Here is a 71613-nt window from a genome sequence, read left to right on the forward strand (position 1 = left end):
CAGCTGTGAAGGTATCGCTACACCAACAATTACAAAGTTCAGCAGTGAATCTCTGACAACTTTTATTTAGTTAGTTATTGATGTTGGATTACTAGGATCATTAAGGTTGATTAAGGACAGATTTTATTTAGGTTTTATCTGCTTAACCTGACGGTGTTAACTAGTCAGCTGCATACTGTGTGTCTAGAAATAAGGTTGCGTTTGTTTAATTATACCCTTGAAAGGGCTGTTAGATTACATGTACGAATACAAATTATTCCACACCAAAAATATCAGTAAGTGACAGATGACAGTAATAAGCTTAAATATGAAAAAGTATTAAGGCAAATTTCACAATTGTGGTTTTTTTTTTTTAGTGTTGATTTATTTAACGTTTTCCACTGTTTAACTTCAATAATTGCAACATCTTTCCAGAAGTCAACAAGTAATCGTGTTAAATTATCGTGATTTCAATATTGACCAAAATAATTATGATCATATTTCTTTCCATATTCGAGCAGCCCTAGCTGGTGCTGGCGACGGCTGCTGGTGGTGGCTGCTGGTGGTGGCTGCTGGTGGTGGCTGCTGGTGGTGGCTGCTGGCTGCTGAAATAAGAGGCGACTGGAGGCTGCGAACGGTGTGCCGTGGATGGAGAGGCCAAATACATCCATGGCAAACAGTAAGGTGTTTGGCAGTGGACTAGATGTTATGACCTTAGGTGAGGAAGTCTGCTGGGTTGAAATTGCCTTCTTAGTCTGACTCTTGCTGCAAAGGTACCCCTTATCACAGTTGTTTACCTTCCTCTCAGCCCTGATGCACTTTGATTGAATCCTTAACCTCAGCCTAATATATGTGGATGATCTTTTTTGTTAATTAATCACTTATACTATTCCCCCCTGTTCTTTCACTCTGTTTTTCTATATATTCTGATATAGGATTTTAAAATTAAAGGCTTAAATGTCCAATTAAAGCTGTATTTTTAACTATATTTGGGCTGCTAATTAAAACCACATTGTAACTCTTTTTTTTCAGGCTGCTCTAAAAACAAAACATCCTGTTTAGCTAGACTCATTTCACCTCAGGGTGATAGTATACACATACCAGACTGTCACTAGGGTAATATCAGACCATTCTGATATAGGATTTTGAAATTAAAGGCTTACATGTCCAATTAAAGCTGTATTTTAACTATTTTTTTTAGGCTGCTCTAAAAACAAAACATCCTGTTTAGCTAGACTCATTTCACCTCAGGGTGATAGTATACACATACCAGACTGTCATTAGGGTAATATCGGACAATTCTAATATAGGATTTTAAAATCAAAGGCTTAAATGTCCAAATAAAGCTATATTTTAACCATTTTTGGGCTGCTAATTAAAGCCATATTATAACTCTTTTTCAGGCTGCTCTAAAAACGAAACATCCTGTTTAGCCAGACTCATTTCACCTCAGGGTGATAGTATACACATCCCAGACTGTCACTGTAATATCGGACCATTCTGATATAGGATTTTGAAATCAAAGGCTTAAATGTCCAATTAAAGGTATATTTGAACTCTTTTTTTAGGCTGTTCTGAATACAAAACCTCCTGTTTAGCCAGATTCATTTCACCTCAGGGTGATAGTATACACATCGCAGACTGTCAAGTATGGTTTCCGTTGAATTTGAAACCTGATTTGCATACTTCAGCTTTTCACATTTGTTGTGGAATTATGGAGAAAAGCCAGCAAAAAAGCCAACTCAAACAAATCCAGATTTCGACAATTATGGTGCAAAACCTCCTGACTTTGCACTGACCCCAAATGGCCAAAAGTGGGTTCCCGTTGAATTTGAAACCTGATTTGCATAGTACAGCTCTTCCCGTTCGTAGCAATGCCCAACATGCCCATATCTACTGTGGAATTATGGAGAAAAGCCAGAAAAAAGCCAACTCAAACAAATCCAGATTTAGACAATTATGTTGCTAAACCTCCTGACTTTGCGTTGTCCCCAAACAGCCAAATATGGGTTCGCGTTGAATTTGAAACATGATTCACATACTACAGCTCTTCACCTTTCTAGGGATGCCCAACATGTCCATATCTACTGTGGAATTATGGAGAAAAGCCAGAAAAAAGCTAACTCAAACAAATCCAGATTTCGACAATTATGTTGCTAAACCTCCTGACTTTGCGCTGTCCCCAAACGGCCAAATATGGGTTCCCGTTGAATTTGAAACCTGATTTGCATAGCACAGCTCTTCCCGTTCGTAGCGATGTCCAACATGCCCATATCTACTGTGGAATTATGGAGAAAAGCCAGAAAAAAGCCAACTCAAACAAATATAGATTTCGACAATTCTGTTGCTAAACCTCCTGATTTTGCGCTGCCCCCAAACAGCCAAATATTGATTCCCATTAAATTTGAAACGTGCTTCGCATACTACAGCTCCTCACCTTTCTAGGGATGCCCAACATGTCCATATCTACTGTGGAATTATGGAGAAAAGCCATTTTACAGAAGCCAGCTTATCCAAATCCCGATTTTCTACAATTCTGTTGCTGAAATTCCTGACTTTGCACTGACCCCAAATGGCCAAATATGGATTCCCGTTGAATTTGAAACCTGATCCGCATACTACAGCTCCTCACCTTTCTAGGGATGCCCAACATGTCTATATCTACTGTGGAATTATGGAGAAAAGCCATTTTACAGAAGCCAGCTTATCCAAATCCCGATTTTTGACAATTCTGTTGCTGAATTGTCTGCTCTTGAAACAAAATCTCCTGATGATTCTGATATAGGATTTTGAAATTAAAGGCTTAAATGTCCAATTAAAGCTGTATTTTAACTATATTTGGGCTGCTAATTAAAACCATATTGTAACTCTTTTTTTCAGGCTGCTCTAAAAACAAAACCTCCTGTTTAGCCAGACTCTTTTCACCTCAGGGTGATAGTATACACATCCCAGACTGTCACTGGGTAATATCGGATCATATTGATATAAGATTTTAAAATTAAAGGCTTAAATGTCCAATTAAAGCTAGATTTTGGCTGCTAATTAAAGCCATATTGTAAATCTTTTTCAGGCTGCTCTTGAAACGAAATCTCCTGTTTAGCCAGACTAATAATACCTCAGGGTGATAGTATACACACCCCAGACTGTCAATGGGTAATATCAGACTATTGTTATGTAGGATTTTAAAATAAAAGGCTTAAATGTCCAATTAAAGCTATAGTTTAACTCTTTTTCAGGCTGCTAAGTAAAGCCATATTGTAATTCTTTGTCAGGCTGCTCTAAAAATGAAACCTGTTTAGCCAGATTAATATCACGTCAGTGTGATAGTATACACATTCCAGAATGTCACTGGGTAATATCGGACTATTCTGATATAGGATCTTAAAATTAAAGGCTTAAATGTCCAATTAAAACTATATTTTGGCTATATTTTGGCTGCTAATTAAAGCCATATTTTAACTCCTTTTCAGGCTGCTCTAAAAACGAAACCTCTTGTTTAGCCAGACTCATTTCACCTCAGGGTGATAGTATACATATCCCAGACCGTCACTCGCGTAATATCGGATCATTTTGATGTAGGATTTTAAAATGAATGTCTTAAATGTCCAATTAAGGCTATATTTTAACTCATTTTCAGGCTGCTAATTGAAGCCATATTTTAACTCTTTTTCAGGTTGCTCTAAAAATGAAATCTCCTGTTTAGCCAGACTAATATCACCTCAGGGTGATAGTATACACAACCCAGAATGTCACTGGGTAATATCGGACTATTCTGATATAGGATTTTAAAAGTAAAGGCTTAAATGTCCAATTAAAGTATTTAGTGCTGTAAGTTAAATGCGTTATTAACGGCGTTAACGCAAACCCATTTTAAAGACGTGAAATGTTTATCGCGAGATTAACGTTCTTTTTGGCCTAGCAAACTTTGTAGTTTTTTTCAAATGCTGTTGCAACAACTAGTAACGTTAGGAAAACTACACCACCACACCACATCTAGCTAGACCGGAAACAAAACAACAGCCACGCCGCACACACTTGTTCAGCTTGCGAGCCAGCCAAAGAGTAGTAGGCTAACGTTACATTTTGAGTGGATGGCGAGCGTGAGACACCAAAATGGATGCCAATAAGATTCTGAATGGAAAGTTTAATTTTAATTATTGATAAGACCAAGTCGATCTGTGTTTTGTCGTCATGAACTGAGCTATCATCGCAACACATCCAGTCTGAAATACCACATGATGGCCAAGCACACAGCTGACGTGAATGCTCCGCCCCCTCGTTTAAGCCAGGCCAATCCACTTTTCCATTAAAAGCGCATTAAAATAATTAATTAAAAAAATAATGGGACAAAAAGAAATCAAGGTACATTTAGAATAGATAAAAATGTGTGATTAATTGCGATTAAATATTTTAATCGTTTGACAGCACTAATATTTATTTATTTAAGTCCTTGTAAGTTAGCTTACGACAGAACTAAACATGTTTTACTCCACAGAAGTTAACATGGAGCTGGAGGAATAGTTTTTTTTCCAATAAACAAAATAAACTCACTAAGTATTTTGGAGCCATTTCCCTTATTCTTCACAACAATTTAACCATAGGCAAGGCAAGGCAGTTTTATTTGTATAGCACATTTCAGCAACAGGGCAATTCAAAGTGCCAAACATAAAAACAGATTAAAAAATTAAAAACAGATAAAATACAAGAATAAAAGTTACAGTGCAGTATAAGAAATTAAACATTAAAGAGCAGTTAAAACAGTTAAATATATAAAAGCAGATACAATAGGAATTTATCTTTATATGCTTATATAGATTGTCATACAGTGTCAACAATGCAACTTCAGTATAAGAAATGAGCAGTTATTTAAAGAAAGGCAACATCAAAAAGATAGGTCTTTAGCCTTGATTTAAAAGAACTGAGACTTGCGGCGGACCTGCAGTTTTCTGGGAGTTTGTTCCAGATATGTGGAGCATAAAAACTAAATGCTGCTTCCCACTGTTTAGTTCTGACTCTGGGGACAACAGCAGACCCGTCCCACACGACCTGAGAGGTCTGGGTGGGTCATAGTGTAGCAGCAGATCAGAAATGTATTTTGGCCCTAAACCGTTTAGTGATTTATAAATCAGCAAAAGTATTTTGAAATCAATTCTTTGAGGCACTTCAGTACTGGAGTGATGTGATCCACTTTCTTGGTCTTAGTAAGGACTCGAGCAGCAGTGTTCTGAATCAGCTGCAGCTGTCTGATTGATTTTTTAGGGAGACCTGTAAAGACACTGTTACAGTAGTCAAGTCTACTGAAGATAAAAGCATGGACAGGTTTTTCCAAATCCTCCAAATCCAAGTCCTTTAACCCTTGATATATTTTTTAAGGTGGTAATAGGATGACTTTGTAATTGTCTTAATGTGGCTATTAAAATTCAGGTCTGAGTCCATGACTACACCAAGATTCCTGGCTTTGTCTGTTGTTTTTAACATTGTCGTTTGAAGCTGAGTGCTGACTTTTAATCGTTCCTCTTTTGCTCCAAAAACAACCACCTCCGTTTTTTCTTCATTTAATTTAAGAAAGTTCTGGCACATCCATTCGTTAATTTGTTCAATGAACTTAGTCAGTTGTTGTATTGGACTATAGTCCCCTGGCGATAAGGTTAGGTAAATTTGTGTGTCATCCATATAACTATGGTAACTTATTTTGTTGTTTTCCATAATCTGAGCCAGTGGAAGCATGTAGATGTTAAACAGAAGAGGCCCCAGAACTGAGCCTTGGGGAACTCCGCACGTCATATTTGTATGCTCAGATGTATAATTACCTATAGACACAAAGTAGCCCCTATTCTTTAAATAAGATTCAAACCACTTTAGAACTGAGTCAGAAATGCCAACCCAGTTTTCCAATCAGTCTAGTAATATGTCAAGGTCGACCGTATCAAATGCAGCATTGAGCTCAAGTAATACTAAGACTGTAATTTTGCCACTATCTGTGTTTACAACCCAGTCTCACGGCAGTTCGTGTAAATGTCATGTTATTTTTAATCTATTGATACGTGTTCACGGGGACGTTTATCTCGTTTTTTATGTGTAAATGTTACGTTATTTTCTCGGGGAAAGGACGCCCGGGAGACAGCCAGGAGAGGGCCGCGAGGTGGCCCGCTGGGGACGCGCCACAATAACGGGATGGCGGAGGTTGGGTTTAGGAAAAACCCTACAGGGAAAGGGCGCCTTACACGCCGGAGACGGCCGCGGGGGACGGGGGACATGCCACAATAACGGGATGGCGGAGGTTGGGTTTAGGAAAAACCGTACGGGAAACAAAGCACGCGGGACGCAATCCCCGGGAAACAAAGTGCCACGATCCCCGGGAAACAAAGCGCCACACGCAGGACAAAACGCCTCACGCGGGATGCGATCCCCGAAACAAAGCGCCAAGATCCCCGGGAAACAAAGCGCCACACGCAGGACGCGATTCCTGCTCGCCCGGGTGAAAGTCCTGTGTTGTTTGACCCATCCACCACCCCGACCAACGTCCCTATGCGGACCTTTTTATACTACTCCCTACCATTTTCATGCTGTGGCCACGAAATATGCTTCCCATTGAAATACATTACTTCACATTTTTGTGCTGCCACCACGTAAAAAATGAGAAAAACGTCCCTGTGAACACGTATCAATAGATAAATAAAATAACGTGACATTTACACGAACTGCCGTGAGACCGGGCTGGTGTTTAAGTGGATGTCATTAAAGACTTTAACGAGAGCCGTCTCAGTGCTGTGGTGTGGTCGAAAACCTGACTGGAAGGCATCAAAACTGTTGTTTAGTGACAAGAAAAGGGTAAGTTGTAATTTTACTTAAAAATGGAAGGTTTGATATCGGCCTATAGTTGCTCATTAGTGACGTGTCTAGATTGTTCTTTTTTAAGATTGGCTTGATGACTGCGGTTTTCAGGGCAAGTGGGGAGATACCTGAGAGAACCATTCACTATTTTAACTCAAGATTCTCTTAACGAAACAACAAACTGCAGCAGACAGGTGAAGGACTGAACCACGATGAGCAGGTAACGCTGATTGATTAATGAGCTGATTGCTGATTGAACTCAAACTGTTGTTGAAACTGGACACAGTCAAACTCACCGGAACCGGTGAATGGCTCAGCGGCTCAGGATTTGGTCCCAATAATCCGGTAACTCAGGGAGGGAGAAGTGGAAATGTTTGTCTGTTTTACAGCTGCTGGCCTGGAGGCTGGGAGGGGGTGGGGCTACAGAGGCCTAGAGGGGCGGCACTACGGAGAAAGAGGGGTTACTGAGAGGGGGCGGGGGCAGGGCTACAGATAACGGGAGGGGGGGGTGGATCTCAAGTTTAAGTAAAAGGGATTGTCAAAACATCTCCTAACCTCGTTTAAAAGCTGTATGAAACTAACTTCATGTATTTAAAACATACTTTAAGTAATGCTTTAAATTGGTTTTATAAAACAAAAGAGTGACAAAAGTGCTTCACAGGGGCAGAAAACAGGAATCATAACATAGTCTATATCCACGACGTTCCACTTCCCGGATTGCTCCAGTGCCGCTGGATGTCCAGATTTGGGCCGGATATCCATCACCTTCCTCTTCCTTTGAGTTGGCGTTGTAAACTCCAGTGGATTTATGAAGACTGCTCCTCAGATCTTTGCAGGGTTAGGGTTCCAGCAGCTGGAAATCATTGTCTTAAACCACTGAGCTATCTGACCTGACAAATCAGTCTGTTTGTGACATGTTTGTCTTCTTCTCACTGCAACATTTAAGGTTCAAACACAAAACTTTCAGTCTCCCAATCACTCTCTAATCACCCTGAGCTATCTGATTTAGTACAGTATCTTTAAAAAGTCACAGTATAGTATGTTGAAAAAAGGGGATAAAAGACTATGGCAGCTATGCTGCTGCAGACCGCTGTTCACAGATACACACACACACACACACACACACACACACACACATTGGAGAGGATATATATATATATATATATATATATACATATATATATAAAACATGTTTATAATGACTCTAGCTTTTCTCTCAATGTCAACATATTTATGCACTATTCATCAAAATAAAATGTAATATCTAAATCATAATGTCAGCTCCAACATTAGGGGAGGACTCTGAAGAAGTTTTCAGACTTCCTTCCTTTCCTGCACTCAAGTAGTAGTAAAAGTAAGTTTTTATAAGTTATCATGTTAACTTATTGTGTGCAGGAACCATTGCACCAGGGGTTAAGGATATTCCACTTAATCTTCTCAATGAGCTGCAACTAAAACATTTATTTTCATGTATTAATGTGTGGATTATTGCCTGGTTTGGTCTCTAAAATGTGGATCAGTGTTTCTCAAAGCCCAAGATGACATCCTCAAATGTCTTTGTCTTTGTCCACTACTCAAATATATTCAGCTTGCTGTTACAGAGGAGAGAAGAAACTAGAAAATATTCACATTTAACAAGGTGACACTGTTTTTACGCCTCTTTTCTGGAAATCCTTGCGTGTCCGTGCAACCAACACAAGTCCACAGCGGTCCACTGCGTGTATGTATGAGGCCATCACCACCGTATCCATCTCTGAGGTTGTCAGCTTTGTGTCTGCCTGGCTCAGAGCGCCGTCCCGTCTAGCAAAAAGCCACAAAGCTTAAAACGCTCTCAAAAGTTAATGTTGGCTGCTTCTCGCTTGCCATGATTGCTCTGCTACCAGCCTCTGTCACGTCCCGTGTGGAGCTTGTGAGCGCGCAGCTGAGAATGTTGCGCCGAATTGAAAAAGGAACTACGTTTCGTTACGTACGTTACTTTTTTACTTTGTTACTTTGTAACGCGTTACACCCAACATTGGTTATTGCAGAGGGTTCTTAGCCTAATTTAATATATTTCTGTGTGATTTAGCATGCCTTTGGTTCGTTTGGTGGGCTGTGTCGACCTCCATCTCCACCTCTGTCCCTCTGTCTCAGTGATTACTAAATGTTAACTCCCTGGTTTGTCATTAATCACATCTTAAGCTCAGCTGGCACCGAGTGATGGCTGATGTTTGTAAATCAATTCCTCTGCTGTTAGCGTGGAAGAAGGAAAATGTCCTAAAAGCTTAAAGAGCGGCCGCTTTAGCTGATGAGGAGGGGCTGGTTGTGCATTTGTCACCAGAATAAACAGACAGACAGAGACATCTCTCTGTCACAGTGTCTCATTTGAAGAAACTCCAACACAACGCAGAAGTTTGTCACGATGAGAATAACTAACTGTGTGCTATGTTGCCAGTAGTAACACGTCATAAATGAGACACCTGAAATCAAACCAGGAGCCTCTAAAGCCCCAACCTGAGGACTGTGGGGCTGTTGAAGAAGACAACCATCCCCTTTAAGAAGCACAGGCCTTTTTGGAGATGGAACGGGGATGGGATGTTGAATCATTGAAATCTTTCTCTTGTAAAATAGTCCCATTTTTAAAGGCTGTAGAAAGTGAACCTCCTTTCCTGCGATGCGACCACTAGATGTCGCTGTTCACCAAGGATAACCCACCATCATGTTCAAGCTAACTGACTGCAGGATGGTTCTCTCTTTAGGTCTCCTCACATGCAAACTCCAAACAGTTTCAATGGAATCACAAGTTGACAAGATAGAAATCTTCTGTGAAACAAAATGAGACACTTGACAATGAGTCGCATGTGTTTATTTTAAAGTACTCCCAACGGAGTTTGGAGCAAACTGGAGTTCACTTGGACATCCAGCTGTTGGGTTAGGGTTAGAGTGGGTTAAGGTCTGTCACAGTATGTTCTAAAACAAAGCGACAAAAATACCCAAAAAGGAGACAAACGACAAATGGAAAATGGAAAAAGAGGCCAAAAATATGAGAAAGAAATTAGTCTGTCTAAACAGGAGGTTTCAGGTTTTTTTCTGATCAGCCTGAAAAATTGTTAAAATATAGCTTTACAAACAAGTACATAAACAGATTAACAGAAATACAGGAAGAGAGAGCGGTGGAAAAAAAAAGGAAAAGGGGTAAAGGAAGGGGGGAGGGGGGGACAGCTGACATTGGAACTCAGTCCTCCAAGTCGGGAAATAAGCTGAGGGAGTCAACTAAATCTAGGAAAGGGTTCCATGTCTCTGGGAATGTCGAGATAGAGCCTTTCAGAGATGATCTAAGTTTCAAGTTGTCGAGCACTTCTTTAATCCAACGGTCGTGTGTGTGGGGGGCGGGGGAGTCTCCAGTTGAGCAAGATCAGTCTCTGGGCTGTCTAAGGGTTAGGGGGGATAATGTGATCATAGGCTCTGCTCATGGTGTCAAATAATGCTGATCCAAAAGGTTGTTAATTTAGTGCAGGACCAGAACATATGAGTATGGTTGGAAGGGGACTGGTTACAACTGTTACAGGCGTCCCGGACAGTGGAGTATATTTCAGACAATTTTGCGTTTGTGTAGTTGACTTTGTGAAGGAACTTGCACTTGTGAAGGTTTCTTGATATTGGAAGCAGTAGTTATTTAATGTTCTCTGACTATCTCTACAGGACATTTGTCACACAATGTCAAACTGAAACCAAGTTCTTTGTGCAAAATGTGTTTTATTACAACAAATAAATAGCTTGATTTTGGTCAAATAAAAACATTCAATCTGTATTAATAACAAGAATATAAAAAAATGAAATCATACATCAGTTTAAATTTGTACAATCTTTTTGTTTTGTTATATCTTCCTCGTGATTACATTTCCTCAGAGTTTCAGATTCAAAGTGCAAAGTGTGTGATAAAGTGTGTACTGCTGATTAATGACAGAGGTTTGAGTTAAGGTTTACTGAGAACTCTGTCACTCGTTCTGTGGAGATAAAAAAAAAAAAAAAAAAGAAAAATAGAATTAAAAATGTGAACCTGTGAACAATTAGTCATTATTAGTGTCTTTTATTACTCAGAAAGCTGAAATACATTTGCACAATTGAACAATGCATTTGGGAAATTAGAATCCCATTTCTACAGAATACAGAGAATTACATCCATATTGCAATAACATACTGTACCTGCATTTGTTCATATACCCAGTGGATAAAGTAGGTAACATTGCCGTAGACTCCTGGCTTGTTCTTCAAAGCACATCCAATCCCCCAGCTAGTGTCCCCTGCCAGCCACCATACATCTCCCTCCTTGACCACCAGGGGCCCTCCACTGTCGCCCTGCAGCACACAGGAGGAATACATGTCTCAGGTTAGTGTGTGTGTGTGTGTGTGTGTGTGTGTGTGTGTGTGTGTGTGTGTGTGTGTGTGTGTGTGTGTGTGTGTGTGTGTGTGTGTGTGTGTGTGTGTGTGTGTGTGTAGAGAACAAATTCAGACTAACTTGACATGAGTCGACTCCTCCCTGCATTTTTCCGGCACAGATCATGGTCTCACTGATTTCTCCATTTAACACCTGAAGGCTGTTACAGGTCTCTCTGCTGTAAACGGTCACCTGGGCTTGATTTAGTCTGTCAGGGGATGGTCCTGTCCAGGGGATGGAATATTTTAATGATTGCACACCAACAGTTAGCTCGGCCAAGCTTTAAAAAAAACAGTGTTCTCCTACTTGGACTTTAAGCCTTGAAAAAGCAGGTGACCCCTGAAACATTTGGACAATAATCTACAGTAAGAGGCGGTACACATGTTATATTCTGCATTTGACTACACATGGAAAGTTGGGAGACTGTCCTCCCCTGACAAACGCTCCCACAGGTCGATTGTTCAAGCAGCAATTACGACTCATCTTTATGTTTCTAGTGGCGGCTCCCACGAGTGGCTGTACTAATTATGATCAGAGCAAAGCAGGAAGTGAGGTGACACAGTATAAGAGCGCCAAGTTGATCATGAGGAGGTAGTTTGGGGTGGTGGATGGGTCAAACAAACACAGGACTTTCACCCAGGAGACCGGGGTTCGTGTGTCCCATTTAAAAGTTTACGGAACAAATGGAGTCATGTCACGTTCAGCTTCACATGCGTAACCTAGAGTGAAGTAACATCTGATTTGAACCCAAACTAAAATTAACTAAGTAGTTTTTGTGCCTAAACATAACCAAACTGCAACTGTTTCATAACGTAAAGAAAAATGTGAGCGTTACGTTAACAAATGCAACCTTTACGTTCTCTGGTTTAGATATGATGGCGGAAAACGCTCCTGTGGGTTGTATTAGAGGGTATGGGAATAAACGACCCATATAGTCGTATGGTTTGGAGGACTTGTTGAAAGTTGGACATATACACTTTGCGTTTGGCTCACCAGATGAGCGCAAGGCTCCCCATCCTGTGATCCAGGCATGATGTCCAGCAGAGAGGTCCAAGCCAATGTTGGGGAGACACACAGGCTTCACTGTTCCTGAGACATAAACATGTATGGGCTCAAAGTGTTGCTATTATCAATGAAGAAATGAACTGACAGTTCAAATCATTATTCAGTTAATGAAATATGACTTTTGCTGGCAAGTACTTACTTGTAAATGTCAGAGGTGTATAGAGCTTTAGGAGAGCAATGTCATTGTCATTAGTGTGTTTGTCGAATTTGTCATGACTGATAATTTTGCTAACTGTTTTGCCGGAGCCCAAGCTCATCTGAAGCAAGCTCACATCACCATAGTACACCCTCCACTGTGCAGGATGTGAGTACCTACCATGAGGAATTATAGTCAAACATAGAGAAAACAAATGTCACATGCTTTCCTGAATGTAAATTAAGAGACAGTAAAAACAGTGCACAAACTTAGCAAATGGCATGAAGGACCCTTAATGGTGTAAAGACTCACTTTTCAAAGCAGTGTGCAGCAGATAGGATCCAGTAAGAGCTGATAATGGAGCCTCCACATGTGTGTTGATGCTGAATCTGGAGACTGACCTGCCACGGCCAAGCCCCATTTACTGCCGCTGTACCACCTACAATACGAGCACGGGGGGCTGCTGAACTCACTCCACATTCTGGGGTGGGAGGAAAAGAGTTTAATATAACTCTTCTTTTCAGAAGTCAAAGAAAGAAAAGTTCAATTCAGGTGAAGTTAAAGTAGATATTTGGCCCCTTTATCCAGACTGGCTGGCTAAATCCCATTATTTTTAAGACAACAGCTTTGTACATATCACTAAATGCATGCACGTTTCAGTGGTGTAATTATGTCCCAGTTAAAGCAATATCTTACCAATACAATGAAGTTTGACTGCTCTGGCTGAGCAATTTTGGCTGCAAAGGAAAGGATGACAGAAATTGATATTAAAGAAACAAAACTTGATTCTGTTCCCAATGGGAATGTAATCACTGCTGTACTGTGCATAAAGTTATTATGCAGTGATAGGTGGGGTGGTATACATGTACCTGTAAGTGAGCTGTGACTGTATACGTGATCCATGATAACTTCCAGCCTTCAGCTTCATGTATCCCCTGGAGGCCAAAGAACCGGCACTGGTTTGGGTGTAGGACACATAATCCTGTCTGTGGGATGGACACACGGACAGACATGTGATCAGTGAGGTAAGATCCAAAAAACACTTCAGAATGTCAGCCAGTCAAGTCGTCCAATGTTGATATGATGGAGGTTCCTCTCTGACTACAGCTATAACAAAATATGTGTATACATTTGTGACGACCCTGCTAGTAGTCAGCTGTGTCTGTGTGGTGACTTGGTTGTTGATTGTGGAATGGGCTAGGTAAATAAAGTATATTTTGGCTCCTCTCTCTCTCTCTCTCTCTCTCTCTCTCTCTCTCTCTCTCTCTCTCTCTCTCTCTCTCTCTCCCTCCGCCGAACGGGGAGTAACAACGGTAAGAAAAAAAGACAATCAGCACCTCTTGTACCCTATGTGCTCACACACAGCTCTCCCAGAGTTGTTGTCCCAGTTTTCAGCACACACCGGCATCCACGTCTGGCTATCAGATGAGTAGGTTTCCAGCATGAAGTTGGTCCCGTGAAGGCGAACTGTGAACCAGAGAGGTTTTAGACAAGACAATGGTATTCAGCCACCATGAAGTTCATTGATGTGACTCACAAAGGCCACACACAGTATGTATGTCTTAGTTTTAATGTCTTACAGCACTGAGATTCATCCTCTCCGTGAGAACAGTCCTTTACACCATCGCACCACTGGGACAAGCTTAAACACTTCCCACCACTTCTACACGTCTTCCCCAGTAAACACTGGTAGTATACTGCAAACACACACACACACATTCAGTATACAGCACACAGGAATTTGCCAAGATGATAATCCTACCAAATTCATGACAAAAATAATTTTAAGCAGCTACAAAAATCTTTGAATGAACTTACAGAAGTACCAGAGCAAGAGGCTGGCCGTCGCCAGGATGAGAAGCACACACAGAGATGCACACAGTATATATTTCCACTGACATTTCTTTATTCCTGCAAGGCAAAACAAAAATATAGTTGTGATAAAACTGATTAGGTAAAAATAAAATACGAACTGCATGCTCTTTAAGATTTGAATACAAATACATGCAGATAGGCTTAGCAGATACCATACTGCAGCTATGACAGAAAACGAAACATACTGTGGAACTAAGCTACAGTATACAAGTCTTATAACACATAACTAACAGAGTTACGCTACTTTTAGCTGCATTATGTTTATTACAAATTAAAATCCTATGACTAAAATTGGGAGGTGGTTTCAACACATCATGTGTCAATACTTATTTGGTCTTGTTTTAAATATATTATATTGTTCTATATAATCCTGGACCTGGCCTGTAGACCCGTTCGCAATTTGGTGTTGGGGGAATTTCTGGCTTGAACTGAGTTAGTGGGTCCCTAGACATGAAAAATCACAGAGGTGATCCACCATAGTGCCACGAATTGTGCAATGGTCAAATCAAATATGGCCGCCATCGGCTATGATGAAAATCTATCTTTTTTGTTAGTGAATGTTAATGCACATGTCATACCTCTATTTTGATTGATATGACCATAATGGGTGATTTTACCTTGAAAGGTCATGGTCAAGGTCTTTTTCCTATTCTGAAGAATCTCAAAAGACATGCACATGTGAACTAACTCAAATTTATAGTCTGCTCTTATACTGTGTATTTGTACAACACTAAACAGAGTTCACAGAAAATAAGAGGACAAGGTTTAACTTTTCTTGTATTTTACAAGGAGTATCAAAAGATTTCCAAGGTTCCTAAAGTTTTCATCTCACTATTGAGCATCGCACCAATTGATCAACAGTGAGCGTTACACATGTACATGAGAACTAACTCAAATTTACAGTCTGCCCTTATACTGTGTATTCGTATAGCACTGGACAGAGTTCACAGAAAAAAAGAAGACAAGGTTTGACTTTTCTTGTATTTTACTAGAAGTAGTCAAATTTAAAAGATTTCCAAGGTTTCTAAAGTTTTCGTCTCACTATTGAGCATCGCACATATTGATCAACATGGAGCATTCTAAAATACCTGGCCCCAAGAACTTGAATTTGGTTACTTCAATGGCATGGATCAGAAATTGCCTGTAACAAGTGAAAAGACAGGACGTGAGAGAATCAAACAAGCTGCTAAAATCCGTAATGATGTGGTTACAAATCGTATCAAAACTCTGATGGAGGATAATGATAATAGCATTTGTTGTTTGTTTACCATAATACCAACAAATGCTACAAGTCATACACTCATTCTTGCAAACTGACATCTATTGAGAAGAAAAGAATTGAAGAATTTAAGGTGTGTGAGACAGATGAGACAGTCTCATCCAAAGACATGGCCGAGGCACATAGGAGTATGGCCATTGCTAGGAGCGGGGCGTGAGTATCCGGCACTTTCTCATGATGTGCTTTCAGCATCTCCCCTGTTTGACGGTGACCTACCAACTCATGCAACAAGTCAAAACTTGTCAGTGAGATTGAGCCTCGACTTGATCTCACCCAGTGGAGTCCTGAGTCTACTTATGCCACTCATGTTGTGGTAGACTTCATGTCGACAGATGCCTCTAGCACAATTCCCTATTTTAGGTGCTGTCATTAATGCCATCATCAGCTCAACATCATCCCTCTGCCAAGAGCTGGAGTTCATCCATCTTGTACTAGATTCCTACATCGAGATGTCCCTGAAAGAAGGGGAGCGCATGCAGCGTACAGACTCAACAACAGGTATCGGCATCATTGGCATGAACAGACACACACCTATCCCTCAGCAACTTGACACGTTCTGGGCGTCTGAGGAGAACAAGCGGAATCTCCAACTGTTAGCTCGGGATATGGTGTGCAATTGAGCCAGTGGCAACGCTACTGTCATTGTCAGCTCTGTTGTCATTCATGATGAGGTGCTACCAGCAAAGGCAGCTGGTGGCGAAGACATCCCAGACCTCTTGAACTGGATTGAGGAGGCTGATGCCAGGTTGCCGGTGCATGTTGAGTGGGCTGTTCATGTGAAGCAGTGCAAGAGAGTTGTCATAGTCTCCAATGACACAGACACCTTTGCATTGCTTCTCCACTACAGCCCATACTTCCAAGAACTCGGGATGAAGGAGATCTGGCAGCAGTATGGCACTGGTGCGAGGCGGAGAATGCTTCCACTCCATCAAGCAGTCTCTCGTCTTGGAACATTACTGTCAAAGACAGTGATTAAAGCACATATCCTGACTGGAGATGACTGTATGGGCAAGGTGGGGACTAAACAACTACAACAGCTAAGACATTTGATGACTTCAGAGTAGAAATCTACACCAGTGGGAGTGCTGGAATTGATGCTCTCCCTCCCACAAGTAGTGGGATCAGAGGCCACATCCAACGAGGGGCGTTTCTGGTTCATATGGCATGCCACTTGCTTGCAACAGCCAAGGACCCCAAAGCAAGACTAGAGCCAACGGAACATGGATGGAAGGAGCACTTTGGCACACTCCTGCCATCAAAATGTCCGAAGCCCTTACCACCAAGTCTGCTCACAGTATGTGAGTGTGCAGGCAAGTGTGACAATCGCTGATTGGCTGTCATGCTGCTGGAGTTTCATGCACCGTATTCTGCCATGGAAAAATGGAAAAATCATCCTATAAAAATCCATCCCACTAACATGCATGCACACATACAGTACACTTTGAAAGAAATCAGACTATATGGTGCACTTTTAGTTCATTTGGTATGATGTAATTTGTATCACTTTTATTGCTACATAGTATTATTTGCACCCAATTGTTTTATTTTATATCATTGTACTAACACCCAATTAAAATAAAAGTTCAAAGGGGATGTTTATAATTGTTACGTTTCTTCTCTTCATGTCTTGTTATAATTAAAACAAGTCATTGTGGAGAAAAATACAATAACAAGTGACTATAAAGAAGAAATCCCAGATTTATATTTTATTTCAGCTTATTACTTTTTTATTTTTGATATAACCTTTATTTATTTACCTTTATTTATTATTATGAGAATTTGTTCTCAATCGACTTACCTTTATTTATCCAGGTAAGTCGATTGAGAATTTGTGGTTGTAGCAACGATGTCACATTCACACAGTTCCACATTCATACCTGGAAGCCACCCAGTACAACCACAGTCTGATCTGCTGGCCACTGAGCAGCTCCACTTGAGCGGTTGGGGTTAAGGGCCTTGCGCTTCAGTGGTGGTAATGAGAGAGGGACAAACGCTGCTCTTTCACCTTCCCCACCCAGGATTTATTATTTTAGTCGGTCAAGCTTGCTTCCTTAACCTTTAGGCCACCACTGCCCCTGTGTTTGCCGTACTTTTGAATTTGAAATTAAGTGGATATTATGAAAATAATTGTTCCATTTACATATTAAAATAAAAAGGTACACAAAAAAATAAACCATAAGGTTCTACTGATGTCCCCACCTCGATAATATCCATACAGTCCCATAGAAGGCCCTATGTATTAGGTCAGCAATGCGGTGATAAAGCACTTGAAACATGGCCTTAATGGGGAATGAAGCAAAAATATTCCAAGTAGTTATTTCTCCAATTATTTACTAGTTTACCATACTTTTATTCTGATGCATAAAAGTTATTCTATATGCATCTTTGTGAGGTAAAGGTATTGTATATATCTCAGCAAGTAGAGTATGACTGATTCAAAGAAAGGCTAGGCAACTTTTTCTCAACAACAGCCACTGTGATTTTGAGATAATAGTACTGTGCAGTAAATGTACAACAATAATACAGAGTACAACAGCAGAACAACTAGAGAAGAGTCATAAAGTAGCAAACTCAATCTTATGTTATGGCACAGCAATACCAATCTAATGTTTGTAACATGACCTATTTTAGCTGCCATATACCACTGGTCATACCAGGCCAAGTAAGACTGCAGCAGCAGAGTCTCTCTGAGTGTGTTTTATTGCTCATGAAATCAACCTTTCATCTGTAAAAGGAATAATTGTGTTTCTCATTTTAAAAGTTTACGTGAGACAGACTTTTTATGTTTTTAAAGTTAAAATAAACACATGTTAATGATTGTATGAAAGCAGATAAGCTGTTTTCATTGGGGATGTTTGCCTTCTGACTAACTGGAAGTGATTTCTTTCCCCACCCTTTTATTCCAAACGGTATCGCTTCACAAAAGGCTGTGGGTAAAACATGAACGATATTACTGTACCTTCCCTTTGTCCAATGTTATGTGGTGTTCCAGGTGTCGCAGTGTGGTGAGTATTGATGGTTTGGGGAGTGACAGCAACATAGCTGCGGGTTTCCTGTGGGAGGAAAGGGTAAATACCCTGTTGTGGGGCATTTGAATGAGGTCTTCCTTCCTCATGCTGAAACCCCATGTTGTCATAGGTGGGACCATTTACCTGGAGGCACAGTAAAGAGATAGGAATAAAAACAGTTTCTATAGATAACACAAGGTAAACTTGTGATATGGCTGTACTCAGACAAATCCTTTCACGTTTGAAAATATTATAAGCTAAGAATAAACAGTTTAAAAAAGGGAATATATATATATATGAAAACCCATTTAGAAATGTTGCCTTCTACTGTGAAATTGAACTTACCTGATTGTTATTCATATTGAAACTGGTTCCACTGCCTGTGGAGGGAGACTGTCGAACCTGGAAAAGGTTCTAGTTTTTTTTTTAAATAAAAATGAACAAAGCACTAGTCATAAGTACAGTACGCGACGCACCGTGTCACTAAACAGTAGCATTCATTAAAGCAAATTCATAAAACTTGGGTGACAAGAAGTAATATCAGAAATACTTCCCCACCAAACACTGAATGAACACTTCAAGGTTTTTAACAAACAAGCTGCAAGCTGATTTGAGAACTGTTCTAAATTCCAAATATAACCTGAGTTATATACCTGAGTAGGCTGACTTACTTAGTTTACAAACACATTTGTTAACAGATTTCCACCTACCTTGAATTTCCCACAAATTCCTTTAGCACTCTGATTCTGTCCACTGTCCTGCTCCCTCTTTCTCTCTTTGCCTCATGTTCTGCCCATTCTTCCGTGTAATCAACAGCCATGACCACACCTTTTCCACTGTGTGCACAAGCCAGCCTGTTGTGCGTCACTTAAGTTTTTTACAACACTTTAAAAATGACACGGGCAAACAGTAGGCATTGATGAATGCTGACACTCATTACCTTCTGTCCACAGCCAGGCTTTGGGATAAGGGGAATGAAGTGAAAAAGAATGTGTTCATTTAGCAGTAGCCTTTGACTGATGTGTGAGAGGGAAACCTAATTTAGGAATATAATTCATCAGTGTGATATACTGTGACATATACTGGGATTTACATGCATACATCTGTGTTGTCAAAGCATAAGAACAAACATACATATAAACAACAACAAGGAGTAAATACATCTGATATAATAATACAAGTAAACAGGATAATTATGATATAAATGCAGATACTAAACAAATTCTGTGCATCTCCCTCAAAGGGTACGTTGAAACAATAATAAAAAAAGAACACAAATAAATAAAAGAATCTCTCTCTCTCTCTCTAAATATTTGTTGGCCTCGTGACAACATCTGTACAAGTGTGGTGTTTTAAAGTTTTATTTTGCTGGATGAAACCTTGCAGACTTGCTCTTCAAATTACATCCAATAACAAAACTTGTTTAGAATGTGGTCGCTAACATAAAATCTGCTCTAACTACACTTTCAGATATCATACTAAAAACACAGAAATTCAAATGTCCCATATGTCCCACAATCAAATGGCAATTTCTTGAAAAAGTGGAAATAAAAAAACAAGCAATGTAACATGTCAGGCAATGCTTTCCAGCAAACTAAGCTGTCACTCCTGTTATAATCACTGTGACTGAGGGGGAACGAAAAGAGTCAACAGGTGACAAGCGGCCACTTCTTGTTTGACATACCATACCAGCCGTCATTCAGATAGGGCCTTATAGGACAAACAAAGATTTAAGTCAAGCGAAAAAGGCATAAAATACTTGGTTCTGACACTGCGCATATCTTCCATCCATCTTACAAAAACGTCTTTTTGTTTGTTTTTTAATCAGTAACGTCCAAACTAATGGGTGAGTAAGGTTAAACATACAGATGGCTTAAGGACTTTCAGACCCTGTTAATATTTATCTGAAAGTATGAGTGTGGCAGGAACAGGCAGGAATGAAAGACAAGTTGTTGAGACTAAAAAACAAAATGTCTTATTGAGATCAGCTTTGTATACTGTTTGACATATTGCATTTAAAGTGCATAAGGGGGGGATGGATATTCATGTATTGTTTGGATAAATATACAACACTGACACACTTCTGCATTATTAAATTGATCTAAAATGAGTTAGAAACTCAAAAGAGCCTGGCAGGCAAAGTACCAATTGAGAATTAGAGTGAGGCTTACATTTTGCACATAAGAAAAATCTGACTCAGCTGTGCAAAATGGTCAAATGTAGGTAACCGGTCCCAAACTGAATATTAAGAAGCCACAAGCACAAATAGTAAAAGTATACACTAAGGACCCCTTAGTTGTAAGAGAGACAGAGCAGGGACCCCCTACTATGTAATGTAAAAAATGTATTAAACTGGGCCTAAAAGAACGTGTAGGGCGGCCTAAAGCCTTTACACATCAAGATCAGGATCAAGATCAAGTAAACTTTCTTATCCCCAAATGAGGCAATTCTTTCTACAGCCAGCAGAGAACAAAAGACAGCATTCCATACACAACATAACATACATTCATATTCCATACTCCAACGGGACAAATTACATCAAGGTATTAATAAGACCAATGCCAACAGGTACAAATGAGCTCTTCCATCTCTTGGTGTTACACCTGGGTACCAGGTACCTGAGACCCGATGGCAGCAGCCTGAATTCACAGGACAAGGGGTGACTCGGGTCAGCAAGGATGGCTTTTGCCTTCCTTGTGACTCCGACCCTGTATAAAAGGGATAGCTCTACAAAGTGAATCCTGCAAATTTGCCACACGTCTTAATGATGCGGTTTAGTCGATGCTTATTTTTCAAATTAAGGGACGCAAAGCAGCAGATAAAAGAGAAATTTAAAACAGACTCAATAAAACCTTTTCATAAAAGATGTAACATTAAAACATCTCTTCCAAAAAAAAAATACATTACCTTAAAAATGGTGCATACAATAGTAAGCTATTAAAATAATAATTATTGTCATATTTATAAATCGTGTTTAATGTTAAACATCCATGAAGCACACACAAATAGGCCAATATCTGGGCTGATAAAATGTTGGACTCATTTTCAGATTTCAACTTAAAAAACAATTATTTTTTAAATGATTAAGCAATAACTTGAGGCCCCCTGCAGTAACTCTGAGGACACCTTAAGGGTCCTGACCTCCTGTTGAAAATCTCTGTATTAAGGTAAAAGTACATTTACCTAAAGAAATACAGAATGTGTATGGTGTTTGTCTTCCTTATCTTAAAAAATCAGTTCATCCAAATCAAATATTTTTCCCTTACCTATAATAGTGACTGCTCAATTTTTGCACAGTTCAGATTTATGTGCCCACATTTGATGAATTCAATCCTGAAACTGCATGGTTTCTAGTAAGACATTGCATTTTGAACACCACAAACTAATCCGTCATTCACTTCCATTGTATTGAGTTAACAGCAGAAATGTATTTTAAAAGACATCTTAAACCCTCAACTTGTAAAACCTTAACTAAATCCTTTAACCACATAATACTAGTTATTAAGATATAGCAGGAACAAATGTACATAAAACCTGCTGTGTGAAGGAAATATGAGCACAGCTACATTCAGCTCTGACTTGTTGTCTTCTGCAACATGGACAGTGCACCTACCATTACAGGGAAAACTGCAGCATCTAGTGGCCAGCTTGAAAATGTCAGTGCTGACTCTGTTACTTTAGAATTAGTCTCGCTGTCTGGGAAAGCTTCATTGACAGCTCATTCCCAAAGGGGCGTCACCAACGGACGCTGCTCAAATGCCTCTGGGCGCATTGGATAGTCCAACCAATCAGACCAATGATCCAGGTGACGCTGAGAGAAAACTCCGATTGGACAGATAGTCTAGCTAGCTGTCTGGATTTACCCTGCAGAGATCTGAGGAGCAGTTAACCATAGTCCTCAGAAATCCACCAAAGGTTAGAACGCCAACACAAAGAAAGAGGAAGGTGACGGATATGCGGGCAAAAATGGCGACATCCATTACTTTAAGCTAATCTTTTGAACTGTTCATTCATTACTTTAAGCTAAATGTCTGTGCTCTCTTTCTAACTTGTTTGTCTATTGAGGCCAAACCTTTAGTCACAAAATCAGAGACACAACAGCAGTTTTATAAAAATCTATTTATTTAACCATTTTAATTCAGAATTAAATAATATATTTTTTGCACAATAGGTTTCACAAAAGAAATGTGTTTTTAAACACTGGAGTCATGATGTCATGAGCCCTACTTTACTGTTTAGTAAGGCCACAGTTGTAACAGAAGCATTCTTCACAGTAAAAAGGGAGTTTACAGATGCCTTAATCATTTAGTGTCAACAGTTAGTGAACACTTTGATAAAGAGTGTACCAGGGAGAGAGAAGTTTCCCATCAAGTTTCCTACAATTTCTGGATCACAATGGATGAAGCTCCACCACCTCCGTTGCAGATGCCTGCCAGCCCGTACTGGCCTGACTTCAGGCTGTGCACCATGTGGCCCACGATTCTGGCCCCAGACATCCTGACAGGAGACATAACAAATAAGTTGTAATCCATAACATTTTCTGTGTATACATTGCTATTTTGCAATTGTTATTCATACTGAAAGTAAGCCAAGGGTAATCGTAAGGCGGAGAGAAGAGTTGGTAAGTGAAAGGTTTGTTGTTGTGGCAAGCCATGGCCAAATAATGCTGAACTGGGCTGGCCCTATGCAAATATACAGCCAGTAGAGTTCATTCATGATCTGTGTGTAAAGTACAAAAGATATGTTGTTGCTTCAAGGAAATACAAACAAAAAATGCTTGATTAGTAATGCAAAACAAAGAAACTACTAAGGTGAATGGTTAAAAACAAGTGATGCAGCAGTCAAATATCTGCTAACCTTGTCAATTTCTTGTAAGTGACATGATATCCATAGTGTTCTGGGCTAGGTTTGAATATGGGCCTGAAGTGTAAATATACTTATTGGAACAAAATACTTGTTGGGATAGGATTTGCCTAAGCTTCTTTGTCAGTTACAGCCGATTCTTTGGCCTTCTCTGCTTGATTAGATTTAAAATTTGGCCAAGTAAAAATCTATTTCCACATCACAGGGGAAAGGAATAGGCAAGGGATAAACAGATTCAATATGTTTGGAAAACAGGACAACTCGTTCCTCATCTCAGCTCATTTCTTCCTGGTAAAGTAGTAGGTAGTATTTTTGTTCTTTTCTCTTCATTCCAGGTTTAAGAATGTGAATGAATAACTATTTACCTGTTAACCGACAATAAGGATTTTGACCAATTAATACTACCATTTAAAAACTTAAAAAAAGGTTTTTGCATTTTAAAATAAAAATATGTTCTACAATCTATTTCTAAACTGCTAGTTAACTCGCCAGCGCAGACTTTGCAGTAGCAAGTTGCGTTTTAAGTTATTTCTTTCTGCCAAGTTTGTGGCTCTCTGCTGGACAGTGCTCATTGATGAGGACTGGTGGGTTAAATCAGCTGTCTAACACACAGACTATGCCAGGCAAACTCCCAGCTGACAACCTCGCAGGTGGATGTGGTGGAGACGGACTCACGATTGTCATATTTTCCGCGGAATTGTGTTGGTCGCACAGATGTGCATGTGGTTCCAGGAAAGTGGCTGCATGTGTCCACAACAATGCATGAAACATGGTAGCTGTGCGGCCAGTACAAATCTGCAACTGTTCGCAGATGCAGAAAGTAGGGGTGGAACGGTACATGTATTCGTATTGAACTGAAACGGTACGGGCGTCTCAGTTCGGTACATGAATTTACACGGAGAATACACGGTATAAAAATAAATAAAACTTGCGTGCAAATTAATTAATGTAATGCGGAACTACTGTTCGATACGCAGGTTCTAGGCACACCTAATCTGTAGCCCCGCCTTAGCTCTGAAGCTAGCCGAGCTCCGCCTACATGCAGTTTTTTTGCAGGTCGACGGTCCAGTGAGTGAGTCAGAGATAGCAGCACTAAAGGACGAGTATGGCGAGTGGTGGCGACCCACAAGAGCCTCCTGTGTCATGCCCTCCCTCCTCGCCCCCTACAGTAGTACAGGCGAGAGAGTGGTGGATAAGACGAGGACTGTGTGTCGGCGTTGTTGGGTATGTAAGTAGAAATACATATCTAACATGCTAACGCACATCTGACGCCATCACTCAGCTGTACCAATCGCAACGAGACAAAAGAAAACTGTCCAACTTCTCCTCCCTACAGTGCTTAACCAGTCTTTACATAAAAATAGGGCTTCAAGTATTTGCTGCATGTGCTCGAACCTCGTTACAACATGCCATTCCGTCCACATATTTGTTGTTATTATTGTTTATATATGTAATTTGCACTTTCATAAATAAGAGATGCTGTATTTCCAGTTTTATAGCCGATTGTCTTATTTTGTTTACAAGTTACAGATGGATTCTGGAGATGATGTGGGGTACTCTTTGTTTACATCTTACTTTACACACTAAAGGCTGTTGCAGCTAGCTCAGGGGAGAGACTGTATGACACTAGGTGGTACAGCCTGAGACATGCACAATAAAAAAAAATTTGCCTTCTGCATTTTTGTTATGCTTGTCCTTACATTGTACCGAACCGTGACTTCTATGTACCGTTCCACCCCTAGCGGAAAGTATTACTGAAGTGGGACTCAGTTGCCTGCGTGTCGGTTAATGATCAGTTAACAAGAGTCGGCTATCGGTCAGAAAAAGAGAAACAAACTCTCTATCCAGGTCACATCGCAGATCTCTTCCAAAGCAATGACCAGCCAGTCTGTCCAAGTCCCTTTCAGCTGCTTACCCGATGGGGTGTCCCAGTGACACAGCTCCCCCGTTGACGTTGACTTTTGCAGGGTCGATGTCCAACATCTTGATGTTGGCCAGCACGACCACGCTGAAGGCCTCGTTGATCTCCCACATGGTGATGTCCTCCTTCTTCAGCCCTGCTGCAGCCAGGACCTGACAGACACAGACAAGCGTTAGGATGTTCTAACAGAACTGCATACATAAACAAAGTTGTGTGGTTCAGGTTCAAGCACAGTCATTTTTGTAAATAATTTTGGACTTTAAAATAAAAATATAGATTATGTATATCGTGTAACATTAATTAAACTTAAAAAAATTCTGATGGTTTTATTTTGTGCATGTTTAACTACAATACACATATACAGACCTGCCAACCTTGAAGAAATTTTATGAGTACAACCCCCCCGCACCCGACAGCCCGCCGCCAATGTACGCTCCACGGTTGCCCACCCACCAGTGAGAAACCTATGAGATACCCAACACCATAATACACACATGGCGTCTTCAATCTGAAAATGTAGGTGGAGAGGGGGACGATTATGATAGCGCACACACACACCCTATTGACACTATGAACATGTTTTTCTTATCATCCTTTTATTTTTAATATCATTATGTTTCGGGGGGTGGGCGGGGAGTATTTGCAAGAGTGTATGGCTGCAGCTCAGATGTTCAGAATAGCCTACGAAATCGTGAATTATTTTCTAAATGAAGTCACGGTTAAGTTAGCGGGCATGGGAGGCATCCGACTCAGTATTTGCGTGTGGGACTGTGTTCATTACCTGTTGTCCCTTCGTGACTGATATCGATGTCTGTCTTGCACACGGTGCAGAACGCGTGATGAATTAGCCTGGACATGTGGAGGCAAGGCCATCTCTCCCGAAAGCTGTCAAGAAATCGCTGTGGTTTCCCAACCTTTTTTTGAGGCGGTTCAGCCATGGCATACAAGCCTACAGTTATCCGGCCAGCCTGGCTTGCTTGAGGCACTGAATTGAATTAAACGTGCGAAGCATTTGGCTAGGAGGGGCAGGTGGGCGGAGGGTTAAAATGCAGCGCTCCGATTGGCCGAAAGCTTTTCACTCCACTTACACGCTGGGGCTGAGCAGCAGAATCAACGTCATATAGATTGTAGATGAATCGTACAAGCGTACTTAAGGGTCAAAATGCGTGCCGAGTACGAAAAATGCGTACATGTTGGCAGGTCTGCATATACAAAAATAGTCAGGTGGAAAACACACAGTCAAGTCCAGGATCACTGCCCTGCCATATTTACTGGGATGACCAAACAGTATAATAAACACAACCCTGAAAACAGCTTAAAAGTGCCCAATTGCCTAAATGTCCCAAGCTGATCATAAGGACCACATCAGGGCGATCCGGGCCTTTTATAATGGATCGGTAAAATAAAGTTGATCAAACTGTATGAGTGTGACAAAGGTAACACTTATGAATCTGCTATCATTTCTCTCTTTCTTATTAGCAAAGATCAGTGCACAAAACATTCAGACAGCAGCTTCTCAGTTTTAGCCCACGCTGACGGCGCTTTCACTGGTTAAAATGGCAAACATCACTGGTTAATTCCGTGTGTGACTTACTGGCAGGTCAATATTTGGCTGTTTGTTTATGTGCCCTCTGGGGCCCGTATGTGTACTCCGCTAGATCTCAGAATTGTTATGAGGTAAAAGAAGCATCACTCTGTAAAAACATGTACAACCGCGTGATACATCTTCTCTTGAGCAGATTGCACCATGTCAGTTTTTAGAAGTTGCATTCTCCCAGTTAAACTTTGAATCAATAATCAAGATAGTTTAGTTGAATCAATAGTTTAATCTTATCAACTTGTGTACAGTAGTGCAATTTAGAATCAGGCCATTTAGTTTTTGCAAAGCAGCTTATGAAAAATAGGATGTGTCAGATTTAGAAGACATTCTAAATCTATTTCAATTTATTATGCCGGATACATATTTAGGTAGATATAAGTATTGGATCAGACTGAGTATAACCAGGTACTAGTTAGATTTAAGAACTCAGATCAGGCTAAAAAAAAATAAAAAATAAAACAACAACAACCTACTAATCACATGGCCACACTCACCTTTGGTACAGCAAATGCAGGAGCAATGGGGAAATCAATGGGTGCAACAGCAGCGTCAGCAAAAGCTAGGGGAAAAATATAACATATCAATCCAGCAGTATAACCAGAACTGTAGCAAATAAAAACATCCTGTTAAATGAGGTGTGCATTCATGTGAATTTGACAAATATTTGTGAGAGAGAGAGAGAGAGAGAGAGAGAGAGAGAGAGAGAGAGAGAGAGAAAAAATACTTTTTAAGAAGCTTACAGCTTGTTGAGAGGTTGGTGTCGGATGGAAATAGTTTTTATTTCCTCTATTTAAACCTGACCTTTAACATTATAATTTCCTACACATACATCCAACAAACATTGTATTGCTTTTAACTTGCATACCTACCTCTCTGACTATTGACTTGGTAGAATAAATGCAGCCCAACAGTTTTACGTTTCCTCTGTAGGCCTGCCATGTGTTAAAACCTCTGTTTACCTCTGCGCTGCTTAGTGTGTGTATACGTGTAAATCTTACAGACAATCCTGGCCAGTGGAGTGAGGTTGAGTCTCTTTGCAGCATCTGCTGTCATTAAAACGAGAGCGGCAGCTCCATCGTTCAGGGTGCTGGCATTGGCTGCCGTCACCGTGCCTAAAAAGCAAGTGACCAATCAGAACAAAATGTACATTAAACACAAATATGTTTCCTTGAGCAAGCATATTACTTTTGTACCTAATTTAGTTACTTTTGACTACAACTAATGTTCTTAGGTTTGAACTTGTAAAGGACATCTAGGAACATGGACAAGTGATTACATTTTAAAGTTAATTAGCAGCAGAATAGTACAACTTGAATAACAAGCAGTAGTATTATGAGTTATTACAGGATGAAAGGTAAGGAAAAATTAAAGAGTCTAAGTAAGTGTAAATAACAACATCTTTGTGGAAACTGAATGAAGTACAAGTATGATGCATGCCTTTTCTGAACAAATTTCTGTTTAGTTAGACAAAAAGTGGCCTAATATCCCCCCCCCCAGCTCATGTCATGAATCAGTGGAAGTACTGACAACTGCATCGTTACCATTCTCTTTCTGGAACACTGCTCTCAGTTTGGGAACTTTGCTGAAGTCGACCCTCCTCCACTCTTCATCCTCGGACACGACCACATCAGGTTTGCCTACAAAACCACGTCAGATATGTTGCGTTACATAAAGTAAATGACCAACGTCACTGGCCTGACACCAACTTGCTGTACCTTTCTGGGGAATGCTGACTGGTACAATCTCCTTGGCCAGCAAGCCAGACTCGTACGCTGCTTTGCTGCGGCTGTATGAGCCGATGGCGTAGGCGTCCTGCTCCTCTCTGGTGATTTTGCTGTTCTTGGCTGTGTTTTCTGCACAGTTGCCCTGTTAAAGACAGTAAGGCAAAAGCAAAAGAAAACAGATCAAATATAAATAGGACAGATTCATAGGTCCTCTTCCACCTCATGCTCTGTAAACACACAACGCAAAAAAATGACAGATTCCTTAGATACACATTTTGTTCCACACACATTGCTGTTGCAGCTAAATGCTAATGTTTTGTTAGGATACATTATCAATTTACATTTTAAAATATATAACCAACAATTAATTACACATCTACTCTTCACCTTGTAAACAACGTTTCATGTTTTAATACACAAGTAAATGCAAACATCTAGAAAAATGTAAATGACGTTTGTGTTTTTTTTTTTTTAAGTGTAACAACATTTCAGAGTTTTAGACAATGCTTCCATATCAAATACTTTCAATAACAAAAATAAAACTCAGAAAGCTTTTATACTATTTTGTATTGGCTTTCATGATCACCTCCTGCACTGGGTCTAAACCCAACTCTTACTTCTCGACCAGAAGCAACTTTTTTTACTACAAATATTTTATGCCGACTTATAATATTTTCAAATGCATTCAAACGTTATCTCTACAACTACAAAAGTACAACTATTTAACAAGGTAATATTTAACAGTAGGTCTATTAGTTACCATGTGGAATTTGTTGTAGACATCAGTGAGTCCGTCCTTGACAATGAGGTCTTCCATCCTCACTCCTCCGTAGGTTGGGGTGTCTCTGGTCATCACATAAGGTACGTTGGACATGCTCTCCATGCCTCCTGCCACCATCACATCCTTAAATCACACACACAGCCATACACGAAAATGTAGTGACAACTACAGTGTATGGTTTGTCTCGCACTGAACCACAATTCCTGTTATATGTGTACCCTGAGTGTTGGATGTGTATAAACTTATAAGGTCACTTCTTCTAAATCTTACTGTGTTTCCCAGGATTTGGTAATTACTGTACAGCCATTATATTAAAGAACTGAAAGATGTGTAGTCTATGGTGACCATACTGTGTTAGCTTGCAAGTTATCAACAATCTTAGGTAAAACAAAGCTTGTTTTTGATCACAATAAAGTTTTCCATGATCTGTTTTTCATTATCTTCCATGTTTTGTGTTTGTCTTTGTACTCGAGCAAACAGGAGAGAGACAGTGCATTTAATGCTTTGGCTACCTGGTGTCCACACATTAGACTTTGAGCTGCCATCATGATGGACTTCATCCCGGACGCACAGACTTTGTTGATAGTTGTTGCTGGAGTGCCGAGGGTCAAGCCTGAAGATAAAATCAGACATATTTGCATTTGCAAAAATAGATACAACTAAAATCTTTAAAAAGGAAAACGCTGACTTATTGGGACTTTAGCTTATTCCCTGTATACTCCAGAGTTAGATGAGTCCGTACATACCCTTCGCATCTCCGTGTGTGTCGTAAATCTGTCTGACGCACCCACCGCTAGCCTAGCTTAGCACAGATCCTGGAGGTAACCGGCTCCATCTAGCCTACTGCTCCCATAAGTGACAAAATAACGCCAACATTTTCCTATTTACATGTTGTGATTTGTAGAGTCACAGCATGTACAAATAACAAGGTCACATGAGACACAGCCATCTTCTAACCGTATATAAACTGGGAACTATATTCTCAGAAAGGCGAAGCACTGCTACTTGGCTGGAGTGATTAGCGCAACACCTGAAAAGCATCGCTGTTACTCTCTGCTCCTCACCTCGGGGCTTCTCAGGTGCTGCAAGCAAATCACTCCGCCCAAGTAGCAGAAGTAGCAGTGCTTCGCCTTCTGAGAATATAGTTCCCAGTTTGTATACGGTTAGAAGATGGATGTGTCTCATGTGACCTTATTTGTACACGCTGTGACTATACAAATCACAAAATGTAAACAGGAAAATGTTTGGAGTTATTTGGTCACTTATTGGGAGCAGTAGGCTAGATGGAGCCGGTCACCTCCAGGATCTGTGCTAAGCTAGGCTAGCGGTGGGTGCACCAGACAGAGCGAGCCAGACGGGATGAGAAGGGTATGTAAGGACTTATCCAACTCTGGGGGATACGGTGAATAAGCTAAAATCCCAATAAGTCAGAGTGTTCCTTCCACCCCCAGCTATGCTTTTGTGTGTCAGTATGGCACAGGAGAGCTGTATATTTGACAATGGTAGTATATTATTTCACAATCTGTTGTGCATGATAAAAAAAATATAACTGTCAATCATAGCTGTTATATTTTCACAGCTGTTATAGTTTCCAGCCTTCCTGTAACTTTTCATATCATTTATGATATAAGGAGGTCTCTCTAAGCTGCTGAAAAACCTTGTGTCACCTTGGAGATGCAGGCTTTTGGTTTTTGTATATTGTAGCGTGAATGTATACAGGACCAAGACCAATTAGCTTCTCACAGTTAGCTTTAAAGGGGAAAGAGATGACAATCCTGCTTTATGTTCAATCATTACTGATTTGTCATGACAGCACATGCACAGCTGGTTTTTGGACATCAATATTTTGGTGCAATGCCAATATTTTGAAATAAGGGTAAAAAAATAAGTCAGTGTAGTCATACCTGCTCCAAGCAAGGCTTGTCTTGTGGGTGCCTGTCCTTCTCCTGCTTGAAGCACATTGCCCATGTAGACTTCCTTTACCTCTTCAGGAGCAATTCCTAAACACAAGAAACTCACTAAATATACACCGCATTCTTTTCTTTGATCCAACTATCCACCTACTCATGTAACACTAAGGTAATGTGTTACATATGGTGTATTAACTTAGCCATGCTTGCAGATACCTGCTTTGTCTATGGCTCCCTTGATGGCAATGGAGCCCAGTTTGGTGGCTGGTACTGCTGCCAGGCTGCCCCTGAAGGAGCCCATTGGAGTGCGGACTGCACTGACAATGACGACTTCCTGAAACCATGCAATTAAAAGTGTGCATTAAAGTGCGCAGTCCACACATTTAACTGGGATGATACTTTCAATTGTCAGTTACTGTACTTACATTGAGTGAAGGGCGAGATGTGTAGGTTCTTGAGAGGTACTTGTGAGCCTACAATGGCAGGACAATGATAGGGATAAATCATTGTTATTCTAATTATTCAATTCTAATCTGTCTTTCTAATCAAGTCTGCTGTTCAACCTCAAGCGCCTTGATACAACTCAATTAATCAAGTTTAAACTCAAGCAAGCAGAGAAGCATGAGACATACATTAGCTATGCTAACAACAAGGGCACACACAAGCAGGTGGCATTAGCCAAGTTAAATGACGAAACACGAGCTAAAATTGCAGTTTAAAGCTACAGTTAAGTCTCGTGTCATTCAAACTTGTAACTGTCCCCCGTTAGCAAGACACTATTTTGGCCGTTTATATGGTCAGTTCAGCTAGCTGACGTTACTGTTGCTACTTTAATTGTTAGCATCTTTTGTTGGAAAGCAGAGTTTGCGGTTGCACCGTTGTAAAAACCGTAGCCAGTGATATGAGACGCTCGAGCAACCTAGAGCAGTTATCAGGTGTTTCGGTCAAGGACGCTCCACGTACACACAAAGGTTAGCTAGCTATGCTAACGTTATTCTAAAGTTAACCAGGGCCTTGTGTTTACAGCCAGCCAGACTTAATACAGCATTCCTATGCAATATAATAATAAAACAGACAAACCCAAAGACATTATTTTACACACCCTCACTTACCAGGCGTTTACAAATTTGAGCGCGCATGGTTAAAAGTCCACTGGATGACATGTTGGACTAGGAGATGACTTATGACCAGTGACCACTGACTCACTCGGACCGACTTCACCTTCAGAGGAGGTAAAAATATCAGCCAATCACAGTAAGAGGTGTGTTTCCCGACGTCATCGTTGGATAGGCATTGTGGTTATTGTAGTTTTACCAGTGACATCGCAACACAGTAGGCCACATGAACTGTATCCGTATGACTGCACCAGACTGCACCAGATAGTTTTCTTTAATATAAAAATGAAGTGTTTTTTTACGTTGGTGGTGCAGATCTGCAAGTGGATAAATTAGGCAGGGCCTGGTTTTGGATTTTTTAATTTTTTTTGCTTCAATGACAGTTCCTGTTGCAGTAAAGAAAAAAAACATCTGCTCCCACAGATTACTGAACTGTGCACACAATTTACTGAATTAAATCTGTCTACTGTGTCTCAAGTCAATGTCTTTTCCTTTTGGGGTTTTAAAGGTATAGCCTACTGGCTACATTATGTAAGCATCTCACTAGCTCGTAAAACCATTGTATAAAGAAAATTAACAAGGCATCCTCTATCTTTCATCAGCTCCTGGTGCCTATTGTGCTCTTGTAAAGTTAACTATAACTAGCCTATGTGTGATTGGTTTTCCTTTTACAACAACTCTTCTGAGACCATGCACGAAAGATTAAACCTCCTATTCAGCTCACCTGGGTTCAAACCACAGACTGTAGCCTATCAACAGTAGGCCTATCTGGTTCATTCACCAGAGATTCCAGATTTCCCTTGTTCTAATTTATCGTAATTCACAAACTCAAGCATTGATGTTTTTGCTTTAAAGATTTATTAAATCATGTTTAATTAGGTAGCCTAATGCATACAAGAAAACACAGTGGCTAAATAACAAGTAGTTGTTGCCTACAGGATTATACTATTTCATAGTGTAGGCTATTTCTATGTATTCCCATGCAGATTTCTACAGAAAAGCCTATTTAACCTACTCAGGATTAGTTAGTGGAGTGGAACATACAGTAGCTGGTATTGTGTGTGTGTGTGTGTGTGTGTGTGTGTGTGTGTGTGTGTGTGTGTGTGTGTGTGTGTGTGTGTGCGTGTATTTTTGGTCTGTGTTTCTTTAGTTGCAATCCATCCATCCATAGTTTAACAGATTGCGAATCACTCTTCTCCGTGCGTAGTGGTACTCAGTCTGGCTGGATCCATGTGAAAAGTACAGGTAACCTGAAAGGAGGGATGCATCATCGGTATCTCCCCAAACTGGTAATGATAATGTTACTGTGAAGGGACTAACCTTTGACTTTAACCTACCTTTGTTCTCAAAAGCAGCATCCACTCTTAAGCCAATCCCAGGGAACTCTACGCTAATGAATTTTGGGTACCCATCATCCATTCTGCCCATCCTTTCATTGTAGCTATATGAGGAACATAGGGAGGTGTTCATCAACATGTGGTATCTGTCAGGACTGATCCTAGATGTTCACGGCTATCGACATTACTCACCTCCAGTATCTGTCATTCACAAAGAGGAGGGTTTTGCTTGTGATTGACACATGGACGGCAGCATCTACCTTGGTGACAGATGGAGGGAAGCCAAAGTCGCTGAGAGGTTTGGGATAACCAGGTAGGACAGTGTTTCCTCTGATGCCCCAATAATGATTCCCTGTGACGTGAAAAGATAGAGTTATCTACCCAACTGGTCCCAGCATTTATTTTAAAACATTTAGTCATTTTAATTCACCAAAAAAAAGAACAACAAAAAAATCATTTGTGGATTATTAACTACCAACTTAATTTTGTACCTTCAAAGAAAATGACAGTATTGCTTTTCGTATTCTCGTAAGCAGCATCAACTTTGCTGATTCTAGGCCAGACAGACTGTATTTTCTTCATTCTGATGCCGCCCCAGGAGCTGCTTCTCATCCAGAAATGTCTGACAAAGAAACACAATATTCCATGATAAGCTGACAGTTGTCACATACTGAGAGAAAAAAAAAAACTTACTTTCAAAATAACAGCTCTATCTAATGGAGTAGCATGTTTTTTTTTTGTGAAACTTAAATGACAAAATCGAAGCATAAATGTCTTACCTATCCTTGAAGAAGTAGAGACTATTCTGAATGAAGGTTGCAGCATCAAAAACCAGGTTCCTGTTGCACCTATCTGGAGTAGGTTCTGATGTGGGTTTAGGATTTGGTTCAGGTCTAGGTTGGGGTTTTGGCACAGGTATGTTCGGCTGTGGATTTGGCACAGGTTTAGTCGTTGGTTGAGCTGATGTTGCTCTGACTCCTTTGAGAGGCAAAACACAAAAAAGGACACTGGTAAAGATAGTTGAGTTTCGTTTCATGAAAAGTGCCCTGTTTCCGAAATATAACACCCTCATAAAGTGCAGAAATCAGTCTATGAATTAGTTGGGCTCTCACCGTAGATAGCCTGTACTCCCTGTCTGTCATCATCTGGTAGCACGTAGCCCACTGTGTTCACATACTGGTAAGTGGGATACAACAGGGCTGTCTGGACCTTAGAGTGGGCTAACCCCAGTGCATGACCAAACTCATGGGCTGCCACCAAGAACAGATTGGCTCCTGCAGATACACACTTATAAAGTTACAGTGGGTAGCCTACATAATCAGCTGAAGCATAACATCACCTTAATATCAATGTTTCCTTAATGTCAGCACCTGCTGAAGTTAGAGTCCAGTTTTCATCTTCATCAAAATGGGTGTCACCACCAATGCCCTCTCCAGGGGAGAATGCATGGGCCAAGACCCCCTTCACCCCATCGAATGGAGAAAAATCTCCATGGTCTGGTTTTGAGAGGAGAAGAATATATAGTTAACACTAGATCAGACATTTGCTCAAAGGCACTGAAGGCACTGCATTACCTCGAGCCTTGAACGTGATCATGATGTCAGCTGTGCCGCTGTGGATGTGCTTAAAATCCAGAGGAATGACGTCACTGTAGAGTTTCAGAGCCTTGGCTATGGTGGCATCCACATCCCTTTGACTCAGGTCTGGTGTGTAGTCAATTATCCTACGGCGGTGTGAAAATGGTTTACAAATCTCTTAACAGGAGCTTTAATGATAATAATAATAATTATAATAATAATATAATAATGTACTTTATGTGTCTCTTTGGGAATATTCAGGTTTTCATTATGTTGTTATGTTATGGATTTACAGAGAATAAGGATTACCAATGCAGCTTGACTACAGTGTAGTTTTGAGTATCATGTGCTTACCTAAATCATGAACCCAAACACCTGAACACAGACTGAAAACCATGTCAGCCTGACGATACTGCAGTAGAGCCTATTCTTAGGTGTGTGTGTGTGTGTGTGTGTGTGTGTGTGTGCGTGCGTGCGTATGTGTGTGTGTGTGTGTGTGATGTGTTAACTTCCTCCCCTGACTTTGGCAGGATGGGAGCGCATGAAGCAGCACTGGCTTATCATTCAGTTGTTACGTCTCCCATCATCTATGGAGACAGAGAGTTGAACTACTACTGTGCCTGAGACAGGTTATGACCTACTGCTGTTTTGTTGGACACTGACCCGAACGACACGTACCACTGTCTCAACTTACCACATACACAAATTCTACCACACACACACACGCACACATGCATTAAATGTGGAGAGATGTCAGAATGATGGGTCGCTGCAGCACAGCACCCTGAGCAGTTAAGGCTTTAGTGCCTCGCTCAAGGGCATCTAAGCAGTGACCCAGGAGGTGAACTGGCACCTCTCCAACTACCAGTCCTCACTCCATATCTGGTCGGTCCAGGGCTTGAACCCTCCGGTTCTCAAGCCAAGTCCCTACGGGCTGAGCTACTGCCTCCCCCATGCTTTATGTTTGGATGAAGGGCTTGCAGAGACTTGTTGCTCTCTGTTCTGACATGGAGAACTAGTGTAGTACCTGTATGTAACCACAGCCTTGTTCCACTTTGGTCGACCGTCAAAGTGGCCATATGCGCTCACATCTGTGAAACCACAGCGTGGGCGAGCCATCACTTCCAGGGTGCTGGCGTCCAACTGCCCCGACACCTCTAGGCCAAAATACTCCTGCATTTTTCTGAGAGTGCCTTCGAAGGAATCTAGAGAGCTGCGCCACACACTGTTGGGGGCACTGACACCCACATCAGAGAAAAACTGAGACAGATAGACCTGGACAGAGAAAAAAACAGGAGAGAACTTTAGTCAAGTTCACTTTTTTTTAAATATAATAATACAAAAATTCTAACTTGAACTGCTCGGACTTCTTGAACATTATAGATATACAATCTAATCACTTACTCTTATATTTCCAGCATATCTGAAAAAATACCCTATACATATTTAATGTGTTGTTGCCCTGCCCTGACAATATGTCGTCGCTTATTTGCTGGTTCAAATTGTTCATCACGGAAAATATTTCTGTTAACCACATTAATCATTTAACAATTGTGTCTGGTGTGATGTGTAGCACAGGCAGTTGTTCAAACAAATGTAATGCTGTAAAGCTGACTTTAAATGCCTTTAGTATAGGATATTAATATTTCTGAAAATGGGAAGAACATTTTTCTTCTTAATGATACATTTAATAAAGGTTGAACTTTATTGTTTGACAATTTTGAAAGAGCATTGATCTTACAGAATCACCTCCTTAATATTGACAGGTTAAATAACTCCAACAGACTGTGCCGTATTTGAACATTTAGAACCCCTCATGATTACCTGGGCTTCAGAGAGCTCTTCTTGACTGGGTGAAGTGGTGGGCGCAGCTCCACAGAGTGCTACAATCACAAGCATTGTCACCGCTTTAACAGCCAGCGCACCTTCCATGGTTCCTTTTTGTCTCCTGCAGAGAAAAAGAAGGAATAACTCTGTCTACTTTACTTTACGTCTTCCTCTCAGGTTCTGCTCAGATGTAGAGTTGGAACCCACTAGTTGGTTATTTCCTGAAACAGTCAATTTCAGTGTTTTGGTTGGGGGATAAAGATCACAGGAAGATCTAGATGGGGCAATGAAACATTCCTGCAAGTGTTTGAACAGGCTTGTTTAGAACATCAGGAGAGAGATGAAGTGCAGTGATAGGAGAGGGAGTCAGGGGTGGAAGAGGTAAGGTGAGGTCAACAGTTAAAGAAGTTTGGGCCTGCGTGAACATGATGTAGATCTGAACATCAGGCCTGTTTCAGGCCTGTATTGTTTTACTACTGTTCCTTTTTGCTCATCCCCTCACTTGTACAGATTTGTCTTACTTGCAAAAAAATGTTTTGAGAGCATAGGTAGTTTTCCCCTTTGAGTTGTTTACTTATTGTTTGCTTATAACGTGTTAAATTACCAGATGAAAATACAGAACTAAAGATTTGGGGAGCAAAACGCAGTGTCCTGTCACCCTTTCTTTGACATTGTATATCCATGTGGTGCAAATATCATACATTTAGAGCAGCATTAAGAATTCTCTGGATTTAAAATGGAATAATTGACAAAAAACAAATCTTTACTCTAACCAAAAGGCAACATGCCTAGTGTAGACTCCAAGAGCATCTAACCGCAGTCTGATTATCAGTTTATCAAAAGTGACTTGCATGTATTTCTACAGTCAATTTTATTTCCACATTTTTTTGATTAACACCAAGCAGTTTTGTTTTAGAAGGCGCATTAATGCCTTAATGCATATTTCCATTTTTTTTGCAAGCAATGAGCTTCCTGTTCCTGCTCACACCTGATGCTGATTTTATTGAAATGTTCATTGTTGTGTTCATTGTATAGATTCAACCCTCTTAGAAAAGAATGTTCACATACAATGAAAACAGTAAACAAGTTTAACTAACAACTTCCCATTTATTATTGATGGTTATTATAAAATGTTACCAATGCCATTAGGTTGCAGATATAAAGCATAGCAGCAATATAACCAGTGGTAATAGGTCAAATGCTATGCTATGGAGGCATCATCAGGAGCTTCCTGACAGTATGACCCTCCGATTAAACTTTTGACTAAATATATGATTTCCAAAATGGCTGAAAAATCTTATAACTTCAATACTGCAAAGTACATATACAAATAACAGACATGTAGACAATATCTAAAAAATAATATCAGTATGTATATACTGCATGTTTGCGAAATGCATTTGATACAATTAAATGTTGAAAATATACTATTTTGATTAATAGATTTTTTTTTAAAGTACTGTTTTAACACTGCTGATGTACATTCATTCTCATTCAGAGTGGTCACATAAGCAGCTTGGCCAGTAAACTGCTCTAGAAGTTAGTGCAGCGCAGGAAGTAGTTGTTCTTCAGCACACGTAACAACCTCCTGGTCCTCTGGCTGTACTTAAACATGTACTGTCCACTGTAGATGTAAGTAAAACCTGCAGAACAGAGACTCAATGTTAGTTCATGTGCTTGGAATAGTTGGAACATTTTGGGAAACACGCTTAGTGATTTTCTTGCCCAGAATTAGATGGAAAGATTAATACCATTCATTGCATATGAGGCTTGAGCCAGGAGACGGTTAGGTTAGGTTAGGTTAGGTTAGGTTAACTTAGCTTAGCTTAGCTTAGCATAAAGGCAGATCAGCAGGGAAAACAGTTAGCCTGGCACTGTCAAAAGGTAACAGACAGAATGATATTTAACTTCTTATGTACAGTAACTGTCAGTAAGAAAGCTAAAAAGTGCATTCCCCAAAATGTCTTTTAAAAGCAACACTAAGTAACTTTTCCCGCTTCGCTTGGAAGCGGAATTGTCCATTACATTGCATTATGCAAGTTTGCCAGATAGTGCAGCGGATCTGCAGTTCAAATGAACTGGACAATGTAATGTAATGGACAATTCTGCTTCCAACCTGTAGGGGGACCAAAGCGGGAAACATTACTTAGTGTTGTTTAAAGGCATAAATGAATGAAGGGGGAAGGATTGAAGGATTCATTAATTTGTCAGAAAAACATCTCATTCCAGTTGTTTTGACTTGGAATTCTCAGGTCAGCTTTAAATGCTACTCACCTCTGTACTGGAGAGCTGCAGTCACCTTGCTGGTCAGGCCGGAGAATGTCTGATCCACTCGCTTGGGGAATCCCTGGTCCATGGTCTTTCTGGTCTCATCATAACTGAGGAAACATAGACAGTAATTAGATACATTCAATAAGTATAAAGGGTTAAGAATAGCTCATATTGAAATCAGAAATTATGGGTTAGTACCTGTAGTAAGACCTGCCTACAAAGAACAGAGTCTTGCCGGATTTAACGTCATAGAGGGCCGCATCGATTTTCTTCACAATTCTGGGCAGACCAAAACTGGAAAGTTTTTTGGGATAGCCACGCACAAGATCATAGCCAGCGAAGGCCCACACTTCACTATCTGCAGGCAGGAAATGAATAAATGAAATCAGAATGTTGAATTAGGTCAACTTTGAAATGGTGTCAGATTGGAGCCTTGCGTAGGAAATCTGTGTATCATTCTTTCTTTTAATATTCAATTGGGAATCCAAGATCAGAAAATGAAATCATTTGGTTTGTCGTTATTCATTTATGAATTCAACAAAACAAAAAAACAAAAATAACGGCTTGTTTTTCGTACCTTGATTTTTATGTTCAATTCAAAAAAATAATGGAAAAGAAAAAACGGGCCACGGACCGAATTAGATTTTTTTTTTTTTTTATCTTTGATGTGTCTGAACTGTGTGACCAGGAAGTTGCTGACTTCTTTGTGTGTTGCACTTGCACCAAATACACACGCAGTACCTGATTTAAAGTAATTTTTATGAGCTTGAACACCAATAAGTGTTTTCGGAAAATGTCACATTTAAAGTCTTCAATTGTGTGAAAAGATAGACTTTTACAAAACACAGGAAGTATAATGTTGCCATTTAGTCTAAGGTTTTCATTTCCTACAGTACGTTTGACTTAGCATAAAATGAAAGTACAAAAAACAACGTGTTGTTAGGTATTTTGTGTTGGATTTGAATAATCATTGAATAAATGAATAACGAAATAACAAATCATTTTGTTAATTTTCCAATTTTGGATTCCCAATTGAATATGAAAAGAACGAATGATACACATATAGTAGGAGAACACATACCTTTAAAGAGAAGGACTCTGCCTGACCGTTCATAAGCAGCGTCGATGTTGGTGGGGGCTTTGGGCCAGAAGTTTGTGATGAGACTTTGCTGAGGTGTATTGCTCTGAGGGAAGCTCCGCCAAAAGACGCTGAGAACACATAAGAACAATTTGTACATAAGCCCTGCCACTTGTGGTGAGAAACAATCCTAATAGGCAGAGCCGTTTCTTCCTACAGGCAGACTATGCATATGCATAGGGCCCCCGCAGCCACTAGGGGGCCCCAAAGCTGCAAGTTCAGCCCATTCAGCCTTAATATATTTAGGGAGAAATAAAATGACCTGTATTTACTTGTAGCCACTAGCAAGTATCCCTCTTTGTTCTAAACATTTTAAAACAAACCAGTTTGAGGAAAATTATACATCTGTTGCATTCATTGAAATAGAGGAGCCTCACTGCTAACTTTTTTATTATCATTTTCTGTAGGTTTAAATTGCTTGGGTCAACTTGAGATGTTTAATTTGAATTTTGAGAGAGGTTTTTACGAATCTAGCCTGTTTTCCTCCTATGCATCTCCACGGATCATCTTAAAGGTTTGAATCCCCCCATCGTAATTTGACAAAATAGGGGCCTCAAAACAGCATCTCGCATAGGGCCTGCCAAAAGCTAGAAACAGCCTAGCTAATAGGCTTTGGATGCCGATGTTTTAGCATTCTGCTGTGCAGTAAGTCTGATACCTGTCCTTGAAGAAGAGCATCGCTCCTCGCAGGGTGGTGACAGCATCCAAGATCATGGTTGAATCACAGGCATCAGGGGTGGTGGGGGGCTGAGGTTTATCTACAGAGGGATCCTTAACAGAGTTTCTACCTGGAAGATGAATGAGTCACCAAGTATTTTCGAAAGCTCTGCATCACATTGTAACAAAGTCCAAACAGTGGAGTAGTATCATCAAAGATTGCGCAAAAGATTGTCAGAGATTTTGGTCATGTGCTATGTGTGCAAACAGGCATGGATGATCCAGCCCGTTAGTACTAACCATAGAGAGACTGGATGCCGTTGACATCATCCCGGGGCAGAACGAAGGTGTCTGGGTTTCTGTATGAGTACACAGGGTACATGAGAGCACCAGGATCATCAGAGTGAGACAAGCCCAGGGAGTGGCCAAACTCATGGGCAGCCACCATGAAGAGGACGTAGCCTACAGCAGGAAACACAGAAGTATAGGTTCGTGTTCAGGCTACTTTATTTGTACTTATAGATTTGGTAGATAGATTTGTTTTGCCCTAAGAATATAACATCCACTTTTACTATGAAAACATACAAAAAAAACTGATAAAACCTGATAAAATCCCAAAAAAAACAATCAGGACACAGAGAGAGAGAGAGAGAGAGAGAGAGAGAGAGAGAGAGAGAGAGAGAGAGAGAGAGAGAGAGAGAGATGAATATAAATAAGCGAAATAAAAACAATTTAAATATATATTCTCTGTAAAATAATCAAGATAAACGCATGTTTAAAACCATCGTCATGTTTGTGCAACTATCGCTACAGCTTGTTCAGTTCTCCCAATCAGCTGCCTGGACCATTTAACTGATCATCTGATTTAAGGAATTCCTCTCCTTTGAGGATGCGTGACCAAACCGTGACACCAAGGAAAAGCACAGGTTAGTTACAGCTCCTCTATGATTATAGCATGTCAGAACATACACTGACACAGCATTAGTGAGTAAAAGAGACACTATGCTGTGCATAAATAACAAACTCACCTCTGTTGGAGCGGAAAGTGAAGTTCTCATCGTCATCAAAATGAGCGTCTCCTCCAATGCCAGGGCCTGGGGCGAAGGCATGGGCAAGAGTGCCATCAGGGCCATCAAAGGGGTAAAAATCACCATGTTCTGTTAACAAGAACAAACTCATGTCAGGTTTTGCAAACTATAGAAAACAAGTACCTACTTCTGCTATGAAATCTACTTTCTAATGTTTTCTCCTTCACTAAAAGCAACAAATCAGGACTGGGTGGCCCAAATGCATCATTGCTATCCACTCCACTGAGTTATGTTTACTTGAGTATTTAAATGGTATGCTACTTCATACTTCTAGTCCAAAATGTGTCACAGGGACATATCCTAATTACACTTCACTACATTTATTTGACACGTTAAGTTACTAATTATTACTAGATTAAGATTTTGCATGTTAGGATCTGAGTACTTCTTCCACCACTGAAAGTTATTGTGCACTCACCTTGGCGGCCAAAGGAGATCATGATGTCAGCGGTGCCACTGTGGATTCTTGTGAATCTCAGAGGAGTGACTTTGGCCCAAACCTGCAGAGCTTTCTCTATGGAGTCATCTACTTCTGGCGCAGACATGTCAGGTGTGTAGTTCGCTATCCTGTAGGACAGAAAAGGGTTAGTTATATTTACATAATTAACAACATGCACTGCCTACATTAAGTTTCTCTCACACATTTTCTCTTCAGATCAGTCACCTGTAGGTAAGGCTGTTTTTCTGCCACTTAAGGTTTTTTCCAAATGTGGAGAATCTGGCAGTGTTGGTGTCTGGGACGCCACAGCGGGGCTTCTTCATCATCGCCATGGTGTCAGCATCCAGCATCCCGGTGATGTGGAGGCCAAAGAACTTCTGCATCTCAATCAGCTTCCTGCTTATCGCGCTGATCCCCTGTCTGCCAGTTGGACCTTTCTCCTCTGTTAGGTTGAAGAATCTTTTCAGGTAGCTCTGTAAAAGAAGATGAGAATACTTCTTGGTCAGTAATCATCTTCAAAACAATAGTTCCCCCCAATGCACATCTTGAACACATCCTAAATGCAAAATAGTAAAAGCACATGAAAGACGGAGTAAACATACATACCTCTGCATCATGTTGATCTTGCTCAGTGACTTGTGATACAGGCATGCAGTAAACTGCCACCGCCAGGCTCAGAATGATGCACAGACTGCAAGACCTCATGCTTCCTCCTTGAATGCCACTTGTCACATGTTTCTGTGCTAGAAGTCAGCTGTTATATAGGCTGAGAAGTGGACATATTGGGGAGTGGGTGTGTTGAGTAACTACCTTCCTGAGTTATCTGACTCAAGAAGTTTTCCATATATAGATGACAGGAGAAGATTGCTTTGATGTCTCAGCCACCCCCCTAAAAAAATCCCCAAGACTATTTATGATGATTTCTTAGCCACATCCCTAAAGAAATCGCCAAAACAAGACTTTATTTATGATGACACAACATGACGCCCATAAGGAAACAACCGATTTTATCAAATCATCAAAACAAATATTTTAGGTACAAACTGCATAAATAAAATAATGTGATATGGAAGTGACACTCATAAATTTAATATAGTCTCTGGGCAGTTTAACAGGAGGAGCTGGCCAAGGTACCACGTTTGCTGATTTCATTGTCTGTTGGTAAAGCTTATATTTTGAGTGATATTCTAGGTCTTTAATCACAAACGTCTTCTTTAACCCTCGGGCTAGTGTTGCTGCTGACAAGACAGTGACATGCTTTGTGAGAAAACACAGACAAGCTGCATCATGTCATGAACAAGTCCTTTTGACAAGTGATAGAGTATTTGTAGATGCCACAGATCATCATGCTGTCTGATATTACTCAGCAACCACTTCCCAACAGCTAAACAGCTGCAGCAATAAGGTTAACAGCTGTGAGTCAGTATTTATAACTTCAGAAAGATCATAGATTTTATAATTACATTACTTCTCCATTTTAAAAGTGGAATATTGAATTGTCAATGTGTGATATGATTATCTATTACAGGGATTATCATGAAGTTCCTATTACAACACTGTATTACATGCTGACTTTCACTTTTTACCACCCCCGGCATTATTCATCAGTGAACAGGATATTATTAGACATAATGCGATTACTGGCGGATTATGTCACTCACACAAAGGATTCTCTGGCCACTTGGCGGCATTACATATATCTGAGATAAATTACCATATTTGGTTCCAAAGAGCATAAATCACAAACCTACACTGGAATTGTATTTCAAAGTACGGAACACAATTTATTGTAATTATTTCTGAATATATATTGACCCAGTTCTTGCATTACATTCACAAACTCACATAAGATTAAGTCAGCCTTCAGGAAATGTGTGATGTACCGGAAAAAGTTAGGTGTTAAACTGTGTATTAAAAATCCATGTCATGCTATCAGTTATAACAGGAACAACAAATCCACTGGTTTTGTCTCAGGTAAGACAACTTTATTATCTGCATGAATCACCACTGCCGTTTCCTGAGGTATGTTTTCAGCTGTTGGTGGTATTGAAGGAAAAACTGTTGGAACTCACCAAACCCCTCAGAGATTCTTCCTCCCACTTATTAAAAGTAAAATCCAATTTTTAAAACAGCCCCATTCAATATTTTATGGATGTCTGTCTGTTTCTTGGTCAGTGGGTCCACCACTTTGGTCCAGACTGAAATATCTCTACAACTATTTGATTGGTTTGCTTGATTTGGTATGTCTACAAATATACAGTCAGGTCCATAAATATTGGGACATCGACACAATTCTAATCTTTTTGGCTCTATACACCACCACAATGGAGTTGAAATGAAACGAACAAGATGTGCTTTAACTGCAGACTTTCAGCTTTAATTTGAGGGTATTTACATCCAAATCAGGTGAACGGTGTAGGAATTACAACAGTTTGTATATGTGCCTCCCACTTTTTAAGGGACCAAAAGTAATGGGACAATTGGCTGCTCAGCTGTTCCATGGCCAGGTGTGTGTTATTCCCTCATTATCCCATTTACAAGGAGCAGATAAAAGGTCCAGAGTTCATTTCAAGTGTGCTATTTGCATTTGGAATCTGTTGCTGTCAACTCTCAATATGAGATCCAAAGAGCTGTCACTATCAGTGAAGCAAGCCATCATTAGGCTGAAAAATCTAAACAAACCCATCAGAGAGATAGCAAAAACATTAGGTGTGGCCAAATCAACTGTTTGGAACATTCTTAAAAAGAAAGAACGCGCCGGTGAGCTCAGCAACACCAAAAGACCCGGAAGACCACGGAAAACAACTGTGGTGGATGACCGAAGAATACTTTCCCTGGTGAAGGAAAACACCCTTCACAACAGTTGGCCAGATCAAGAACACTCTCCAGGAGGTAGGTGTATGTGTGTCAAAGTCAACAATCAAGAGAAGACTTCACCAGAGTGAATACAGAGGGTTCACTACAAGATGTAAACCATTGGTGAGCCTCAAAAACAGGAAGACAGATTATAGTTTGCCAAACAACATCTAAAAAAGCCTTCACATTTCTGGAACAACATCCTATGGACAGATGAGACAAAGATCAACTTGTACCAGAGTGATGGGAAGAGAAGAGTATGGAGAAGGAAAGGAACTGCTCATGATCCAAAGCATACCACCTCATCAGTGAAGTATGGTGGTGGTAGTGTCATGGCGTGGGCATGTATGGTTGCCAATGGAACTGGTTCTCTTGTATTTATTGATGATGTGACTGCTGACAAAAGCAGCAGGATGAATTCTGAAGTGTTTCGGGCAATATTATCTGCTCATATTCAGCCAAATGCTTCAGAACTCATTGGACGGCGCTTCACAGTGCAGATGGACAATGACTCGAAGCATACTGCAAAAGCAACCAAAGAGTTTTTTTAAGGGAAAGAAGTGGAATGTTATGCAATGGCCAAGTCAATCATCTGACCTGAATCCGATTGAGCATGCATTTCACTTGCTGAAGACAAAACTGAAGGGAAAATGCCCCAAGAACAAGCAGGAACTGAAGACCGTTGCAGTAGAGGCCTGGCAGAGCATCACCAGGGATGAAACCCAGCGTCTGGTGATGTCTATGCGTTCCAGACTTCAGGCTGTAATTGAATGCAAAGGATTTGCAACCAAGTATTAAAAAGTGAAAGTTTGATTTATGATTGTTAATCTGTCCCATTACTTTTGGTCCCTTAAAAAGTGGGAGGCACATATACAAACTGTTGTAATTCCTACACCGTTCACCTGATTTGGATGTAAATACCCTCAAATTAAAGCTGAAAGTCTGCAGTTAAAGCACATCTTGTTCGTTTCATTTCAACTCCATTGTGGTGGTGTATAGAGCCAAAAAGATTAGAATTGTGTCGTTGTCCCAATATTTATGGACCTGACTGTACATGTCCCCTCAGGATGCATTGAAATTACTTTGCGGATTCTTTCTAGTGGAATGTCTGCAACTACTGGATGGATTGCCATAAAATGTTGTATAGATATAGACTAAATAAAGGACGGAGATTCCAGGTCTGCATAATATTTAATATCCAGCAGGTGACTCCATTGGTTGAAAAACCTAGCTGGCTTGTGTAGAAGTCTATAGGAAAATTGTCTGTATCCACGAAGTTCCACTTCCAGAATTGCTCTCGTTCTGCCGGAAATACCGCCGGATGTCTCTTTGAGGCATTTTGCAGCGGCACCGTGGCTCCGCTTGGCGCTTAGCACCGCCCAAGACGACTGCCATTGGTTTAAAGAAATACCAATAAACCAGAGTACGTTTTATCCCATCCCAGAATGTTGTGTGGACTAGCCAGACCCTCCTCCGGAGCTGTGGAGGAAGGTCTGGCAATGCGAGTGTGGCCAGGGCGGTGGCTCTACAGGAGTAACCACTATCTAACTATCCGACAACGCCACCTGGGGACTTTCAACCCAAGATATGCTTTACTTTTACTTTAACTAACACCCTGTTATACAAAGGCTACACAGGTTTGTCGACTGAAGCAAGACAGAGAAGTGGTTCCAAAAAGAAATATTTATTGAAAATTAAATAATTGAAGACTGGAACTGCCTGAAAAGAGGGTGGTTAGAAATGTAGTTGAATCAAATTAGGATAATCAAATGTAGGTAGAAGATATAGAAATAAATTCTTTTTTTAAACAAATACCCTCCCAGATACTTAATTACCAAATGAAAAGGGGAAGTGGACAGCTGTGGATAGGCAATCTAACTCAGGGTGTGTTCCAGGGGTGCATCAACTTACCCACCACATGTGCTCACTACAATTGATAAGTCACTGCAAACCAGTTCACTGCAAATCCTGTCACCGGAAATCATGTCCCAGTGTCATTATCACTGGGAAACTGTGCAGGGACCCACACTAGCGTGCCTAGCATCCACCACAAGCTGGCTACTAGCTCCACTGAAAAGGAAAGCAAAGATATACAAACAACAGTTGGTCATATCTAAAATACAAGCAGACCAAACAGGGAGAGTGCCACCTGGTGGCACTTTAACAAAGTCGTAGTAAATGAATTAAAATACTAAGAAACTAAACCCAAGGCAAAACAGCAGCAGACAACCTACAAGTCAGAAAACATTTCCATGTTAAAAACAGGTTTAATAACACTTATTTTCAGTAGTCATAACTTGCTGCTGGTTACTCCTACCTTACACCATAAGCTCAGTAGACCAAGAACCACATCACACCACTCCAGGAAGGGGAACTTTAAATTCCTGTCAGACCATAGACAGTATATAAGAATGGACCAACAGATCCCGTTGCTCTGGACGGAGACCAGTGAAGGCCTTTAGAAGCACTTTTCCGGTGATGGCTGAGCGTTACTGCGCAGCCTCCAACTGAGCTTGAAGACGTAAATGTGCCGTGAGCAACCTGTCTGAAAGTTGGAAGTCTTCTGGTAGCTGTGCCAAGAGAAATCTCAATCATTCCCAATCTTGCAGAGACGGAGAGCGTAGGTATATGTAAGGAGATAACATGGACACAGGCTAATTATTGCTAACTAAAATGCTAGTTAACATTAGTAATTAAACTTAAACAGCTAATGTGAGACGAAACTGCCTGCGCACTTCTCCTGTACTATACGGTAATTCCTCTACTGTGCGACAGTAAGTCGTGTGGTTATGACACAATCGTTAGCCTATTTTTACAAAAACGTCTGCCACGGAGCCAACGTGAGGTACAAGGTAATGGAGCCTTTTATACATTGTCGTGTTTCTTTAGAAATAAACAACGGACAAATAGAGTCTTTACACGCTTCAGATGTCAAGTTATTCGCTGTCAAAGTGACGTCAAAATGAATGGCAGTCAATGGAATGCTAACGGGAGGTGATGGCTTGTTAGCATCAAAATGGCGCCATAGGAGGTTCGCGGTCCGAGGAGAAGCATACCCCCTTGTGTCAGACAGGCAAAGTACATCAAAACGTGTAAGTCTTAAAAGCATAACACATGGTTTCAATCTACTCACCCACCTAAATGATCACAGAAAGGGTCCAATGTGGCAACTGACAGGCTAAGATTAATCCTGGAGTCTGATGTGTTAAATCAGCTGCTGCTCTGATCCGAAATAAACGTGTTTAACAGTTATTCTGTTGTCTTCTGAATGTGTTCTGCTTTATTTTTATTAACATGCATTATTTGTCACTATTGCGGTCACAAGTTTGATTTAAATCCTACTATTGCAGTTGTTTGGATGGTAAGAAATGGTTGCACATGCACCGGAGATAAAGTGGGACAATGCGGAGGAAAGGGGCTTTTCCTCCGCTGCTCTCCCCGTGAATATGCCCCGTGCAACATGGAGAGGTGGGGGGAGGCAGGGGGTCCTCCCACACCGTGCAGCAGACTTTAAAGGAGCCTTTTAGCGTCAATAACGACGACAATGGCACCTGACCAAAATACATGAATAATAGGCTATATTGTTTTACAGATATGCTTACAGTGTGTATTGAAGTCACTTACTTCTTTTTCTAGTTTTTGTCCAGTCATGTTTGTTCTGTATGAACATTAACTGTAGAAATATATTTAGAATTATAGCTTATGTAGATTTGTGGATATGGTTGTAAAACATATTCTCTCATTATGAATAAGGGTTTAAAGTAAGCCTAGTCCTTAGGGTAAATTGCCCGAGGAACATGAATTCCCTCTGCTCACTTTTAAGGCAAAGTAGGCTAAATAATAAAACATTTTATTTATATAGTGCTTTACAGGCTACTCAAAGACACTTTACAGTAAAACCAGCACATTTAGCAGATAAAAACAGATACAGCAATAAAACCAACACAAAACAAGCATATTAAAAGCAATTAAAACTTTGTAAAAATGTGGAGTGACTAGTAGGCCCTAAGTAGATCTTTTTAAATCCTTACGCATTGTTTTGTCTGTTGGACCTTTTCTCTAAGTCTGATATCAACAGCCGTATTTCCCTTTTTGCATATTATATGTTTCACCTCCTCGTAATTTTCCATTAACAGCTGCTGCTCAGTGGGTTAAACATATGCCGCACGGGTCTTCTCCATTTCTGCATCAGTAAATCTGTGATCGATACCGTGGTCTATTTAAGAAAGCCGTGAACGTGCACTTATCCCAGCTATCTACACCTGGCTTGACATAGCTTCACCTTCTCATCCTGGCTCGGCAAACGTGCAACCGATTAAGCCGCGATGAGCGGACCACACTAAGTCAAGCTGCGCTTTTTCAGTTATCCTGGATTTCTTCATTCTACTTTTGTGCAACAGGCCCCTGAAGTTCTGCACACAACCCAGTCCCCCCTACACGAGACTAATAGGAAAATGACCCTACTTCTCACTTGATTTAATACAAACACTAACATACCAAAACATTTTTACAATGAGTGTATAGTCTCAACTTGTTTGTGGGTGTTGTCCGTGTTTTCACTTTATCAAAGTTAATTGGAACATTTTGGTCGCCTAAAAATGTCTTATTCAGTGTTAGCTGGGAACTTAAGGGAAAGTCTGCCAATTTTCTGTTAACTGCCGTACATGCACATGAATGGCGCCAGTACCTGGTGCTCTGTTTACCCACCAGTAAAAACTCCACCAGATGACTCTCGTCAGAAGGGTTCAAAATCAGCAACTTTCCCTCTCTACCGTTTAGCTTAGTGCAGCGCCAATGCAACTATAAACAACACTAGCATGGCAGCGTTATCCTTCCAAGCTCCACCCTTTGTCCAAAAATCTTCACGTCCAGATTCAAGAAACAAGATGGCGGCGGCCGAATGCCAAACTCGAGGCTTCAAAACAGCAGTCCACCAACCAATGGGTGACATTACAGCTGCAACGTCCATTATTTTTACAGTCTATGACACAGTAGATATCAAAATCCACAGAAGATGACTGACTTTCGGTCAAAGAGGTTAAGAGGCAACACTCCATTGGGTCGCCGAGCTGATTCGCTGCTATTTTGGACTGAACAAAGGGCTCGTATTAATAAATTATAAATTATGCCAATCCTACTTACGAGAGGGGATTAATCTCTATCAAACAACTAGTAACCTACAGCCATGGCAGTCATTTAATCTAAACGTTTTGTCTCCTTTTCTTAAACCTGCTTGTAGACATACTGACATTGTGCTACTATGTTTTGCAATTAATGCAACTACCTTGTTAATTCATTCCTGCTTTTTCCACAGCCAGGATTAGATTGTAAAACATCACTGAAAAAACATGTGAATAAGGTTTTAGGAAGACAAAATGTTTATCATATACGCAGACAAGAGGTAAGTTTCTTATATGTGAAAACCTACTTTGCAATAAACTTTATTCTGATTCATTTTCATTTCAGAGAAAAAAAAAAAGTCAAAAGAAGCTATAAACAGATCACAATAGATTCATGAATGTAGCGTATACAATAAAATGATTACAAATACCTGTAGCTTGTATTTTATACCTGTCTTATTCTATTTTAGCTTGTTTTTAATTTTCTATTCTCTGGGCTCATTGATTATTGAATTGTAGTTATTTAAATGTCCTTTTATAATGTGTTTCTTTTGCTCGATATTTTTTATGCTTTATGTAAATGTTTAGGGTAGTAAGTCTTTTCAGGAACAAACTAATAACGGACAAACCAAAATTATTGATACATTTCTTAGTCATCTTTGTTCAAAAGGCTATTTACCAGCATTAAATACGTTGATATATATATATATATATATATATATATATATATATATATATATATATATATTTCCAAGCACATTTTATCTATTCCAGGTTATTGACATTTTTTAAATATGTACTGGGTAAACATATAGTTAGTACTTATTTACAAAAAAAATCCTGCCTTATCAGAACACAGAGGAGCAACACTCAGATGGCAAAGATTTTTCAAACGTATGATGTACACCTGCAAGAAATCTGGTGAAATACAGAAAAGTCTGCATTTTCCTATTCACACAAATACATGAAGCAACCACTAATGGATGACCCTTCTGCATATATTCCTAAATAACTTTCCTCATTTACCACTTGACAGCCACTAAAAAGAAACTGATGATTTAAAAAATACAGTTATAACTTTGTGCCACTTGAGGCCGCCAAGTGTAAAGTCATCTAGAATATTTGATATCATGCCAATGTCATGAAATGCTGCCAGAGAAGAGTTATTAGAACAAGATGTTTCACAGCAGTAGAAGTTAGCCCACTGGAAAATTGCCGAATACACGTCGACTACAGTTTTTTCTGTAACATTTTACTATGAATGCGGTCCATTTACTACTTACATTAAAGTAAGAACTCTGGAAGAAAACTAATTAGTTCAATTAAAAACAAATGAGACAAGAGTGCTGACTGAGTTTTCATGGCTAATTTTTAGAAATGTATTTCTTTTGTTTTGGCTGAGACATGCGTTGACTTTCCTCCCGCAGGACATGGTGTATTCTGATTGGCAACATCAGCTTCACTATGTAGGTGAATGTCCATCATCATACTGGCGAATAACTTCCTCCCTATGCCATCGGATTGGATTACAGATGATTGGATACACAGAATGTTTTTACTAAAGCTACTTCCAGGGCTGTGATCAGACCAACCTGTGCCAGGCTGGGCACTTTAAGACCCTTTTCTCCCAGACTAAGATCAGTATATTTCTTGTCTCTCAGAAATGTGTAACGTGCATCCTCAGGGTAAGCTGAAGTCAAGATGTTACACTGATAGACTGGATCAAGAGTACATTTCCAGGATAATTGCCTGACATTGGTTCTCTGTGTGATACCATTCTCACACTCCGTTTGCTTCGGGAAATAAGAACAAACTTGAAAATGGCAAGTTTTAAGGACAATTTGGATGTTGCAACAAGTCAGGCCTGCTTGGTTCTTTTGGTGAATGATTGTAAAGATTTACAAAGAATATGTTAACGGCATTTCCTCTAACTAACTAACTGGGACGTTTTGGGACCGATTGGTGGGGATGGCTATGAATAAAATGCACACGGAGATACACTGGTAAGAGAAAATGAGGTTTAACCATGTATCCAGTTAATTTAAATAGCTTACGTTACTGTATTGTGTCAACAGTTAACTTCATTTAATATTATATGTGGCGTTTTCTTTTGCGGGGTGCAAATGTTCCACCAAAACAAGTTCCTTCCCGAGACTATTTAGCAGAGCCACCATCGCTGCGTCCAGAGCTTAGCGCCGCCCAAGACGATTGTGATTGGTTAAAAGAAATGTAAACAACCTAAAGCGTTTTTTTCTCTCCTATCCCAGAATGTACATGTGATACAGCCAGACCTTACAGCACTGTGGAGATAGTTCTGGTAATGCGAGACAATTCCAAACACAACAGGGACCATCCATGCTAAAGTTCCTTCCAGCTTTACTTCCTATGTACCCCGCCAAGAACACAAGCAAGTTGCCGTCATGGTTGACTTGATATCAGACTGAGCAGGTCCAGGTCACACTGTCGAAGGACACATGGGGTCTCAGGGGGTTGTGCAGCACAGCATCACTGTCCTGGATGAAAAAAAGTATACATTTTGTTCAACTTATTGATACATTTGGTCCTTTTTTGAATCAGGTGTGCTGGCTCTGTCACCTTAAATTCAGGATAGTTGGTCTCCTCTATACTTGGAGGGGTGAAGAAGCAGTCCATTGGCTCGTCTTGATGGGTAATGGAAAACATGCATTTTTATTATGAGATAATTTATTGTAATACACATATAGTTATTTTCTGAGGCTCCGGGCCCTGCAAGCCCTGTATCTTTTTAGTTTTTAAAATTACTTCAACTTTGTGTCATTTCTCCTCAGTCTCTCTGATGCTGTTTACTTCAAATTCCTACCCTGCCTACTGTACATTATTAAATAGTAACATCAATTGTTGGCTCTCTTTAGGTGGCAGTAATAAAAAGGAGTCATCCTCAACATTTGTTGTGTTCTGGTTTCAGAATGCTGAAGACAGTTAGATACAAAACAGGATGTAGGCTCTACAGGATGATTCTTTTTCTTGGCAACTATCATGTTTTTTCCCAGATGATGTACAAATTTTTAAGCATTATATCATCTGAAACGGCTTGAAAAATAGTACACATAGATGCCGTAAATAGGACATTTCCACAGGACCCCCCCCCCCCCAGGTTTGGGCTGAGCCCCAAATGTCTACAATGTCTGGCTCTGCCCCTGCTCCAACCTCCTACTTTACCCCAATGGAAATATAAATATAAATAAGAGTGTATGAGGTATATGAAGATGTATTTACAGAGCAATTCTGGGGATTACGAGGAAGAGGGGCCATCCTCTTCCACAGCCCAACTTGGCTTTGTAAGATGTTCAGCATTGGCCCATGACTTTCCTATAGCTCCCTTTGAAACAACTGTACAACGTGTACTTAGAGAACAATTTTAAAAAGCCGCATAAGGTTGCAGATGAAATACTGCACAGAAAAGGTATATTACTGCATTTATTTTTCAGATTTCTACTGATAAATGACAGTGTTGTTGAGAAGTTGCAAAAGCAATATCATGGCAAACAGGATTGATCTGCATGCAAAATAAGAACAAAACATACTTAAAAATGTATTAAAAAACCTTTATTTTCCAATTCATGGTGGCAATTTCTTTTCACTTTGTCCTATTTGGTTTTTTGAGTACAAACATAAAATCATATGTTGTATTACAGTGACGTACAAATCTGTGTAGACGTGCAATTGTAACAATGTTAATATTTGAAAATAAGTAACATGCTCCAAAGTTCCACATATAAATTAAATTAAACACAAAAATAAATCAAAAACAACAGCAAAGAACAAAGAAAGAAATCCCTGACATCACAAAAATACCATTTTAAAAAACATATAAGGTGCTGTTCTCAGGAAGGGCATATGTCCAGTATGAACCCATATGTGTGTAAAAATACAATTCTATATTATAAGATATATTATTGCATAGGCATGGACATTTTAACTGTTTCCTTAATTCTCATTCAGAGTGGTCACATAAGCAGCTTGGCCAGTAAACTGCTCTAGAAGTTAGTGCAGCGCAGGAAGTAGTTGTTCCTCAGCACACGGAACAACCTCCCGGTCCTCAGGCTGTACTCAAACATGTACTGTCCGCTATAGATGTAAGTAAAACCTGCAGAACAGAGACTCAATGTTAGTTCAATTGCAAAATAATCTAATTTTGGTTGTTTTGACTTGGAATTCTCAGGTCAGCTTTAAATGCTACTCACCTTTGTGATGGAGAGCTGCAGTCACCTTGCTGGTCAGGCCGGAGAATGTCTGATCCACTCGCTTGGGGAATCCCTGGTCCATGGTCTTCTTGGCCTCATCATAACTGAGGAAACACAGACAATAATTAGACTGATTCAAAATGTGTAAACCATCTTGTAAAACATCATCACACCTCACGTCACCTGAATTCATTTCACATCATTTGATCATTTGAATGCACCTGTAGTAAGAGTTGTCTACAAAGAACAGAGTCTTGGCAGATTCAACGTCATAGAGGGCCGCATCGATTTTCTTCAGTGTTTTGGGCAGACCAAAACTGGAAATTGGTTTAGGATAGCCTCTCACAAGATCATAGCCACTGAAAGCCCACACTCTCCGATCTGTATCGAGATCAGAAGAAAATACTTTTTAATATATGCATGTACATAAGATACATAAGGCAGTCTCGACAATGTTGTCAGATTAGGAACCACAGGTAGATAAGGAGAACACATACCTTTAAAGAGAAGGACTCTGTCTGACTGTTGGCTTTCATAAGCAGCGTCGATGTTGGTGGGGGCTTCGGGCCAGAAGTTTGTGATGAGAGTTTGCTGAGGTGTATTGCTCTGAGGGAAGCTCCGCCAGAAGATGCTGAGAACACATAAGAACATAAAGTAGTTTATAATTCATATTGTGGGCAGAGAAAACACTCTTAATGGACTTCAGCATTCAGCATTTTTTTTCTACTGTATGTCTGCATTACTTGTCCTTGAAGAAGAGCATCTCTCCTCGCAGGGTGGCGACAGCATCCAGGACCAGGGTTGAATCACAGGCATCAGGGGTGGTGGGGGGCTGAGGTTCATCTATATCTCCATCCGTATCAGGGTTTGGACCTGGAGGTTAAATAAAATCAGAATCTCATTACAACAATGACATAAAACTGTCTCCTCACTGTGCCCTGTACCCGGCTTACAGTAACCTTTATGCGGATAAGCTTAACTGACCGCTAAACTTAATCGTCACGTGACCAGCCAGCGGTCGTAATTTCGTAGGATATCAAACAAATTGGTGTGCATACATTTTCGTAGGATATGATACAAACCGGTTAACGGGAATGCGTGGCAAACAGGCATTGATGATCCAGCCAGTTAGTACTAACCATAGAGAGACTGGATGCCGTTGACATCATCCCGGGGCAGAACGAAGGTGTCTGCTTTATTGTATGAGTACACAGGGTACATGAGAGCACCAGGATCATCAGAGTGAGACAAGCCCAGGGAGTGGCCAAACTCATGGGCAGCCACCATGAAGAGGACGTAGCCTACAGCAGGAAACACAGAAGTACAGGTTAGTTACGGCTCCTCTCCATTATTATAGCATGTCGAAACATACACTGACAGTAGCAGTTAGTGAGTAAAAGAGAACAAACTGACCAGTATTTGAGCTGAAAGTGAAGGACTCATCATCATCAAAATGAGCGTCTCCTCCAATGCCAAGGCCTGGGGCGAAGGCATGGGCAAGAGTGCCATCAGGGCCATCAAAGGGGTAAAAATCACCATGTTCTGTTGACAAGAAATCATACTCATGTCAGGTTTTCCAAACCAAATAGAGCTGCCAGCCAACAATTACTGTAAAAAAAAATTATTATTATTGTGATACAAGACACAGCAAACACATGTAGTTACAGCAAAGACGCTTTATGGGACGTCACAACCAATAACCTGATCACAGAGAGAGTATATAACTGGGAAAGACACAGGAAAAGTTATTGTGCACTCACCTTGGCGGCCAAAGGAGATCATGATGTCAGCGGTGCCACTGTGGATTCTTGTGAATCTCAGAGGAGTGACTTTGGCCCAAACCTGCAGAGCTTTCTCTATGGAGTCATCTACTTCTGGCGCAGACATGTCAGGTGTGTAGTTCTCTATCCTGTAGGACAGAAAAATATACTTAAATAATTAACAACATGCACTGCCTACATTAAGTTTCTCTCACACATTTTCTCTTCAGATCAGTCACCTGTAGGTAAGGCTGTTTTTCTGCCACTTGAGGTCACTTCCAAACGTGGAGAATCTGGCAATGTTGGTGTCTGGGACGCCACAGCGGGGCTTCTTCATCATCGTCATGGTGTCAGCATCCAGCGTCCCGGTGATGTGGAGGCCAAAGAACTTCTGCATCTCACTCAGCTTCCTGCTTATCGCGCTGATCCCCTGTCTGCCAGTTGGACCTTTCTCCTCTGTTAGGTTGAAGAATCTTTTCAGGTAGCTCTGTAAAAAAGAACAGGAGTTTTATACTTAAACATGCATCAGCTGCAGGATCTATCTCTGTTTGTTAATATGCAGAACTATTTACAGCAGCTTCACATATTTTTTTTCCTGTACAGCATAACATTAAGATTTCAGGCTAAATTCAAGTTTCCACATGCTTGAAGAACAAGGCAAAGGAAGAATACATACCTCTGCAAAATCCTCATCTTGCCCAGTAACATGCGATATTGGCACGCAGTAAACTGCGACAGCCAGGCTCACTAGAATGCACAGATTGAAAGTCTTCATGTTTCGTTGAATACAACTTGTGTTTCTGTGCTGCAGGCAGCTGTTATATAGGCTGAGGACAGGGCGTGTTACGTCCTTGAATCAGTGACTCAATATTCCTTTTATGGATACGAGAGGAAGTTGTGCTTCGATTGCTCACCCAACAAAAGAGTTTCCCAAAACAAGACACTAATTATGATGACATAACACATGTTGGTATGTGTAACAGACTATGCCTGGTGAATTTTTTATCAAATAAAGATTACATTACAACAATCTCATGAATCTGCCATAGGGTTAGGGGTTGTACTACTACTTGTATATCTTCTTCAGATCCACTTATTGTGCATGAGTTCTCAGTTTTCCAGCAGTCGTATTGCTCATGGCTTCAAAAGATGAGGGGTATCTGGAAAAAAAATCTAATGAAAAGGCCAATTTAACATTTTGAATTTGTATTTGGATCCAGATTTGCCTGAAATAGTTAATTTAAGATTTGGTCAGAAAGATGCTTTATCTTAAAATGTTAAGAAATCTTTTTTAAAAATGCCCAAATTCCATTTGCTGAGGGAGCTTGTGTAATATGTTTATAAGCTCCAGGACAGCTATCAAATGGAGCTGATGATGACATTGTTTTATCAACCTAGAAAAAATGTCTGAATCTGCAAACTGATCATCAAGATGTGCAAAAAAAAAACAAATCATATATTCCCGGTGTCATCTCCCAACCTTCCATCAAATGTAAAGTAGCCTAGTTATTAAAATAACAAAGAAATAATCAGGACCAAAGATATAACCCTCTTGGCAGTGGTAACAGCTGACAATGAACACTTTATTTCTATTACATTTTAGATACTTAAATATTGGAATAAACTGTCAAATGAATGATGATTAGGGTGTCAACATCTTGATCTGTGTTTTACTTCATCCCAAAGACATATATGCATTCTGAGCCACGCAGTCTTTTTAAAGTATCTCCTCTGAGAGGTTTGACAGAAACGCTTGCCATTTTGTATGTGTTTGACAATTTTTTTTCATATTTTGTTCAGGTGTTCTCTCATCAATACGCTATACCTCTGACTTACAAAGTCTCTTCCCCAGCCCACATGCTGTTGCTTCTGGTAAGACAGTGACGTGCTTTGACATGTCATTGTGAGCAAAAGCCCTGTTACCCTAAAGAACATTTTACATTAAAAGTTCTGACATGTGTACCTTTACACCTACCTTTAGTACCTTTAGATGCCTGCTGCAGAGTCATGTATTATGCTGTGCCATAATAATTATTTATTCATTAATATGGGCCTTATCATATTTTCTACTATAACTCCCCAAGTCAGCTTATTTTATAACATATTTATGGGTGTTTTGGTTGGTGGTTATTTTCAATCCAGATGTGTAGTAATCTATAACCACTTTGTACATCAGTGATGTGGAAAGCTGCATTGTGGTCACTGTTACCCAATAGCGAAAAAGGAGGAGTAGTAGTGTCTCTTGCAAATTGTCTCAGGTACATTGATCAACACCAGTATATGAAGACACTCAGAGAGAATGAATATGTTGCAATAAAAAAGCCAACAATTCATGTTTTATAGATATACAATAGGACATTGTCACAGTGCTGGTAGAATCACAGAGATACGTTTTATATGTTGTTAAGTGTCTTGAAATGGATGTATCATCTAAAATGTAAATACAACACAAAAAATGTACTTTGATACAAGGTACAAATGCCATTATTACAACATTGTATTACACACTGAGGTACTGTAACACTTTATCCACTGTCCTGGATTCATCAGTTACCCAATTTGTAAACTCCTGAATCTAGGAGTTTCGTAACACTTTCGTAACACTTTGTATACACACACATCAAATACACAGCACCATTGGCTTCAGGCTACATGGTGGGCTTTCCTTCAATTATCTCCTCCCTGTCAGTATTTCATTGTCGTCATTCTTCTTGCATTCCTGCAGGTCTTTAGCAGGGCTGGTAGACAAGACATGTTTGGAGTTGGAGTCAAATTTGTAGTGGCTGTTTCCCTTAAAGAAGTGGACAACTCCTGTTGGGAATGAAGATTCATTATTGTGATACATGACATGTACTCTGGGGACCATCACCTTATCGTGGTGGAGAGGTTTGTGTGTCCCTATGAACTTGAGGGCTGTGTTGTCTGGAGCTTTGTGCTCCTGGTAGGGTCTCCCAAGGCAAAGTGGTCTCAGGTGAGGGGCCAGACAAAGAATGGTTCAAAAACCCTATGAGTGACCGAGGTAGAGATGGAGTGACCCTGCCCGGAGGAAGCCCGGGGCCCCCGTCTGGAGCCAGGCCCAGATGGAGGGCTCGTCAGCGAGCGTCTGGTGGCCGGGTTTGCTACGGAGCCCGGTCGGGCACAGCCTGAAAAAGCTACGTGGCACCTATCTCGCCATCCCATGGGCCCACCACCTGTGGGAGGAACCGCTGGGGGCGGGTGCGCTGCCATACCCACGAACACCATGGTAGACACCGGTGGTCAGGGAAGCCGTCCGACTGAAGAAGGAGTCTTTCCGGGATATGTTATCCCAGAGGACTCCGGAGGCAGTTGCAATGTACCGAAGGGCCCGAAGGGCTGCAGCCTCTACCGTGAAAGAGGCCTCCCCGGTAAAGTCTACTCCAAGGTGCTGGAAAGGAGGGTTCGGTCGATAGTCGAACCTCAGGTTGAAGTGGAACAATGCGGATTCCGTCCTGGTCGTGGAACGGACCAGATCTTTACTCTCGCAAGGATCCTGGAGGGAGCCTGGGAGTATGCCCAACCAGTCTACATGTGTTTTGTGGATCTGGAGAAGGCATATGACCGGGTGCCCCAGGAGATACTGTGGGAGGTGCTGCGGGAGTACAGGGTGAGGGGATTCCTTCTCAGGGCCATCCAATCTCTGTACGACCAAAGCGAGAGCTGTGTACGGGTTCTCAGCAGTAAGTCGGACTCGTTTCAGGTGAGAGTTGGCCTCCACCAGGGCTGCGCTTTGTCACCAATCCTGTTTGTAGTATTTATGGACAGGATATCGAGGCGTAGTCGGGGTGGAGAGGGGTTGCAGTTCGGTGGGCTGGGGATCTCATCGCTGCTTTTTGCAGATGATGTGGTCCCGATGGCATCATCGGCCTGTGACCTTCAGCACTCACTGGATCGGTTCGCAGCCGAGTGTGAAGCAGCTGGGATGAGGATCAGCACCTCTAAATCGGAGGCCATGGTTCTCAGCAGGAAACCGATGGAGTGCCTTCTCCAGGTAGGGAATGAGTTCATACCCCAAGTGAAGGAGTTCAACTACCTTGGGGTCTTGTTCGCGAGTGAGGGGACAATGGAGCGGGAGATTGGTCGGAGAATCGGCACAGCAGGTGCGGTATTACATTCAATTTATCGCACCGTTGTGACGAAAAGAGAGCTGAGCCAGAAGGCAAAGCTCTCAATCTACCGGTCAGTTTTTGTTCCTACCCTCACCTATGGTCATGAAGGCTGGGTCATGACCGAAAGAACAAGATCCAGGGTACAAGCGGCCGAAATGGGTTTCCTCAGGAGGGTAGCTGGCGTCTCCCTTAGAGATAGGGTGAGAAACTCAGTTATCCGTGAGGAGCTCGGAGTAGAGCCGCTGCTCCTTCGTGTCGAAAGGAGCAAGTTGAGGTGGTTCAGGCATCTGGTAAGGATGCCCCCTGGGCGCCTCCCTAGGGAGGTGTTCCAGGCACGTCCAGCTGGGAGGAGGCCCCGGGGAAGACCCAGGACTAGGTGGAGGGATTATATCTCCAACCTGGCCTGGGAACGCCTCGGGATCCCCCAGTCGGAGCTGGTTAATGTGGCTCGGGAAAGGGAAGTTTGGGGTCCCCTGTTGGAGCTGCTACCCCCGCGACCCGACCCCGGATAAGCGGACGAAGATGGATGACATGTACATTTTTGAGCTCAGTTTTCAACATTCAACTCAAGTCTGCCTGAGTAGATTTGCATAGACTCAATACTGTCTGTTTCAACTGATCAAAAGTGTTTGATTTGTTAAGGTGTGAATTTCTTTTGGAGCCAACCTGGGTTTTAAATAAAATGTCTCACTCACAGTGACCCAAAGTAAAATGCTTTGTTCTACTTTTTCAAGGTTGGGCTGGAAGTCAGTCATGTCAAAAATATATATATATATATATATATATATATATATATATATATATATATATATATATTAGGGCTGTCAAAATATAAAAAATAACGCGTTAAAAAAGAAAATAACGCAGATGAATCCATTCCATATTGAACTTTGACCCGCAGCCGTTCTAGGCACCATTCGACTGTACAATGGAGGAGAGAGACGAGAATGCGCTGCCTGGATCATTGATTGGAACATTTACTTATAAAAATCTTCTTCTTGAATAGGCTTGGTTACCAAAATCCGGTGCTAATACGGCACCGGTGCCTTAACGACCGGTATCTACCGGACAGAATAGCAACGCGGATTTCGGCGCCTCATTTAGGTGCCACTGATATGTCTGCGCTTCTCTCGGATCCTCTGAAAACGGACGTTACAGGCAACATAAAAATCGCTGCATGTGACGCTAGTTAACACTATACTCGACAGCAGCTAATGTTAGCCTACCGCTAGCTAGTAGCTGGATTAAACACGGTTAAAATGCTGACAGCCAGTGTTGGGGAGTAACGGAATACATGTACCGGCGTTATGTATTCAGAATACAAATTATGAGTAACTGTATTCCGTTACAGTTACAATTTAAATAGTTGGTATTTAGAATACAGTTACATTCTTGAAATCAATGGATTACATGACGATACTTCTCTGTTTCACGGGTTTATTCACTCTCTGAATAAATTAAGGCAACTCCATGCATTTCCCAGAAGCCCCAATGTGAAAACTAAAAAATTAGCTATTTGCGTGATCACTGATAGAGGTAGAGATGGAGCCGGAACAACAGAGCCAGGGCAGGAATGGTTTCTATCTGGGAAATTCAAACAGCATTTCACATTAAAGAAAGAGAAGGGAGAACGAAATATAACTGTGCAGTGCAACCTCTGCTTGCCAGTAATCAGCCTCCTTTCAGCGTCCAAATTACTCCACCTCCAACCTGAAGAAGCATCTTAAAGTAAGTTATTTTTAGCCAAGGGTAGTCGTCTGCTGTAGTTTTACTGGTCATCTTGCTATTTTATAGTTGACGTGTGACTTTACATTCTCCTACGTGCTGATTTACTAGTTCCAGAGCCGTTGAAAGACTGACTAGCCCCGTTTGACATGCTAGCTAACGTTAGCTAAAATTAGCTCGTGGTAGTTTAGACTGCGGTTTTTTTCTCAAGGGGCTTTACATTCTGTACAGCATACGACACCCTCTGTCCCTTGACCCTCACAGAACATGGACTTGGAAAAAGGACGTACTACACAAACAAACGAGGCACACCATTCACACACATAGGAGAAAGAAAAACAACACACAATACAACGAGGTAAAGACAGATTACGATCCAAACATCTAAAATGAGAAACCGACAGGCTGGGAGAGAACGAGAAAGAGAGAGAGAGAGAGAGCAAGAGGTCCCAGGACAGCCGATGGTCCGAGTGAAAGAAGGGCATTTTAAGTTGCTGATCATAAGAGAGGGTAGGATGACGTAAAACCGAGATTATTGTGAAATTACACAGTAGTCTGGAATTACTGTTACTGGTGTCTTTGTCGAGCAGGGCCACTGACCAGCATCTCAGCTTTGTCTGCGTCTAGGAGCAAATAATGATGTGACTTCCAGTCTGGTTTGGTTTACAACATAAGAGTTAGTCATAGTGCTGATGCAATATAACAATCTTCCCAAGAGCATTAAAGAACTGTGGCATTATAGTAACAGTTAATGCACTATTCAATACATGACATTTATTTTAGTAGTGCACCAGATGATGTTTTTCAAAGAAATAGTTCATGTCTCATTGTTATAGGTTTAATATTACTTGGGGGCTTTTAGCAAAGTATTGCCTGTTTATCTTTACTGAATCTTACAATTCGCCCATACATAAAACCTGCTTACTCCCAGGCACTGAATTAGCTCTTCATCATTTTTATCACACACATAGGGCTCTATTTAAAAGATCTAAGCACACGGCGTGAAGCGCCTGGCGCAGGTGCGTTTAGGGCCTGTATGAATCCATTTTTGCTAGTTTAACGGCGGAAAAAGCGGTCCGTGTGCCGGGCGTGTACCTTGGCGCATTGCTATTATGATGGAGGATTTGCTAAGCAGGAAGGAGAGATTTTAGGAGAAGAAACTGATCAGCTCATGCGTGACGTGAAAACGCGCGAGCAGATCATATCATAATACTATTTCACATTGTAATATATTTATTTTTAATCTTCTGCATGTTTGTGTGCTGCTGTGCGTCCCTGTGTGTGTAACAAGCATGGTGTGCGCGCGCTGTGCACGAGCCTAGGCACATTTTACTAATGCGCTGTTAAAATAACAATGAAATTCTGCACTATTGACTTTAGACCAGGTTTTTGTGGGTCAATGGTGCGATCACTTCCCGCTGCCTCAAGATAGCAATTCGGCAATAATGCACCTGAACACACCTCCCTGTAAGACCAGCTCGCCCTCGGGTGCACAGATGGGCGCAGGTGCATTTGCTATTTAAAAGACGTGGTTTCTTGGAAAACCCTCCTCAAGATTGACGACCTGAAACAAAAACAATACTGTCTCACATTTACAGATACATTATATTTTAGGATATAACTTTTTTTTTTTTACCTTTGAAAAACACGTTAACATTCCTCTCCACATTCTCATAGGCAGCATCCAAGTAGGGAAGTACTGTGTCTTGCCACAGACTGCTACTCAGGTTGATTCCAGTTTCATCAAACTGTGGATGTTTGCGCCACATAAATCTGAAAAGGCATAAAGTTATCTCAAAAACCTTTTTGAATTATTATTGTTTTGTCCACTATCAAAGGAGACACCAGGTGAGAAGCAAGTCTGTCTGTCACCCTGCATGATGTAGATATATGGTCTGGACAGTTCACGCACCTATCTTTGAAAAACAGGACCTCGTAATTCTGTAACCGCATCAGAGGACAAATCTGGATCACATTTGTCAGGTGTTCTTAGAGGAGGTTGTTCCTTAAAGTGCAAGGATACTGTGATTCACACACGTATCATCATCATCATCTGCAAAGAATCTAATCAATTCCAAACCAAAGTCATAGAAGCCTGTAGGAAGTAAAACATGCATAACTTAGTTAGAACACATGTATTGATGAAGATACAAATTGATAATTACTGGACATTTGTGTGTAGTGTGTGTTGTGCTTACTATCAAACATTAATTATAGCAAAACTCTTGACAGAAACCATTTCACGCTCTGTGCCATTTTGATTCTTTCTTCCTCCAGATCTACATCTACTGAAATGCAAGAAAATATGACAGCAAATTTGAAAAGGTGAAAATCTAAGACTGTTAGAACTTAGATTTGTATTTGTTGCTGCTGATACTTCACTGTCACTGAGCACATTTCAACAGAATAATGATGAAACAATAGAAAGAGGATGTTTTGTAAATCTTTGATTACAAATGTGTCACCATGTGCATTCACACTCATTTTGTGCAACTAATCTGATATGCAAATATTTTATATGCAATAACTACGTATCCAATATTTGTGCGTGTTCAATTTTGTACATTAGAGATGAGAATTTCTGAATTTAGCACGTTACACGCTATCTCACAATGCAGTCACAGTGTACGACATGTATTACATTTTCTATTTGTCTGTTTTGGAAAATAATCAGCAACCTTTCTGAATCCAAGTGAATCTAGTTAACTCACCATACAGGGACCCCTCTATAGATGTATGTGTGTGGTGTGGTATCTAAAGTCCCTTTCACGCATGGACCGCAAACCCTAACTTCTCTATAGGCATTACCCGGTGGAGCTGTATGTGAGAACGCAAATGTCCTAATCAGTTGGACTGGACATTAAACAGACTTTACCCTCTCAGATCCCAAGTTCAAAGTCTGTGTAATGTCTGATTGAGCCCATGTGTGAATAGAGCCGCTCGTTGTGCTAAGTATTCACAGCGAGCGAGTGGCCGCGTTGATGGCGTTTTTATCATGCGGCTCGCAAAACCGGCAAAAGACTTGTTTGTTTACGACCAAATTACCAAAGCCTCCTGAACCCTCTACCTAGTTCCACTCCTCGTCTCAACCAAACGAAGTAAAACCAACCAAAAGTATTTCTGTCATGATTGTGATTTTCTGTTATGTTCTGTTTCCTGTTTTATTATGTAGTCTGTCTTGTCTCCCTTGTCTTGTCTACTTTACTTCCTGTCTTTGTTTGTTTCCCGCCTTTTTTGATTGTTCTGCCCCACCCTGATTTGTTCCACCTGTTGTATCACCTGTCCCTTGTTAGTGTCCATTACCCTGTGTATTTAGTCTCTCTGTTTTCCCTTGTCTCTTGTCAGATTCTTGCAACAACAATATAACAGATTTATTGTGCTGCATCCTTTCTTTCTTTCTTTCTTTCTCTCTCTCTCTTTCTCTCTTTTCTGCCAAATGAGGTAGGTCTCGCCACATTCTGCTTTATGATGAATCATGCACAGGTTGAAGAAGCTGATAACATGTAACATCGGTTGCAGTTCTTTGTACAAGCTCTCCTAATAGACGGGTGTACGCACCATTACAGTCATTGACCATCACCACAGGATGATGAGCACTGAAATCTCAATTCCCCTTAAAAATCTGCATTGGTAAATGAAACTGAGTAGGCAGGAAGTAGACTAAATTAGCATTAAGAAAAAAAAAAGCTCAACTACAGGTAACCCTTCTACATTGTATGTCTTCATTTACATTGTAAAAACTGCCAACAACTAACGCTGGAAGCTAAAGTGCAGTGCAGAAAAGAAACAAGGAAGACACATTAAAGTGCTTATGTTATGCTCATTTTCAGGTACATAATTGTATTTAGAGGTTGTATCAGAATATGTTTACATGGTTTAATTAAAAAATATATATAGTTTGTTGTATTGCACATTGCTGCAGCTCATCTTTTCACCCTGTGTGTTGAGCTCTCTGTTTTAGCTACAGAGTGAGACATCGCACTTCTGTTCCATCTTTGTTGGGAGTCGCACATGCGCAGTAGCTAGGTAAGGACTACTAGCCAGTCAGAAGCAGAGTATGGTACCTAGGTAAGGACTACTAGCCAGTCAGAAGCAGGATATGAGGGCGTGCAACGCTAGCAGCTAGGCAAGCATTATAACGTGTGTTCCAAAGTGACCACGTTTGTCTCTGAAGTAAAGGCTGGACTACAATAGAGCTGTTTGGAGCAGTTTGTGAACAGTGTTTTCTGTTGGAGATGGTAAGTCCCTTTGGGGTGGACTTTGGGCCTTTTCACTTTGTAAACCTATAACGTGCACAAAAAAGATATATAACTCAATAAAGGAAAGGGAAAAAGCATAATATGAGCACTTTAAGAACTGCATATTCATATATCTACCCTAAAAGGTACAGTATATTTAAAAAACACACAACGAACAAATGGTACGCTAAGGGTTTCAGCAGTGACGTCAGAACCAGCAGCCTTTGCTTAGATGCTGTCATTCAGCTGATCAGACTCTTCAGCAACTCGAGAATTCCCAACCTGAGTCATCTCATTGTTGACAAGGCGTCAGCCAGACTGCATGGGTTTTACAGCTTGGGCACCAAACTGAACTGGACCAAACCTCATGTCACCTGAGTCAGAGGTGACGTGACACTGAGTCAGAGGAAGTGGGAACGCTAGAAAAAATTAATGATGTCCATCAATGAATCAGTTTAATCTGTACATGAAATTGTTACGACTCCAGTGAAGTGTAATCCCATCAGCTCCTTCAACTTGTGCATGATTCATCACTGGGGGACTGAGTGCCCAGGGCCCTTGTGTAAAGAGGGCCCAACAATATGCTAAGATTTACAGCTGTGGATGTGGGGAGGGGCCCATAGAGAATGCCTTTCTACAGGGCCCAGAATATTGTGCTACACGCCTGATCACAGCGTCCCCATTTAAGATCCTAGTGGCCTGAGGGTAGAAGCTCTTCCTGAGGACTCCATCACACACAGCTTGACACTGACTCATAACATCTCCCCGCTGTGCCTGCAGGCTAAGTTTGGATTGGATCAAATAATCCTTTTGTCAATATTAGGAGGAAATGCCAAATCATTTCTGACTAACCATACAACTTTTAAACAGGTTTAAGTATTGCATTAAACGTTTCTATCAATATTTAACAGAACAGTAAAGAGTTGTTCAGATGCCAGACAATTGAAGAAATAAGGGGATTTTTACAGATTAGTAAGCACATTATGGAGGTACTTTCTTCCTTTTCTCAATAAACCAACACAGTTGTAGGGAAGTCCATAAAGCTGTGCCAAAAGTGTGTGTGTGTGTTTTGCAAAGGTTTGAGCCAGAGCTCTGTGTTTTGAGTTATGACAGTTTATGATCTCTGTTAAGTTCAGGATACCTGCCTCTGCTGCGCTGATCGACACTGTGGGTGTTTTTATACTACAGTATGTACAGTACGCAAAGCCTGACGGATGTGTGTACAGCAAAATGACATTATCTGGATCAATGACTGACAGTTCTGTTTCTATAGCATATCGAATACCAAAATCATGTTGAAAGGATGCATTTGTATTCATACGGGTACTGGTGAGAACATGACAACACTTCTGGAACATTCAGCATCGGCTGCCTTAACATAACATAACATTTTTTAAAGTGCCTATATTATGCTCATTTTCAGGTTTATAATTGTATTTTGAGGTTATATCAGAATAGGTTTACATAGTTTAATTAATTTTCAATAAACACCATATTTTTGTTGTACTGCACATTGCTGCAGCTCCTCTTTTCACCCTGTGTGTTGAGCTCTCTGTTTTAGCTACAGAGTGAGACCTCTCACTTCTGTTCCATCTTTGTTGGGAGTCGCACATGCTCAGTAGCTAGGTAAGGATCACATCAGCTAGCTAGCTGTTTCTCTAACTTCAGTAGTACAAGGCAGGATTAGCCGGGAGACTTCTTCTAAACGAGGGCGCACTTCCAACTTTGCGTGGAATACCTGCAGAACAGGGACATGGAAGTAGTTCTTTTGTAGATTATGGTGAACTTGTGTGTTGTAGCAGTGTTTTGCCATTGAGAATGAGTTTGAAGTGACGTAGAAAGCCGTGCAGATTTTGAACAGCTCACCCGGAGACTGAAAGCAGGACACATTCAGAAACCGTATCTCACTCAAAACAGCATGGACGTTTTCTTTTCTCCAAGTATTTAGATTTCCTGCTAAATACTGAATCCTGTTAGCAATGTTTTTGGTGATGTAAGGCCAGACACTGCAGACAAAAGCATTGTTTTTCATATAGGCCTACTGGTCAATGTTGAGATTTTGGGCTATTCTGCTTTCATAAGATGTCTTCGTAGAGACTAGTGGAAAGAAAACAACCCAAATACAAATGTTGGTGTATTTTCCTCAAAATGAGTTCTGAGCTAGAAATATCCCCTTACATTCACCACCAAACTTCTCATCTATATATTGAAGGTTTTTAATTCAATTCAAATCAATTTTATTCATAGTATCAAATCATAACTAAAAGTTATCTCGAGACACTTTACAGATAGAGTAGGTCTAGACCACACTATAATTTATAAAGTCCCAACAATTGACGCACATTTTGAGCTCTGTCTAACATAAACAAGTAGTTTCAGATTGGAACAAGCCTTCTGCGGGTTGTGATTGTTATGGTCTACACTACAGTGATGCAAAATACAGTGATGCAAAATACAGTTCCTCAATGTCTGCACGGAGTGGGTTGCACTGTTGAGTCAGTGGGTTTCACAGTAGTGCTGAATGTCATAATGTGATGTTTGGTCACACTCAGTGACGACACATCAAGTCATTTTAGGAGGCTCCATATCCATGTAAATAAAAAATGATGATGCACTAAACTGTAAATAAAGAATGAATGAGTGGCATGTTAGTATTGCAATGGTTACTGACACTTCAGCCTTCATGTCATTAACTGCATGCCTTTATTGTAAGTGGCACCTTCCAAAAATCAAAACATGAAGTGAAATACAGTGTATGGCTTCAGAGAGGATTAAGGTCAAAGTAAAGTTCTTCTGTAGACAAATAGTTTGACACATGTTCTTTTATTTGACAATACAGGGAATCAATAAAGACTGGCACATGAACAATTTCAACAGAAATGATAACAGTTTGCTCTTTTGGAATCAACACATTATTTTTTTTTTTAACTTAAAGCTACATTTGCAGTTAGGAATAACCTGTAACTAAAATGTTGGACACATTAAATGAATGGAAGGCCAAAGATTCAGGCGCAGACTTTGCATTAGAAGCTGATATTATGTGTCCTGATGCGTTAACTGCTTAGAACCAGGGGAAGGGCAGTCTGCACAACACAAGGGACAGTTGGGAATGGTTTTGTTTATCACAAACATCAAGGCAACTTGGACTGCAAGGATAACACTTAAGGCACCCTCTTTGACAACTGCTCACCTCTACTGATGAGCAGGGATTTCAAGAAAACAACACACATTGAAGATTCCACACAGACATTTGAACAATTTTAACACTTATCTTTCATACATTGTGCTTATGAATGTGTGTAATACTTCGTTCACACAATTGTTATACCCAAGCATATGAGTCAGTGACATAGCGTGTATGCACAATGATCTATGGATGTGTACCGTGTTGTTTCAGGGGATAATCCAGCACACAGCAGTTCAGGAGGCCACACACATATCTCCATACAACCATAATGTCGTGCATCTTCCAACAGTTATTTCAAGCTCCAGGTTATTTTGCTACCATTACATATCCACAGTTTTACAGCAGCAAAAAACAAACTGCAAATAAAAAGCCCTTCATTTCACACCACAGATCCACTACATGAGAAAGAGTTCTATAGGTAGCTAGTAGTTCCTCCATCCACAATGGCATGTTTGGCAATGTCTGAAATAAGATGGAAATGTATACCACCTAGTGGTTGTAGCATACACTGTTTCTCAAAGATATTACCTACAGGTGTCATTTGATCTTGATGCAATGGTGTTAATAAATGAAACTAAAAAGGCCTACTAAATGAGAGTGGTCATGAATAAAATGTAGTAGCATAGTGGGTTCAGTATCTGTGGATAAAGAGAGTCGACTGAAATTGAGTATTTTTCTATTAAGGGAGGGCACTTAAAGGGGTGGTTCAGAATTTCCAAGTTGCTGCTGAGAAACTAGTCCCTCAAAATGTAATGTGATCATTGAGATGCAAGGGTAGTTTTATTTCTGACATTATTCTATCAACACAGACATTTACATCGATAGCCTGGTGTTATTTATTTGCCTCGGATGTACTGTGGAGTGGGTAAGACTGTTTTTAGTGGCAGGCTAGCAGATACTGTTGACTTGCGCTAGCCTAGCACCAGCGAACTCTGCAACTGGAAGGACTGGATGAAAAGTGTCTCCACTGATAAATAACACACTGGCTAACTTGGAAAAGAGGTCCTACGTCCAAAATTCTGAACCAACCCTTTAACTACCAATACTGTTCTCTAGTGAGGTGGAGGTTCAGTGCAACAATACAGGAGGAAAAAATAACTGGCTGTGTCTTGTCCCCATAACATGCAGCTTATGAGCATGAAATGATTTAGACATTTTCCATTTATTCACTTGGTCCTTGGAGTGAATGTTAACAATTACAAATAGAAAACCCTCCAAGCTCAGTTGCAAGTTGGTCCGATGCATTTCCAGTGATGTTTCTGCACGTTTGCCATTATTTGTGCCTGATCAGAGCCTCTAGATGCTGGTCGCCCCCCAACAAATGGGTTTCTTAACATAACACACCCTGATGGAGGCTTTAGCTGTGTTTGTAAAAGTTTAGACCTTCACAGAGCACACATTTGTATGCAGTATCGCTTAAAAGACTGTGAAAGTGTTTCTGTCCACAGAAACTCAAGCTTTCAAAAGTAGTTCAACTTGCTTTGCTGGAAAAATGTTAACCCTGTCCTAAACAAAATTTAAATTCTGTGCATAAAT

At 40.6% G+C, this 71613-nt stretch overlaps 5 protein-coding genes across 6 annotated transcripts in view; all 5 read right to left on the reverse strand.

Moving 5' to 3' along the window:
- Positions 1-10537: 10537 nt before the first annotated feature.
- On the reverse strand, positions 10538-19388 carry tmprss2 (transmembrane serine protease 2). The gene is made up of 14 exons (XM_078265926.1): positions 19304-19388; positions 18939-19007; positions 18545-18737; positions 14250-14342; positions 14012-14128; positions 13769-13898; positions 13301-13417; positions 13128-13168; positions 12744-12912; positions 12435-12607; positions 12224-12319; positions 11312-11454; positions 10999-11151; positions 10538-10799 (listed from the first exon to the last, which is right to left on the reverse strand). Exons 2-14 carry the CDS (start codon positions 18951-18953, stop codon positions 10791-10793), a joined length of 1449 nt encoding a protein of 482 aa, XP_078122052.1. The 5' UTR covers positions 18954-19007; positions 19304-19388; the 3' UTR covers positions 10538-10790.
- A 3305-nt stretch (positions 19389-22693) lies between these two features.
- acat1 (acetyl-CoA acetyltransferase 1) lies at positions 22694-32639 on the reverse strand. Its single transcript, XM_078266267.1, has 12 exons — positions 32505-32639; positions 31818-31865; positions 31609-31726; positions 31387-31482; positions 29995-30095; positions 29462-29605; positions 28693-28843; positions 28519-28614; positions 27976-28089; positions 27472-27536; positions 25372-25529; positions 22694-23090 (listed from the first exon to the last, which is right to left on the reverse strand). Exons 1-12 carry the CDS (start codon positions 32553-32555, stop codon positions 22970-22972), a joined length of 1263 nt encoding a protein of 420 aa, XP_078122393.1. The 5' UTR covers positions 32556-32639; the 3' UTR covers positions 22694-22969.
- A 707-nt stretch (positions 32640-33346) lies between these two features.
- Positions 33347-43566, reverse strand: LOC144527432 (uncharacterized). The gene is made up of 20 exons (XM_078265439.1): positions 43448-43566; positions 43067-43314; positions 42821-42969; positions 42343-42471; positions 41615-41776; positions 41316-41445; positions 40601-40728; positions 39718-39877; positions 39523-39626; positions 38791-38891; positions 37246-37398; positions 36449-36696; positions 35419-35567; positions 35215-35340; positions 34957-35118; positions 34624-34822; positions 34336-34466; positions 34037-34196; positions 33845-33948; positions 33347-33757 (listed from the first exon to the last, which is right to left on the reverse strand). The coding sequence occupies exons 1-20, from the start codon at positions 43544-43546 to the stop codon at positions 33654-33656; spliced, it is 2946 nt and encodes a 981-aa protein (XP_078121565.1). The 5' UTR covers positions 43547-43566; the 3' UTR covers positions 33347-33653.
- A 10821-nt stretch (positions 43567-54387) lies between these two features.
- LOC144527917 (collagenase 3-like) lies at positions 54388-57590 on the reverse strand. Its single transcript, XM_078266266.1, has 10 exons — positions 57477-57590; positions 57040-57287; positions 56801-56949; positions 56454-56582; positions 56180-56341; positions 55784-55913; positions 55538-55671; positions 55262-55421; positions 55041-55144; positions 54388-54943 (listed from the first exon to the last, which is right to left on the reverse strand). Exons 1-10 carry the CDS (start codon positions 57573-57575, stop codon positions 54834-54836), a joined length of 1425 nt encoding a protein of 474 aa, XP_078122392.1. The 5' UTR covers positions 57576-57590; the 3' UTR covers positions 54388-54833.
- Positions 57591-69694: 12104 nt separating this feature from the next.
- Positions 69695-71613, reverse strand: part of acer3 (alkaline ceramidase 3) — a 12298-nt gene continuing 10379 nt past the window's right edge. For both annotated transcript variants that reach the window (XM_078266846.1, XM_078266847.1), the window contains exon 11: positions 69695-71613. This exon is cut by the window's right edge and continues 916 nt beyond it. The gene's annotated coding sequence lies outside the window, so the exon portion shown is untranslated.

Source organism: Sander vitreus, chromosome 13 (genome assembly GCF_031162955.1).
Source record: "Sander vitreus isolate 19-12246 chromosome 13, sanVit1, whole genome shotgun sequence".
Taxonomy (NCBI): domain Eukaryota; kingdom Metazoa; phylum Chordata; class Actinopteri; order Perciformes; family Percidae; genus Sander; species Sander vitreus.

Bases quoted from the DNA above. Each gene is read 5' to 3' on its own strand.
- tmprss2 (XM_078265926.1), bottom strand. The intron at 13,169-13,300 runs GTACATGTATAC...TTTCCTTTGCAG, and splicing joins CAGTCACAGCTCACTTACAG to CCAAAATTGCTCAGCCAGAG. The intron at 12,913-13,127 runs GTAAGATATTGC...CTCCCACCCCAG, and splicing joins AGTCAAACTTCATTGTATTG to AATGTGGAGTGAGTTCAGCA.
- acat1 (XM_078266267.1), bottom strand. From the start codon at position 32,555: ATGTCATCCAGTGGACTTTTAACCATGCGCGCTCAAATTTGTAAACGC. The intron at 31,727-31,817 runs GTAAGTACAGTA...GCATGGTTTCAG, and splicing joins CATCTCGCCCTTCACTCAAT to GAAGTCGTCATTGTCAGTGC. The intron at 25,530-27,471 runs GTGAGTGTGGCC...TGTGTCTGTCAG, and splicing joins CTGCATTTGCTGTACCAAAG to GTCCTGGCTGCAGCAGGGCT.
- LOC144527432 (XM_078265439.1), bottom strand. From the start codon at position 43,546: ATGAGGTCTTGCAGTCTGTGCATCATTCTGAGCCTGGCGGTGGCAGTT. The intron at 40,729-41,315 runs GTATCAGACTTA...ATGTGTTCTCAG, and splicing joins ATGCTCTTCTTCAAGGACAG to CGTCTTTTGGCGGAGCTTCC. The intron at 36,697-37,245 runs GTAATCATGAGG...TTCTCTGTCCAG, and splicing joins AAGAGCTCTCTGAAGCCCAG to GTCTATCTGTCTCAGTTTTT.
- LOC144527917 (XM_078266266.1), bottom strand. From the start codon at position 57,575: ATGAAGACTTTCAATCTGTGCATTCTAGTGAGCCTGGCTGTCGCAGTT. The intron at 57,288-57,476 runs GTATGTATTCTT...TCTTTTTTACAG, and splicing joins AAGATGAGGATTTTGCAGAG to AGCTACCTGAAAAGATTCTT. The intron at 55,145-55,261 runs GTGCATTCAAAT...GTGTTTCCTCAG, and splicing joins GTAGACAACTCTTACTACAG to TTATGATGAGGCCAAGAAGA.